Raw genomic sequence first — 72,089 nt, 5'->3', positions numbered from 1 at the left:
TCCTTATCAGCCTGACCATTCTCCTGTATTACTGTTAAATTGCAAGCATTTGATCCATTAAGATTCATAGTACAATTACATTTCAATTCCCCCAAATGGTGATCTCCATATCCTCTAATACACCAGGGGGCAGTCATCACCCCAGCCACTGAAATGGGCGGCATTGAGACATTACCAGGCCTCAAGTAATAGGATACATTGGGTTGATTATATACCTTAACATTGTTGGTCATAGTATAAAAATGTATTTTTCCTGCCAATGCTATAGTAAAGTTCACTCCTATTGGGACTCCCATAAGGGGCAAGCCTGCCCCTACCTTAACAGGCCCCATCCCACACACCCAACAGTCCTTTTCTTTGGAGGGCAGGTTGGCAACCATTTCTGCTCTAGATAAGAACAAATTGTCCTCATGTTTGTGAGGTTCCAGCAGGGCTGTCCTTCTACGATGACCATCTACTTCTGGGCCATTACTTCTTGGTCCCTTTGGCTCAGGACTAGAGAGTAATAGGATACGGCGCCTGTCAAATTTGATTGATTGCTGACCTTATGACCTGATGACCTGTACAGAATATGTGCCCCCGCCCCGCCCCCCCTGTTCGTGTGGTCATGTGTTAGAGGGTGTTTGAACTTTTGGGGCCCATGCCCCCCCCCCCTCCACCCCCCAGTTTTATCTCCCTTATGGTTGTTATCTATGAAGCAGGAATGTCTGGGGCTATAGATAGCGCTGGGGCCTCAGCATTATAAATGGCTAGAACAAGCCATTTTTTTAAGACCTGAATATTAAGCATCTAAAAATATGTCTACAAGGGGAATTCTCGGAGTGCTCTGTAGCTCATGTCACGAACCCAACGCCAAAAGCTTGGAGGATATTTTGGTAGAGGCTCCCGAATGTTTTAACGGATTTCTGTGTACAAGCGAGGGCCATATTTCGTACATATTCAACCCGGAGGAATCTACGGTTAAGATATTCACAGACAGCGTGTCCCAACCCTTTTATCGTGCAGAACCCGAGCCTTTTTCTCTAGCGCTAAGGATGCGAGAATGGCTTAAAATAAGGCTAGCTTTGTGTCAAATGGAACGTGCCCTGAGTGCTTCAAGGCTGCCAGGATATGCGCTGGAAGAACAAGTCTGTGGACGTCAGGACCTAATGGCCCTGAGAGTCACATCCATGGGCTATACCCCGGACTCCAGAGTGACAATTTTAGCATGTGAACAATTTGACAGGTCAAATGCTACGAAAATGGTCAGTCCATATGTATCCTCCAAAGCATGCAAGGATGTAAATTTTTTTCAAATAATGTTCAGTTTTAAATGGCGCGATTACCACATTTTCCGAACCCTGATGAATAAGCTGGACAGTCTTTTCGAAAATCGTGAACAATTACGACGATGGCCTAGGTTATCGTTGAGACATACCCCGGAACAACATATGTTATCGTTGAGACATACACCGGAAGAACAACAAGTTCGAAGGCGGATCTTTCCCTGGCAGGAAAGTGGACAGAGCTTCGACGGAGCGCGGAAAAGACTTTGTGATGGGGAATTGGAAACGGATAATGTTCAGGGCTAACAGGACCCCATATATCTGTAAGAAATAGTTAAAATAAATGTTGAATTATAAGGTGTGTTAAAATGTAGGTGTTAATTTTTGAAAATGTATACCCCCCCATTTAACTAAGGGGTAGAGCTCTTTTCTCTCAAGCTAGGGTCTGGCGCAGACAACTGTAAGATCTGAAAAAAAAACATGTATTATTTTATAGTCTATTCCTACATGGGTATGTTATGAACATTACGTTTTATTAAAGTTTGTAATAATGTACAAAGACCTGCATCCAAGGTTTTTTTTATTTTTACATAAAACACGTGTGCTGCATGTTTAAATATTATTCAAATGGGTTACTTAATTCAAACATGTCTTAAAGGTTGTACGAAATATTTTGGAATTCAATAAAAGGAATGTTTAAAAACGGTATCTCACCCTTTAACTATGGGAAAAACCTATTTAACACCTTATTCCAACTCTGTCACGAAGTAAAATAGAATCAGAGTGTTTTGTGTGTGGGAGGGGTCTTGTGTGTGTGTGGGAGGGTTCTTGAGGCGGAGCAACAGGTGTGTGTGTGTGTGTGTGTGTGTGTGTGTGTGTGTGTGTGTGTGTGGTGGTTGGTTGTGTGTGAAAATCCTAAGGTTGGGGGTCCCAGAACTCTTATCTGTAGAGAACCGTTTGAAACAAGGTGTGCACTATCATGCATAAGGCATGTCGAGATATCAGCCGAACAGCGGGGGTTAAACATAGATATCTCTAATCTGCGGCCCCCACACACCCGGTTTGCAGACAGAATGTCACGACATCCCCTCCTGTTGTTTGAATTCACAGCCTGTGTTCTCTAAACCAGCATACATCTCTCAAAAAACTCATTCCGAACTTTTAGATAGTTAGGGACAGAACTATTTTTAACGTTGTCAGCATTGCTTTAGCGCAAACATAAAGGCCCGAATATTGAGCTGCACGGACAGATTAAAATAATAATAATAATATTCGGAATAAGGGAATCTCGCATAATGGATATTTCTGGAGGTGAGTAAATGAAAAAAACATATTTTAAGATTTGTTTGAATATTATTGGAATATTAATATAGTATTTCCCAAAAGGCCAATATAGGTTAAAAAAAATAAAAAAAAAATAAAAAGTGTAGATATAGCGTATAACTGTTAACATTGTCTAATGGAATCTAGGATCCCCGACATTTACGCAGCTTTTACGCGATTTACCTGATCTGGAACATGATGGGGGTTCGCAGGAGCAAAAGTCTGGCAGACAATCACCAACGGCCTTTTTTCGTTGTAAGTCCTTATAATTAAACACATACCCAAGAATATTTATATATAAACATTTTAAAAATAGGTTGTACTATTTAAAAAAATATATTTTATGTATTTACAGCCGACATACAGCCCTTTATGATAAAGGATGCGTTACGGACAGCTGACACGCAGGACTTTGATGCAATTCTACCGTTCACTGTGGCCCAAGTACACTGCTCAGAATCAAGCCCACCCGAAAACTACTGTTGGGCCGGGAACTTGCTGCTTCACGAGCCGGCGCTCCAGGGACACGGTATGAGACCATTATACAGTTTTGTTATTAGTTATCAGCCTTTTTATTAGTTATAGATCTGTTGATAGCCTATGTTAAAACAAGGACAAATAATGTTTTTCAGACTGCCCGGAGACAGACCCAGCAGAATCGGGAAAGCTAGAGGGAAAAAGTCACACACCCCCGGTTTCGGCGATTCGTCACAACAAGCGCCAAAAAAGCCGAGGTATTTTAACCTCTTCAGTCGACCCTCTACTTTTTTGAACATTTTGTTAAAAATCGTGCAACATTTCAGCGCCCTGCTACTCATGCCAGGAATATAGTACGTATCATTTGGTTAGTCTGTGTGTATAGGAAACCCTCGGACGTTTTTAAAACTGGTTAAATCACGACTGTGGCTATTACATAACGGCGTTACATCGGAAAGCACAGGAAAACCTGATCACAGAAAATGGAAATAAATATCCATGCGCCACTACCGCAATTGTTAACAGTGAGCCATTAGATAAGACCTAGCATTCAACTCCCACAGCATCCCCATGTTGTCTAATTATCTTTGAATTTAATCCTCTTTGATTCTTTTGAACCGAAAGGGTGTTACATGGTCTCCGCCCAGATCATTCCGGAAGAGCTCTCTCCTGAAATTTTTTCCAAGACGACAGCTAATGATTTACAAAATACGGATGATTTTTATGCTTATTAACGTTTACTAATACCTAAAGTAGCATTACAAACGTATTTAAGTGTTTTGTGAAAGTTTATCGTCTGCATTTTGAATTTTAAAAATGAACGTTTTGAAATCGCTGTTTTTTCGTTTATCACACAGTCTACATATAACGATATCTTGGCTTTATATGGCCCATTTAATCGAAATAAAGACCCAATAGTGTTTATGGGACATCTAGGAGTGCCAACAAAGAAGATGGTGAAAGGTAATGACTGTTTTCTATTTTATTGTGCGGTTTGTGTAACGCCGAAATGCTAATTATTTTGTTTACGTCCCCTGCTGTGCTTTTCTGTTGTAGTGTATTGGTGCATGCTATCAGATAATAGCTTCTCATGCTGTCGAAAAGCATTTTAAAAATCTGACTTGTTGCCTGGATTCACAAGAGTGTAGCTTTAATTTGATACCCTGCTGTGTATTTTAATGAACTTTTGAGTTTTAAAATACTATTAGCATTTAGTTTAGCGCATTTGCACAACAGAGCTCTAGTTGGGAAAGTGTCCCAGGTAGAGGTATTTTAACTATGTACTGTTAATATATATTATTATAACGGAAAGGTATTTGACATTTGTATGTAGCTAACATATATATTTTTATATCTAATAACGTAATTATGTATGTATTATTTTCATTCAGACTCCGCACCGGCGAAAACGGCACAGACGACAACATAAATCTAGAGCTGGGGATTCCAGCGCCCGAGCATTCCGAATGAAACACCCAAGAGACCTGTTTTTAATGACATGTCAGATGTTGATGACCAGCTATTCTGTGATGCGGCCAACCTTATAGACCCAGTCAATTCTACGGCCTCAATACCTGCAGACGAACAAGAAAGGTTTTTCACATTATTTTCCAGGGCTTTGAAATCGAGGAATGTTTTGCTATACAAACGACTGGGGGATTTAATTGAGAGACAGTACAGAGACGATATGTTATTCTGGCATAGAACAATTCCACGCATGTTAAACAGCAACCCCATTAAAAAACGCAAATACAGACGCTAAAATCATACATGTAACACCAACCATTACAGAAAGAAAAAAAAACGAACACTCTTAATTATCCAAAAATGGCAGAACTAACGCAACACGGGGAGACAGTTGAAAGCCTCTTATCCCAGATTCCAGACGAACTCCTAGAAGTTATAAGACGTATGAACGATTCAGGAACGTTAGATGAAAGCATATTAACACAGATTCCAGCCGAACTCTTAGAAATGATTAATCGTATGAACCAGTCAAACATGTTATCCCAGATTCCCGAAGCCCTCATAACCTTAATTAATCGTATGAACGCGAGTCAGACAATTTCGGCCCCGACAACCCCGACAACGATAGAACAACCCGTAACGCCTAGGTCCGTAGAGTCTGAAACGCCACAAGATGTTTTTGGGGAATTGGACAATTATCTAATAAATCTGGCTGCAGATGTTCAGGATAGACGTGTCAGGGTTGTTTACAGGAATAAATTCAACAATACAGAGATTCGACAGTTTTTCAATTTCCTATGTGTGAATCAGAATCTTGACTATGCTGTATTTTACATGATGATAATGGACACTCTGAATGACCTGTTAGAAACAGCAAGAGATTATGGCGAACCTCGTGATGTCTTACAGTTGGAAATATGTGGAGATAGCCTGCATAATTCAGTATCTCTTATTTTACCCAATGGCGAAGCAGATCTTGAACAATTTACAGCGCTGGTAGAACGCCTTGTTCAGTCAAATTTAGCCATCATAGCCGATCGAACCCTAGAGCTTGTAGTGCAAATAATACGTCAACCACAGGGGGGCGGGGGGCAGAGAAGGAAGCTTGATAGCCTAATGCAGTCAGAAATCATAAGCAATAAAAGGGCCTACCTCATAAACGTTCACAATCCCGATAATAAGCTATGTTTTGCAATAGGCCTATCGCATTTACTTAACCCCGGATGTACTGATCTGACGGCATTGCAAAAGGCTAGAGAGATCCAAACGGCGGTGGGTCTCGGGATCCATGAAGGCGTGGCATTCTCAGACATTGTCAAATTTGAAAACCTTCTGAATATCAAGATTGTGGTTTTGTACCACAGTAGAGCTAATGCAGCTCTCTTGAAGTTCCAAAACACCCCCCAACCGCACCCCCAGATTCTGTACTTTTATGTGCAAAACGAACATTACTATGCCGTTACAAACGTCACGGCGTTCCTAGGGGCAACCTATGTGTGTAGATCCTGCCATACCGGCTACAGCCGAAAGGGGGGGCACTCGTGCTGTTATAACTGTTCGGTATGTCAGGATGCCGAGTGCCCTATGCAGACCCTAAACTTGACACCTTGTGAGGATTGCCATCGCACATGTCGTAAGACCTACTGTTACGATAAACACAAAATTGAAACATGGCACCCTAAGGCCGGTAAATCTGTAAGCATTTGTGCCATTAACAAGAAATGCCCAAAATGTCATTGCAATTACAGCCTTAAAATAGATAGCCCTAAACCACATGTTTGTGGAATCCTACAGTGTCCAATCTGTAAAGGGGGTCTGAAAAGCAGAAATGCTGAAGTGGTTCAAGAAGTGACACACGAGTGTTATATTCAGCCCTTGGCTGAAGATGAACCTTCAGAGAAATATGTGTTCTATGATTTTGAGACAAATCAACAATCGGGGGATCATTTGCCTATTTTTGTATCTACCATGACATTCACGGGGTAAAAGTGGTCTGCAGAAGGATCCAATTGTGCACTACTCTTTCTAAAACATTTTAGAAAACCACAGTACCAAAACTTTACGTTCATAGCGCACAATGCTAGAGCCTACGACTCGTACCTTCTTCTGAACCCCTTGATAAAGCAAGGCATAGCGCCGAGGGTCCTAGCGCAAGGGAGTAAAATCCTGTGTTTTGTAGATCCCGCCTTCAACCAGAGATACATTGACAGTTTAAGCTTCTTACCCATGAGATTGGCTCAAATGCCAGAAGCCTTGGGTTTTGAAAACTCTGTGAAAGGCTGGTTCCCCCACTTCTTCACATCTGAGGAGAATCTACACTATATAGGATCATATCCCAGCCCAGAAATGTATGGGTGTGATCAAATGTCTCCCAAAGAGCGAGAGAGATTCATGACTTGGTATGAGACAGTAAGACATGGCACCTTTGATTTCCATAAAGAGATGGAATCATACTGTGACAATGATGTGGTTATACTTCGTGAAGGATGCCTCAGATTCAGAGAAGAGGTAATCAAAGATGCAGGTATTGACCCTTGGAGTTGTACAACGATTGCATCGGCATGCATGAAAACATACCGTACACACTATATGCCGACATCCTCTATAGCGATCCCCTCGCCTGACAACTACCGACGCCAGTTCAAGGCCTACTCTAGTGGGTCCATTCAATGGCTAGAGTATATGGCCCAGGATAAAGACATTTTTATTCAACATGCTTTGAATCGAGGGGAGAAGGCATTTGGCTCTTACCATGTAGATGGCTACACCAAGATTGACGGGGTTGAGACCGTGTATGAGTACAACGGTTGTTTCTTCCATGGTTGCAAATCTTGCTTTGTGCCCCAGAACATATGTGTCCTAACCCAAAAGACTTTTGGGGAAATGTACCAAGAGTTTCAAGACAAAGTTGATTCGTTACAGGCTACTTACGGTCTAAAAGTGGTTGTTTTGTGGGAGCACGAATGGACAGCCCTCAAAAAGTCTGATCCTCATGTTCAAGCATTCCTTTCCAGCTTTGACATCCCAGAACCTCTGGAGCCAAGACAGGCCTTGTATGGCGGCCGTACCAATGCTTTGACATTGAGGTATGTAGCGCAACCCGACGAGACAATAGGCTATGTGGATTTTACATCCCTTTATCCGCATGTAATGAGTTCCTCATGCTATCCTATAGGTCATCCTGAAATTATTCATCGTGATTTTGACTTACCTCAAAACTATTTTGGTCTGATCAAAGCAACAGTCTACCCTCCAAGGGGTTTGTTTATACCTGTGTTGCCTTACAGGGGCCCTCAAGGAAAACTTTTCTTTCCCCTTTGTCGCACCTGCAGTGAAAACATACAACAAAACCCATGTGATCACACAGATCAAGAAAGAGCACTGACAGGTGTATGGGTCACAGCTGAATTCTCTAAGGCTTTAGAGATGGGGTATCGTGTGGCCAAAATCTTTGAAGTATGGAACTTTCCAAAGAAATCAGACACTCTTTTTAAAGAGTACATCAAGACCTTCTTGAGATGTAAGCAAATGGCTTCAGGCTATCCTGCATCGGTCACAGATCAAGAAAGTAAAGACAGGTACATTCAAGACTATCATGACAGAGAAGGCATCCTTCTTGACCCTGACAGAATAGAGGTCAACAAAACCAAACGAAATGTGTCGAAATTGTACCTAAATTCGCTTTGGGGCAAATTAGCGCAGAGGTGTAATATGTTGACAACGTCGATTATTAAAGACCCTGAAGAATTTTTGGAATTCATTTTTCGGACCAATACGAAATTTCACATTTTTCATTCTTGAGTCAAGACATTGCCTTGGTGCAATGGCGACGTAACAAGAAGGGTTCTACCCCGGGTAATGTAAATGTGTTTCTTGCAGCATTTACCACGGCCTATGGCCGACTTGAACTGTACAAGCTCATGGAGCAGCTTCAGAGGCGGGTACTTTACCACGACACAGACTCTGTGGTCTATGTAAGCAAACCAGGGGATTGGAGCCCCCCACTCAGCAACTATCTGGGTGGCTTAACGAGCGAACTCGCAGAGGGTGACCATATCACAGAATGGTCATCCTGTGGGCCCAAAAGCTATGCTTTTAGAACGCTAAAGAATCACGTGGTATTGAAAGCCAAAGGAGTGACTCAAAACTATGAAAATGCCCAGCGTGTAAACTTGGAATCATTCACACGCTTGGTCGAGGGGTTCCTAAATGACAGGAATAGTGACTTGGAGATTTTGAGCTCCTACAAAAAGATTGTTAGGGATAAAAAGGGCTTCCATCTGAGGAATGCCCCACTCATTAAAAGATTCAGGGTTGTCTATGACAAGAGAATGCTTTTGCCTGACGGGACTACATTGCCCTATGGCTACTGACTTATGCTACAGGCCGCAGTGTGTCAGGCGTGACTCAAAAACTATGAAAAAAAAATACACCTTGTGTAAAAACTAGGAATCAATCACACGTTTGTTTGAGGGGTGGTTCCTAAATGACAGGAATAGTGACTTTGAGATTTAGGAGCTCCTACAAAAAGATTGTTGTGTATAATAAAGGGCTTCCATCTGAGGAAGGCCCCACTTACTAAAAGATTCAGGGTTGTCTATGACAAGAGACTGCTTTTTGCCTGACTGGACCACATTACCCCCTTTGGGTGTTGACTTATGCTACAAGCTACAGGGATCTTAAAGCTTAAGATATAATGACTGCTGTAGAAGGTTTTGACCCCCCGGTTGCAACTACCATTTTCGGCCTTAATCGCAGGGCCTTCGAATAGTGGTAAAACTTGTTTTGTAAAAAGTATTTTAGAGAATTCTGAACATGTGTTATCTCAAAAGCCTGATAATGTTGTGTGGTGTTATTCATGTTATCAACCTCTGTATGATGAATTGTTGAAGACAATAAAAATCAAGTTTGTTGAAGGAATACCTGATACCCTGTCTGATGATGAACTTTTACCTCCTCATAAAAACAATCTGTTGGTTTTGGACGATATGCTATTTGCAGGTAGCGAACATCCCGAAATTGCCCGAGCGTTTACCCAATATACGCATCATAGAAACCTGTCCGTGCTTTACTTGGTGCAGAATGTGTTTCACCAAGGTAAAAATAGCCGCACCATCAGTTTGAACGCCAATTACATGGTTTTGTTCAAAAATCCTAGAGACAAACTACAAATTAACACTCTAGCTCAGCAGATGTACCCGGGAAGGAAATCCTACTTTATGGAGAGCTACGAGGACACAACCCAAGCGCCATTTTCTTATTTAATCGTGGATTTAAAAGCAAATACTCCAGAACACCTGAGGCTACGAACCGGTCTGTTCCCGTGGGAGTGGCCGGCTGTGTACATTCCTAAAAAAAAGTAGCGGCTATGTCTCTGCGTTTAAAAAGAAACTTGCCCCTCTTGAGAAGCCTAGTTGGGGCTACATCTAATGAACGGAAGGCCATCTTGGGTCACTGTTCTTCAGATCTCATATTATCCCTATGTGAGATTGCTTTGAATCTTCTCAAAGGACGCATTCCACTCACCCTGACACAATTGAAAAAATTAAAGAGACAAAAGACCTCGATCAAGCTCTTTGCCAATAAAAGGGTCAGTCTTCAAAAGAAACGACATAGCATACAACAGTCTGGCGGTTTTATTCTACCTTTACTAAGTATAGCCGTGCCCTTCATCACCAGCCTTATTGCAGCCCGACGTGGTGGTTGAACACATAGGGTGATGGCCAATAAAATGTATCTGGTGCCACAACAAGAGTTGGATAGACTTAAAAAAACAAATGCAGGGGCCCCCGAAAATATCAGACAAACAGCGGAAAATGATTTGGATACGGCCATGAAGGATATTTTGAATCAAAAAGGATTGAACCCCTATGATAAGGTCCAAAAATACACAAACCTCTTGCAAAGGTATTTGTCCTTGGTGAAACAAGGGGAGAGAGAGACAGGCCATTTAACTATTTCCCTACAGGACCTTTTAAAAGATGACGAGCCTCGCGAGAGCCACTCCCCTGTAATGCCTGTACCTGCGAGCTTACCGTCTGAAGATCAAATGCCTGTTGAAGATAAAGTTATGCATGACTTGTTAACCCATGTTCCGGCACGTAACAGGAAAAATGTTAGCTACATTATGAACAAGCTAAAAGACTCAAATGGGGCAGCTACTTGGAATGACAAAGGAGAGTTTATCCTTCAGGGGGCTGTTGTCAAGGGTTCACATATACTTGACTTGCTTAAAAGTACCACATCTGCCCACAAGGTGGCTGATGACCGAAGACCTCCAGGGTGGCTTCAGTTTCTTAAGGCCCTGGCCATCCTCAACATACCCCTCTCGGGTGTACCCAACTATAAGATTCGGCAACAGATTCACTCTTTAAAACACAAACCGTCACCGAGATACAGCACCCCTAAAGATGCCCCAAAACCCTCGCATCCTTATGAAATGAATGACGATAACCCATTTACCCCCCTGAACGCCTCTGGACCTTTCCCTAATCCCGATCTCTCTGGGTGGTTAGCCTTTTGAATGACTTTTGAATGACTATGATTAAATTCAATAAATTTTATTTGAAAAATAAGCAATTTAACATTTGTGGCATTCTTGAAACATTTGGCGTGAGCATACGCCTTGATTACACGTTCTTAAAGGATACACATTTGAACACTTTTGATATTTTCTAACAAAACAAGCTACAACTTTATCATTACTTCTTAAATCATCCTTATAAAGAGACATAACATCTTCAAAAGAAACTCCCCGGGCTCTTTGGCATAGGTAGAATACACAGTGTTGACCGCATGTCGTTGAAAGGGTATCTTGCACCTGTTTGATATTGTAGTATATCTTTGAGCCATTTTTGGTCAGAAATGCTTTAATAGATTTGGGGAAATGTGAAAATCCGGGTGGGAAACCATAGGAATCAAAAAAAGTTGAGATTTTTCTTCCTCCTTTCTCTTCTAAGGTCACAGCTAGCCAATGTTCACCCGGCATGTTTTTAGGATGGGTATTGACAATAAACATTGCAGGCCGCACCTTCCATTTCTCCAAACACACTGTCATTGACACTGACCCAACTCCAGCCACTTTAATAATGGGAATTGATGGGAAATGATGTAAATATATCACTAGCCACTTTAAACAATGCTACCTTATATAATGTTACTTACCCTACATTATTCATCTCATATGCATACGTATATACTGTACTCTACATCATCGACTGCATCCTTATGTAATACATGTATCACTAGCCACTTTAACTATGCCACTTTGTTTACTTTGTCTACATACTCATCTCATATGTATATACTGTACTCGATACCATCTACTGTATGCTGCTCTGTACCATCACTCACTCATATATCCTTATGTACATATTCTTTATCCCCTTACACTGTGTATAAGACAGTAGTTTTAGAAGTGTTAGTTAGATTACTTGTTGGTTATCACTGCATTGTCGGAACTAGAAGCACAAGCATTTCGCTACACTCGCATTAACATCTGCTAACCATGTGTATGTGACAAATAAAATTTGATTTGACTTGATTTGATTTAGGTAATTCATCACAAGCCAACACTCCGCAAAATTGTTTTCCAATTAGTCGGCTCATCAGCCCTTCCAACTCTTGGGTATTCATGTCTTTTGCTCAACGATTCTTAATAATAATCTACTAAAACCTGTCTTCGGCTATTCACCTCCAAGATTGAATCAGAGCAGGCATAAACAATCATGCTAACCGTACAGGCTAAAGGTGAGGTTACCTTGGGACACCACAGAAAGATTTCCTGAGGTGTCATCATCTGGGGATAAATTGAAAGCATACATTGTGTAACCCTCGGCAAAATCATTTCTGTCAATAGGTAAAGAGAGATCTTTTAGATGCCTCCCGGTAGCCAGGAATAGATTGTAAAATTCTCGCACAGATATGTTGTTATTAAATTGCGGTTGGAAAGCCTTAGCAGGGACCTGACGTCCGTCCTGACACAGAGCGACATACTCTGCATTGAAGTGTTGAAAATTAAAGTTTTTTTTATTTAAGCTGCCCGTATTGGAGGCGTGATCAACCAAACCTATAACTACGTATCGCGGTAAAGGGCCTAGAAATAGGTTTTCTTGACTGCAGATTCTGCTGCCCACAGGTATGCTAAAGGTTTTCATGGTAATTCTTTGGAGAGGGTAAAGGGCATTTCCTTTCAGCAAAGCCTGTGAGTGACCCAGACGAACTGCCGGAGATACCGATACTTTTTCAATAAAAAGCGTGGCCCCCAACACTTTTAAGCTAAAGTCCCCATCCGTTGCAGACATTAGGCAAAACTCATCCTTGGCCCTGGTTCATTTTAGTCTTAAATCAACCGCATTTAAGAGTAAACGTTCTTGAAAGAAAATGTCAGAGTGTATAGGGCCTAGCAGATTAAACTCTCGAGATTCTGCACAGTAGCGAGCCCGGGCGGGCCAGGCCTTTATTTGCACCTGTGGATGGGTCTGTCGATTCCATAGAGCCTCCTGCAGTATCCTTGCTAAAAAGCCCTGCGCTGAATTGGGTCTTGAGAGTGTCTTCAGAGTAGTTGAGTAAGCATTCCATGATGGCACGGTAGGGGTATGTGGCACTGCTTTGACTGATTAGCCGTTCCCCCAAAGTCACATCCACTTGGGAGAAGATGGTGGCCACTGGGTAATTAATGAGACTCACTTTGGCATCGTTTGCAATATCAGTACCATCTCTTTTGGTTACTTTTAGACGCAAATGCACCAAGGTGTTGTTGAGGTCCAGATAGTTGTCACCGTTGCCTGGTATGAAAAACTCTATGGGGCCGTTGTCTGTAATGGCAGAGAGTGGGGCTATCTCCACATAACTGGACCTCTCTACTGAATGTTGGGTTAAGGGGGCCGTGAAAAGATCGAGCTCTGTTTTTATAGCTTCAGAGGACATGCGGTGTAAAAGAGCCATGGTGCTTGTTCTTTTAGAAAATACTTCCGAGTATTCTTTTTACCGTTTTTGGTCCAGACCTCCTCACTTTACCCCGTCTTTGACTAACTGAGTTTCTTTTAACCGTTAACCGCCGTTTTTAGGCTCAAGTCTTCGCCTTATACCTGGCGGTCTCTTATTCGGTCTTCGAGACAACATCATCAACCCCGAGCCTTCTTGACTCTCGACATCTGGTGACGCCCTTCTGTTTATCGCATTGGCGACAACCTCACTTACTATATTTTTTGCTGCTGATTTTAAATGTGGTTTGGCTATGCTGAAGCCTCTCTTCATAAACGGTAAAACCATCCTAAAGAGATTACGAAATATCCCTCCGATCCCCGAACCATACATGGTGGGCGATCCATAATATCCTGGTAACCCATTACCCACTTGATCCACATAGTATGTGACATACCTGTTAGGGTCGAGATGTCGGTGTTCCATAATTTTAATTTAGATGTGTTATGTATATAAAATATATAATACTAATATTATATATGTAGAGAGGTTTTGGTTGGTCTAAAGTGGAGTTTTACAATCGTTTTACAATAAGTAAATTCAATGTTTTCGTTCTGATCCGTTTTAAGCTCAACAAGAATGTTTTCAATATATTTCTTGCTTACAGGTACGTAGTGTGGCTTGTCGTAGGTGACAGTGACGATGTCCCCATCCTTTCCATCTATATGAACCGTTCTCAGGAGTGGCACACAGCTGTCTCCGACCCTTTGATAGGATATGATGTCGGTATACACAAATATGTTGTAAAATCCTGCATGTATATCCGCGGGGAATGGGAATAATTTATCTCTCACATACGTCCATGTATTGGGCCCCATCCCTAACATGTAGGCTAAATTACCACTGGTCTTTATCCCCCCGGAAGCATCTCCTGAGATTTGTACCCTTTTATTTATAGGGTTGTACATCAGGAATATTTCCATACTGTTCTGCGATAGCCGTTCATTCAACTCGGAGACGAGCCTTTCGACGGTTCTATAGAACCCTTTTTTAACCTTAATAAATTTAGCAGGTTCCGTTAACTTTTTGAAATAAAATTCCCGGTCCTTATCTTTGATATTATACCAGCTATGGGGGTATGTAATCTCGCTGAGCCCTACTTCCCAGGCCTCTGATAACTCTATAGGCTTTGGAAAATTGGTTGTATAATTAGAACTCTGATTATTACGATATATGTGTGCTGACGCATTACTGGGGAGAGTCAGGTAGAAGCCGCTGTGTTCCATTATGCCCTCCGGTGTACACCCGAATGAGGATGTATTTTATCATACATGGGGTTTAAATTAACCCCTGATGCCTCCACTACATCCTTCTCTAATACCCAGCTGTTGAATTTTAGCGGCCAGTTTTTCCAGCGGACCAGCACCCATTTTTGACCTTTCTCTCTCTTTTGATCTAGAATCTCCTCTACGTGAAACACCTTGTCTTTACCAACCGTTACCTTCTGTAATTCCTGCTCATAAAAAGATCCCGTTATAAGTTCCACGTCATAATCTTTTAATATGTAGACCGTAGGTATGCGCGGCAGACATTCTGTAACCGTGAAAAGCTCATCACTGTATCCTTGCACGTATTTTTTATCGAAAACACCCCTCAACTTGGATATACGAACCAAGTCCCCCACAATAAATTTAAAATGTATTTTTTTCTTACGGCAAAGAGGGAGCAAACCATACAGATTTTTAAAGACTTGAAAAGAGTTTTCCGAAGAGACTTCGGAGGGTTTCATCCTTATACTTTTATGATAACTATTGTTATACGCAATTACTAAATCTTGAACTATATCGATATATCTATGCGTGTTGTGCGCTGTAAAATAGCGCCACATCCTCTCCTTCAGAGTCCTGTTAAAGCGTTCAACCACAGAAGCTTTCAAATCCGATCCTGTAGCAAAATGTACTATATTGTGCTTTTTCATTAGTTTCTGAAAGGTCTTATTAAAAAATTATTTTCCGCCATCGGTCTGCACTTTCTTGGGGGCGCCTCCTTCCTTCAAGATAGAGGCAAATGCCCCGGTCACCTCAGCGCCGCTCTTATTCTTTAAGACCCGGACAAAAGCTATTTTAGAGAAAATATCTATGACCGTTAGCATGTAGCGGTTTCCTTCATTTTTATCTGCAAGGGCCTGCATGTCACATAGATCCGCCTGAAATTGGGACAATGGGTGTGTAGAAAAAACTATATTTCTAGGAAAATGTTTTCTCACGGGTTTATGTAGAGTGTGCGCATCTTGTTCGGATAGCCACTCAGTGACTTTAGCATCGCTTAACCTGTGACCTGTTTCTTCGGCTAAAGCGCGCTGTAAACGCTCCTTACCACCATAAGACCCCGGGTTAGAGGGATTATAATAAATGTTTTTCAAAATCTGCTCTGCCATCCTTCTTGCCTCTCTGAGGTACAATAATGTTAATGAGCCACTTTCAAATAACAACAACATTTCATTTTCATTTTTGGGATTTTTATTTTCATGAAAACATTAGGTATTACGTATACAGACAATCCCTAATTCGTTGCAGGATACATGCCCCCCCTTTCTCTATGATCGAATCATGTAAAACCTTGTATATTTGGGTTAGATTAACAGGTTTGTTTCGCTGAATTACACAACAGACACATCCGCTATAAAAGTATATAAACAACAAATATGATACATGGTACAATTAAAGGGTGTTTCAAACAAATAAAGTAACATCTTAGACAAGGTTGTTTCTAGTTCTTCAGAATCACCACCAAGCCGGGTTACCATTTGTGTCCATTGTAGAACCTCGCCAGCATGGCGTACATGAGTCATGATTTGGTCCATTTTCAAAACACGCTCTACATTAGCCCCGGAATTGGGGGTTTTGTAGAACGAGACATTGTTCACTTTATTTTCAATAATTTGATGCATAACACTTGTAAGTTCTCTCAAAAGAAAAAATGTATTTATTCTATCTAACATCGTATACATATAGTTACCCATTGCTCTACATCTAAATAACAAAAATGTCACTCGGGCTCTTGGGGTTTATTGAGCCAGAAAGCCAACACATCCGACACCACAGCCTCCCTGTATTTGTTATCCTCCACCAGGGTGTGTCGGATTTCTTTGAGTTTCTGGTGTATGTGAATTGCCTCCTTTAGCTCGTGTAGGAATGCTTCGGTTACCCCGTAAACTCTGGGGATAGACGGCACAAGGCCCATAGCCTCCAGGGCTCTGACCAGCGATGGTATAAACCGGCGGGACCAAAGTCTTTTCACCAGCGCCTCAAAATTGTTGAAGAAGTAGTATCTTGGGGGATCGTATAGGCAGGGGTGCCTTCGCTGGCTGGGGTGATTAATCTCACAACCGATGCATTTTTCTCGTATATATTCTCCAATCACCACGTCTAAAAGCGCGGCTACTGAGGCCTTGATTGTGTCAACAAAAATAGTACTGACCACCCCATCAAACACGTCCTTAGGTTGTGTACAGGTAGGGGGTGTCGAGGGTCTTGCCAGGGGGGAGTAGAATGGAGGGCTGCGAGGCATACAATCCTTAGTGTCGGGAGCCCAGGCCATTTCGGAGTTCGGGTATGCGTTAGGAATATCCATGGTCAATGCGTAGGTTAAGAACTGTAGGTTTTAAGAACCAGCCTTTTTATTCTTGAACCAACCCTCGGGGTATCTGGGCGGGGTTAACAACACAGCTTACCTCGCTTTCTTTGGGGGCTGCCTCTCCTGACGTTGTATCTTCTTGGGGTTGCTTTGAGTCGTAATCCTCAGGATTCGTATATATTATGCACTTCTTTATCCGTACAATGCTCTGGCGCTTTTGGCTCTGTACAAACAGAGAGTCCAACAGCTCCAACATTTGCAATTCCATTAAAGGCCAGCTTTTAAGGGGTATAAGCATTCGAAGCCGGAAATCCCCGTCCGAACCGCCAGCCCTGATGTTTTGGTTTCGGATTTCCGCGGTGCTGACGTAAAATTCCACGCACCCGCAAGGCCGTCCATTTATACGTTGTAATTTAACTCTGTGAAATACTCTTCCTGAGGTGTCCGGGGTACCTTCCCAACGGGTCTCGTAGCCTGTGAACAAGCTGTAACCCTTGGTGATACGGCTCAGTTCGGGACACAAAACCTGTCGAAAAACCGTCCAGTCTTCAACATCATAAGTCACGCCTAATTTCTGGTCGGTATATTCTTCTCCTTCGGCTAACGTATAGAGTTTCACGCTACAGGCCAAGTAATCAAACAGATGCCCCCAATGCTGTCCGTTAGACATCAACACTTCATCTTTCAGCGCCGTTGCGGGCGGTATCTGGGTTCTATACACGTTTAAAAAACGCTTTTTTGGTGCATGGTATATTGCGGCTGTATACTTTGCCCTTTCTCGATGTTTCAGACGCGGTCCTGCCTCCGAGGCTACAGTCATCACAGCTTTGCCACTGATCGCAAAATCCATGTTTAAAAAATAGGGTTTACGGTTCTGGGTTTCGAAAGCCTTGTTCTGGACATTTATAATGCTGAGGCCCCAGCGCTATCTATAGCCCCAGACATTCCTGCTTCATAGATAACAACCATAAGGGAGATAAAACTGGGGGTGGAGGGGGCATGGGCCCCAAAAGTTCAAACACCCTCTAACACATGACCACACGAACAGGGGGCGGGGCGGGGGCACATATTCTGTACAGGTCATCAGGTCATAAGGTCAGCAATCAATCAAATTTGACACGCGCCGTATCCTATTAGTCTCTTATGTTTACTTCTTCTTCTCCTTCCTCCTCTTCATCCACATATGTTTACTTCTCCTTCCTCCTCTTCCTCTACATCCACATATGTTTACTTCTCCTTCTCCTTCCTCCTCTTCCTCTACATCCACATATGTTTACTTCTTCTTCCTCCTCTTCCTCTACATCCACATATGTTTACTTCTTCTTCTCCTTCCTCCTCTTCCTCTACATCCACATATGTTTACTTCTTCTTCCTCCTCTTCCTCTACATCCACATATGTTTACTTCTTCTTCTCCTTCCTCCTCTTCATCCACATATGTTTACTTCTCCTTCCTCCTCTTCCTCTACATCCACATATGTTTACTTCTTCTTCTTCCTCTTCCTCTACATCCACATATGTTTACTTCTGATTCTCCTTCCTCCTCTTCCTCTACATCCACATATGTTTACTTCTCCTTCTCCTTCCTCCTCTTCCTCTACATCCACATATGTTTACTTCTCCTTCCTCCTCTTCCTCTACATCCACATATGTTTACTTCTCCTTCTCCTTCCTCCTCTTCCTCTTCCTCTACATCCACATATGTTTACTTCTCCTTCCTCCTCTTCCTCTACATCCACATATGTTTACTTCTCCTTCTCCTTCCTCCTCCTCCTCTACATCCACATATGTTTACTTCTTCTTCTCCTTCCTCCTCTTAATCTTCCTCTACATCCACATATGTTTACTTCTCCTTCCTCCTCTTCCTCTACATCCACATATGTTTACTTCTCCTTCTCCTTCCTCCTCTTCCTCTTCCTCTACATCCACATATGTTTACTTCTCCTTCCTCCTCTTCCTCTACATCCACATATGTTTACTTCTCCTTCTCCTTCCTCCTCTTCCTCCTCCTCTTCATCCACATATGTTTACTTCTCCTTCCTCCTCTACATCCACATATGTTTACTTCTTCTTCTCCTTCCTCCTCTTCCTCTACATATGTTTACTTCTTCTTCTCCTTCCTCCTCTTCCTCTACATCCACATGTGTTTACTTCTTCTTCTCCTTCCTCCTCTTCCTCTACATATGTTTACTTCTTCTTCTCCTTCCTCCTCTTCCTCTACATCCACATATGTTTACTTCTTCTTCTCCTTCCTCCTCTTCCTCTACATCCACATGTGTTTACTTCTTCTCCTTCCTCCTCTTCCTCTACATCCACATATGTTTACTTCTTCTTCTCCTTCCTCCTCTTCCTCTACATCCACATAGGTTTACTTCTCCTTCTCCTTCATCCTCTTCATCTCCCTCATCTTGTCCTCTTCTTACCATGTTCTCTCTCCTCCTCCTCCTCCTCCTCTTCTTCTTCCCATGTCCTCCTGTTCTTTTTCTCTCCCTGTATCTGTTCCTCCTCCTCCACTTCATTGATCCCAGTGACTCAGTAATGTTTAAACTCTATCCCAAACCTTAACCATTCATAATGAGGCCCTAACCTTAATGTTTAAACTCTATCCCAAACCTTAACCATTCATAATGAGGCCCTTATCTTAATGTTTAAACTCTATCCCAAACCTTAACCATTCATAATGAGGCCCTAACCTTAATGTACACTTAAACTCAAAATGAGGCCCTAAAAAATCCCAGAAAACCATTTTTTAATTAATTTACCATTCATGGAAAATGATTTGGTCAATAATCAAAAGTTTAATGTTTAAACTCTATCCCAAACCTAATTGAAACACAATTCAGAAAATGGAATCAGAGTGTCATTCTTATTTAAAGTCCTGTTAACTCTATCACAAAAACACATTCTCTCAACGTCACCACTGAGAACACCAGAAAATGGAATCACTAAACTTAATGTTTAAACTGTTAACTCCACAAAAACACTGTAAAAACCACACACACACACACCACACACACCCCTCTTGCTCAATCTAGCCATCTCTGGTCACTGTCAAGCTAGTTAATGAGAAGGGGACTAAAATCAATATACACACCTTGGGAGGAATTCCTGATTACCAGCGTGTCTGTCTGTCTGTTGTCTGTGTCTGTCTGTCTGTCTGTCTGTCTATGTGTTTATTTATTTATTTCTTATTTAAAAAGATGAGAACAAGTTCCTGTAATTTCATCATAGGTACAAACTTCAACTATGACAGACAAATGAGAAAAAAAATCCAGAAAATCACATTTTTAATTCATTTATTTGCAAATTATGGTGGTAAAAAAAAGTATTTGGCAAAGTAAATACAATAGCAAGTAAAACAGGAATGGTAGTATTGCAATGGAAGAATCACTGCATTCCACTGAAATAAAAAAACAAAGCAGAAAATGGAATAAATAAATTAAAGCTGAGGTAGTTGTTTCTCTTATTGAAAGTCCTGCTCTGACAGTTGGTGTTTCCCTCACAAAACACACAATTTAAGAGATTTTTGTCTCTCTTTCCAGTGTTCTGCAGAGAACACCCCCTCTAGCTCAAATCTAGCCATGACTTCTGAGATATACCAGCTCTAGTTAATGAGAATCTGACTAAAAAGGGGGACTTTACCTAGCAGGGTCTTGTAGATGACATGGAGCCACCACCTCCCTCTCTTCTGAGGGCTTCCTCTGTTCTGAGGCTCTGGTCTAGTATATGGGGCTTTGTGACAAAACTGCACTGTCTGTCTGCATCCAATTTGTTGTAGGGTGTGGAGGCTCCTTTATCTTCCTCAGTGGGGAAAGAGGATGGTCAAATGAAGAAGGGTACATTTGGCAGCATGAGTGAAGGATCTCCCTTGTCCTGAATAATTTCTTTGACTAATCTTTCTCTCTCTCTCTTTCTGCTCTCCCTCCACAGCAGCTCCATCTTCTCTCAGAGAGTCACTGATGTTCACCCAGCCCATCAGGGCTCGGTTGAAGGCCCATTTGTTTTACCAAATTTAAAGCAAATTCCACGGAAGGACAGTTCTACATTCCCCTCCTCCTCTTTCCCTCTGTTCTGAGTCTCTCCATTCCCTCTCTCTTTCCCCTATGGATCAGAGACTCTCTCAGCTCAAGAGCCTCTGTTCTGATCTCTCAGAGAAGAGAGTCTCCTCCCTCTCTCTTTCCCCTCTGTTCTGACTCTCAGACCCTCCCTCTCTCTCTCTTTCCTCTGTTCTGACTCGAGGCTCTGAGAAACCCTCCTCTCTCTCTCTGCCGATAAGGATCTGTCTTTCCATCTGTTCTGACTCTCTACCCTCCTCTCTCTCTTTCTTTCCTCTGTTCTGACCTCTCTACCCTGACCAGCTCTGAAACTCTCTTTCCCTCTGTTCTGACTCTTCCCCTCGGTAATCTGTTTCTCTTCTCTTTCCCTCTGTTCTGAGGATCTCTAGGTCTGTAGCTCTTTCTCTCCTCTGTTCCCCTCTGAAGAGGGGGATCCCCTCCCTCTTTCCTCTTTGGGAATCTCTGTTCAAGAAAGAGACTCTGAACCCCCTCTCTCAATTTCCTCAGATAATTTTCCCTCTGTTCTGACTCTCTAGCCCTCTGATTTCCTCCATCCCTTTTTCAGCTCTTTCTCTTTCCCTCTGTTCTGACTCTGGGGAACCCTTCGAGTCTGCTCTCTCTCTCTCTCTTCCCTCTGTTCTGACTCTGGCCCCTCCCTCTCTCTCTCTCTTTCCCTCTGTTCTGACTCTCTGGGGAAAGAGAGAAATCTCTCTCTACATTTCCATCTGTTGAATAATTTCTCTGACTAATCCCTCTCTCTGCTCTCCCTCCCTCAACTCTTTAGAGAGTCACTGATCTCACCCTCCCTCTGTTCTGACTCTCACCCTCCCTCCCCTCTTACCTCTCACACCAGCAAATTCCCATATCTCTCTCTCTTTCCCTCTGTTCTGACTCTCTACCCTCCCTCCCTCTCTCCTCTCTTTCCCTCTGTTCTGACTCTCTACCCTCCCTCTCTCTCTCTCTCTCTCTCTTTCCCTCTGTTCTGACTCTCTACCCTCCCTCCTCTCTCTCTCTTTCCATCTGTTCTGACTCTCTACCCTCACTCTCTCTCTGACTTTCCCTCTGATCTGACCCTCCCTCTCTCTCTTTCCCTCTGTTCTGACTCTCTACCCTCCCTCCTCTCTCTCTCTTTCCCTCTGTTCTGACTCTCTACCCTCCCTCTCTCTCTCTTTCCCTCTGTTCTGACTCTCTCCCTCCCTCTCTCTCTTTCCCTCTGTTCTGACTCTCTCCCCTCCTCTCTCTCTTTCCCTCTGTTCTGACACTCTCCCTCCATCTCTCTCTTTCCCTCTGTTCTGACTCTCTACCCTCCATCTCTCTCTCTCTCTCTTTCCTCTGTTCTGACTCTCTCCCCCCTCTCTCTCTCTCTCTTTCCCTCTGTTCTGACTCTCTCCCTCTCCTCTCTCTTTCCTCTGTTCTGACTCTCTACCCTCCTCTCTCTCTCTTTCCCTCTGTTCTGACTCTCTACCCCCTCCCTCTCTCTTTCTTTCCCTCTGTTCTGACTCTCTCTTTCCCTCTGTTCTGACTCTCTCCCTCCCTCCCTCTCTCTCTCTTTCCCTCTGTTCTGACTCTCTCCCTCCCTCCCTCTCTCTCTCTTTCCATCTGTTCATCTCTCTACCATCCCTCTGTTCTGACTCATTACCCTCCCCTCTCTCTCTTTCAATCTGTTCTGACTCTCTACCCTCCCTCTGTTCTGACTCTCTCCCTCTGTTCTGACTTTCCCTCTGTTCTGACTCATCTCTCTCTTTCCCTCTGTTCTGACTCTCTCCCCTCCATCTCTCTCTTTCCCTCTGTTCTGACTCTCTACCCTCCATCTCTCTCTTCCCTCTGTTCTGACTCTAGGGACTCCCCTCCATCTCTCTATTTCCCTCTGTTCTGACTCTCTCCCTCCATCTCTCTTTCTCTCTGTTCTGACTCTCTACCCTCCATCTCTCTTTCCCTCTGTTCTGACTCTCCCTCCTCCTCTCTTTCCCTCTGTTCTGACTCTCTACTCTCTCTCTCTCTCTTCCCTCTGTTCTGACTCTCTACTCTCCCTCTCTCTCTGTGATATCTACGTTTTTTTAAATAAAAATGTTCACACATAAAGTGAACCGTTTTTGCTTTGTAATTCTGGGTTATTGTGTGTAGATTGATGAGGGAAAAACACATTTAATTCATTTTAGAATAAGGCTGTAATGTGACAAAATGTGTAAAAAGTCAAGGGGTCTGAATACTTTCTGAATGTTACTGAATACTTTCTGAATGTTACTGTATATCAGTATATTAGTCTCTCTCTCTCTGTCTCTCTCTCTCTCTGCAGTGATGTTGTTTTCATCACTTCTGGTTTAACACTGCCATCAAGTGGTGATTGTCCAAACTGCACCACTGTTAAGATAGAGAAAGTGAGAGATAGAGAGAGAAGAAAGTGTGGGAGAGAGAGAGAGCAGAGTGGGAGAGAGAGAGCAGAGATTAGAGAGAGCAGAGTGTGGGAGAGAGAGAGAGAGAGAGAGAGAGAGAGAGGAGAGAGAGAGCAGAATGTGGGGAGAGAGAGAGCAGAGTGTGTGGGAGAGAGAGAGCAGAGAGTGGGAGAGAGAGAGAGAGAGAGAACAGAGAGAGCAGAGAGAGAGCAGAGCAGAGAGAGAGCAGAGAGCAGGCTGAGAGAGCTGAGAGAGCAGAGTGTGGAGAGAGAGAGCAGAGTGTGAGAGAGAGCAGAGGGAGAGAGAGAGCAGAGAGACAGAGAGAGAGCAGAGAGAGCAGAAAGAGAGAGAACTCTGTTGGGATAGTGAGAGAGAGAGCAACACTGTGTTGGGAGAGTGACCCAGCAGACATCACTCTGTTGGGGAGAGAGAGACACCTGCATTACATCACTCTGTTGGGAGAGAGACCCTGCATTGGGAAGACTCTGTTGCTGGGAGAGAGAGAGAGACCAGAGAGCATCACAACACTCTGTTGCTATAGTGAGAGCTGAGATTAGAAGACTCTGTTGCTAGAGTGACCCAGCAGACATCAGAGCAGTTGCTATAGTGAGCTGCATTACAACAGTTGCTATAGTGACCCTGCATCAGAACACTCTGTTACTATAGTAGACCCTGCATCACAACAGAGAGTTGCTATAGAGAACAGATCACAGACAACAGTTACTAAAGAGAGCAGACAACACTCTGTTGCTATAGTGACCCTGCATTACATCACTCTGTTGCTATAGTGACCCTGCATTACAACACTCTGTTGCTATAGTGACCCTGCATTACAACACTCTGTTGCTATAGTGACCCTGCATCACAACACTCTGTTGCTATAGTGACCCTGCATCACAACACTCTGTTGCTATAGTGACCCTGCATCACAACACTCTGTTGCTATAGTGACCCTGCATCACAACACTCTGTTGCTATAGTAACCCTGCATTACAACACTCTGTTGTACAATTTGTTTAATTCTATTCCACATATTTAATTGTTTTGTATTTCATTTCATATTTGTTTCATGTTTCAACCAGTCGCAGGTTAACATCAACCTGACAGAGGAAACGTAAAATCAATAAACAAACTGTTTTCACAATTAACAGCCTTTTCTTGTTTCAAGTATGTTTTATTATGAAAAGTACAATATATCATTGTTTTCTTGTACAACTATGGAGCGTATGTCCAGATATAATTATATATAATTGCTCAATTTGTTATTCAACATAAACAGTGTTACAAAACATGTCCTTACAACTATAGGAAGATTTTGTGTGTGTGTGTGTGTGTCCTGTGTGAAAGTTTGTGTTTGTCCAGTGTGTGTGTGTCCAGCGTGTGTGTTTGTGTCCAGTGTGTGTGTGTCCAGAGTGTGTGTGTGTGTCCAGTCCAGAGTGTGTGTGTCCAGTGTGTGTGTGTGTCCAGTGTGTGTGTGTGTGTGTGTGTGTGTGTGTGTGTCCAGTGTGTGTGTGTGTGTGTGTCCAGTGTGTGTGTGTGTGTCCAGTGTGTGTGTGTGTGTGTGTCCAGTGTGTGTGTGTGTGTCCAGTGTGTGTGTGTGTCCAGTGTGTGTGTGTGTCCAGTGTGTGTGTGTGTGTGTGTGTGTGTGTGTGTTTGTTTGTTTGTCCAGTGTGTGTGTGTGTGTGTGTGTCCAGTGTGTGTGAGTCCAGTGTGTGTGTGTGTGTCCAGTGTGTGTGTGTGTGTGTGTGTGTGTGTGTGTGTGTGTGTGTGTCTGTGTCCAGTGTGTGTGTGTGTGTGTCCAGTGTGTGTGTGTGTGTCCAGTCTGTGTGTGTGTGTCCCCAGTGTGTGTGTGTGTCCAGTGTGTGTGTGTGTCCAGTGTGTGTGTGTGTGTCCAGTCTGTTTGTGTCCAGTGTGTGTGTGTGTCCAGTGTTGTGTGTGTGTGTGTGTGTGTGTGTGTGTGTGTGTGTGTGTTTGTGTCCAGTGTGTGTGTGTGTGTGTGTGTGTGTGTGTCCAGTGTGTGTGTGTGTGTGTGTGTGTGTCCATGTCCAGTGTGTGTGTGTCCTGTGTGTGTGTGTGTGTGTGTGTGTGTGTGTGTGTGTGTGTCCAGTCTGTGTGTGTGTGTCCAGTCTGTGTGTGTGTGTGTCCAGTGTGTGTGTGTGTGTGTCCTGTGTGTGTGTGTCCAGTGTGTGTGTGTGTGTCCAGTCTGTGTGTGTGTCCTGTGTGTGTGTGTTGTGTGTGTGTGTGTGTGTGTGTGTCCAGTGTGTGTGTGTGTGTGTTTGTTTGTGTGTTGTGTGTGTGGTGTGTGTGTGTGTCCAGTGTGTGTGTATCCAGTGTGTGTGTGTGTGTGTGTGTGTGTCCAGTGTGTGTGTGTGTCTGTGTCCAGTCCAGTGTGTGTGTGTGTGTGTGTGTCCAGTGTGTGTGTGTGTGTGTGTGTGTGTGTCCAGTGTGTGTGTGTGTCCAGTGTGTGTGTGTGTCCAGTTTGTGTGTGTGTGTCCAGTGTGTGTGTTCAGTGTGTGTGTGTGTGTCCAGTGTGTGTGTCCAGTTGTGTGTGTGTGTGTCCAGTGTGTGTGTGTGTGTGTGTGTGTGTGTGTGTGTCCAGTTTGTGTGTGTGTGTCCAGTGTGTGTGTCCAGTGTGTGTGTGTGTGTGTTGTGTTTGTCCAGTGTGTGTGTGTGTGTGTGTGTGTGTCCAGTGTGTGTGTGTGTGTGTGTGTGTGTGTGTGAGTCCAGTGTGTGTGTGTGTGTCCAGTGTGTGTGTGTGTGTGTGTGTGTGTCCAGTGTGTGTGTGTGTGTGTGTGTCCAGTGTGTGTGTGTGTCCAGTGTGTGTGTGTGTGTCCAGTGTGTGTGTGTGTCCAGTGTGTGTGTGTGTGTGTGTCCAGTGTGTGTGTGTGTGTCCAGTGTGTGTGTGTGTGTGTGTCCAGTGTGTGTGTGTCCAGTGTGTGTGTGTGTCCATGTCCAGTGTGTGTGTGTGTGTGTGTCCAGTGTGTGTGTGTGTCCAGTCTGTGTGTGTGTGTCCAGTCTGTGTGTGTGTGTCCCCTGTGTGTGTGTGTGTCCAGTGTGTGTGTGTATGTGTGTGTGTGTGTGTCCAGTCTGTGTTGTGTGTGTGTGTGTGTGTGTGTGTGTCCAGTGTGTGTGTGTGTGTGTGTGTTTGTCCAGTGTGTGTGGGTGTGTGTGTGTGTCCAGTGTGTGTGTGTGTGTCCAGTGTGTGTGTGTGTGTGTGTGTTTGTCCAGTGTGTGTGTGTGTGTGTCCAGTGTGTGTGTGTGTGTGTGTGTTTGTGTGTGTGTGTGTCCAGTGTGTGTGTGTGTGTCCAGTGTGTGTGTGTCCAGTGTGTGTGTCCAGTGTGTGTGTGTGTGTGTGTGTGTGAGTCCAGTGTGTGTGTGTGTGTGTGTGTGTGTGTGTGTGAGTCCAGTGTGTGTGTCAGTGTGTGTCTGTGTGTGTCAGTCCAGTGTGTGTGTGTATCCAGTGTGTGTGTGTCCAGTGTGTGTGTGTGTGTGAGTCCAGTGTGTGTGTGTGTCCAGTGTGTGTGTGTGTGTGTGTGTGTGTGTGAGTCCAGTGTGTGTGTGTAGTCCAGTGTGTGTGTGTGTTTACAGTGTTGTTGTGTGTGTGTGTGTGTGTGTGTCATGTTATTATTTCAGGGACACTGAGTCGTCAAAATAATAAACCCTAAACCCTGGATAGAGGGGCTCAGTGAATGTGGAGGTGAATGTGATCAGGTGGGTCAGTGTGTCAGAGGAGGCTCTATAGAAGGACAGAGTGCCGGCTGACCAGTCCAGATACACTCCTACTCTGTGGGAGCTGGAGGGGCGGACATCTATGGTAGTGGGATTATTATTGTGCCTGGCAATGTAACGGTTGTCAGAGCAGAACAGACTCCAGGACTTGTCATTGTGTCCAAGACAACAGTCATCACCCCTTCCTCTCCTGTTGATTCCTTTATATGTCACTCCTATACCAGCCCCCATTCTCCCACTCCACTCTACCTCCCAGTAACAGCGCCCAGTCAGACCCTCTCTACACAGCACCTGTCCCCAGTCCTCAAATCTCTCTGGGTGATCAGGATACGGCTGCTCCTCTCTCCTACATGTCACCTTTCTGTTCTCCTCAGACAGAGAGAGGAGTCTGTTTACTGTGTTTAGGTCCAGTGTGAGATCACAGACATCTGATGGATGAAACCAGACACAATATTAGAAATCATCATCATTCACATTAGAATGTTAACTCACTTTTCACTAATTCATTTAATGTAGATGTTTCTAGGTATCAAAAGGAGAAGTTAAGGTAACTTGAGACTTGTTGAATGATCATATGTTATACTGTATGGTAATATAAAACACACTTATTACCATTAATTACACACACACACACACACACACACAACACACACACACACACACAGACACACACACAGTCAAAGCAACTCTTTGTAAACGTTGGTGTCCCTGATTTCTGCTTCTGTAGAACTACAGCTGATATTTAATATGACCAAGTAAGTAATGATGTTGGTCTTTGACTTTGACTTAACTTGAATTAAGACTTATTCTTAGTCATATTCTTCACAGCAGTCAACACTCACATTTTCTAAGTCCAGGTTTCATTCTGTTCTCTCCACCATGTTCCACACTGTAGCGGTAAGCAGAAGAACAGACAGTCATTGAGGGATACACCTGAACACTCACACACACACACACTGGACACACACACACACACACACACACACACACACACACACACACACACACACACACGTATATATGTCATATATGGAATGTTTGTCTGTGTGTGTGTGTGTGTTTGTGACAGTGTGTTTGTGTCCAGTGTGTGTCTGTGTGTGTCCAGTGTGTGTCCAGTGTGTGTGTGTGTTCAGTGCTTGTTTGTGTGTTTGTTTTAAGAATGTTGTACTGTGTGTGTATTGTGTATGTGTGTAAGTCATTGTGTGTGTCCAGTTTTTATGAAATGTGTGTCCAATGTGTGTGTGTGTGAATGTGTGTGTGTCCAGTGTGTATGTGTGATGTCCAGTGTGTCAGTGTGTCTGTCTGTTTGTACAGTGTGTGTGTCAGTGTGTTTGTCTGTCAGTGTGTACAGATTTAGTGTGTGTGTCCTGTGTGTGTAAGTCCAGTGCTTATTTGTGTGTGTGTACTGTATTTTTGTGTGTCAGTAAAAGTGCCGGTTTTTAGCCAGCCGGCTAATTTTCAACCGCATGTGTGTGTGTGTAAACCAGTGTGTGTGTAAGTCCTGTGTGTGTGTCCATTTTCTCTGTGTAGTGTTCTGTGTGTGTCCAGTGCTTGTTCAGTGTGTGTGCAGTGTGTGTGTGTGTACCGTGTCCAGTTTGTCAGTGTCCAGTGTGTGTGTGTGTACTGTGTGTGTGTGTGTGTACTGTGTGTGTGACATGTGTGTCCAGTGCTTGTTTGTGTGATTAACAAAAATTTACTGTGGCCATTGTACTGTGTGTGTCCAGTTTGTGAGTGTCCAGTATGGGTGTGTGAGTGTTTGTGTGTGTATGTGTCCAGAGCTTGAGCCCAACTGTCCAGAGAATACTGAACATATTTATAAGTTTTGTCCTGTAGACAAACAGATAGAATATTGCATAGTTATATATCAAATGCATATGGAATAATATACAGTACTTAAAACTGATACACACACACACACACACATAACTTTGTCCAAGTGGTGGTATGAATGTTTTTTAACTAGCCTGATAAGTCCAACATGTCTGATATGAACATTGACATAAACCCTCTACATACTTGAGTTTCTCCAGTCTGCAGTGTGGATCCTCCAGTCCAGCAGAGAGCAGTCTGACTCCTGAGTCTCCTGGGTGATTGTAGCTCAGGTCCAGCTCTCTCAGGTGTGAGGGGTTTGACCTCAGAGCTGAGACCAGAGAAGCACAGCCTTCCTCTTGACTAGACAGCCTGACAGCCTCAAAGAGTCAAATCATCTTAAAATCACACTGATATTCTTTGGAGAGTGAAAAAGTGGCAGTAGCATTTTTTCAACATATTCAGATTATCAGTGTCCTGAATCCTTCCATTTATATATTTATAAATGAATGTTTCATTATTAGAATTAACAAATGATCATATAGCATATATTGAACTGAAACCTGACATGAATGAATGTATCATTAATATAAATGATCAAAGTATTGCCTGCAGATAGAAACATGTATAGTACAAATATTATAGTAGACTGACCAGACCACTTTAAAAAGCAGTATCAGTCAGAAGACAGACAGTGAGGAATCAGATTTAGCAAAGCACCACATTTAAAACTGTAAGCTTCACTGTCCAAACACATATGGTGTGGACTGTGTGTGTCTGGTAAACACATGTGGATCTTGAACAGTTATCACTTGTTGACCAACTACAGGAATACTGACCTCAGAGTCTCCAGTTTACAGTGGGGATTCCCCAGTCCAGCAGAGAGCAGCTTCACTCCTGAATCCTTCAGGTCATTGTTACTCAGATCCAGCTCTCTCAGGTGTGAGGGGTTTGAACTGAGAACTGAGGCCAACACTTTACAGGATGTGTCTGTGAGTTTACAGACAGTGAGTCTGCCAACACAGAAGAAATACAATGACAGAGAGGTTATATTAAAATATTTCACTTAGCTTTCCCTGCTTACACTGTAAATAAATGTGTCTCTATACTCCAGCATTTTGGATTTCAGATCAAATGTTTCATATGAGGTGACAGTTTATAATGTCACCTTTTATTTGAGGATATTTTAATACATATCTGTTTCACTGTTTAGAAAAATTAAATTAATTTAATGTATCTAGTCCCCCCTTTTGAGCAGCTTCACTTGTCCCCCTTTTGAAGAAGTCATAACTATTCTGACACTTAAAGTGATTAGACAAAAGTTTATCTGGTCCCATATTCCTCGAACACAATGAGACATCAAGCCTGTGACGCCTTGACTGAGAAAGATCATGAATGAATCATGAATAATAATGAGTGAGAAAGTTAAAGAGGCTACAACAAAACATGCTAACCTCTCACCATTACCAATAACAGAGACTACAACAAAACATGCTAACCTCTCACCATTACCAATAACAGAGACTACAACAAAACATGCTAACCTCTCACCATTACCAATAACAGAGGCTACAACAAAACATGCTAACCTCTCACCATTACCAATAACAGAGACTACAACAAAACATGTTAACCTCTCACCATTACCAATAACAGAGGATACAACAAAACATGTTAACCTCTCACCATTACCAATAACAGAGGCTACAACAAAACATGCTAACCTCTCACCATTACCAATAACAGAGACTACAACAAAACATGCTAACCTCTCACCATTACCAATAACAGAGGCTACAACAAAACATGCTAACCTCTCACCATTACCAATAACAGAGGCTACAACAAAACATGCTAACCTCTCACCATTACCAATAACAGAGGCTTCAACAAAACATGCTAACCTCTCACCATTACCAATAACAGAGGCTACAACAAAACATGCTAGCCTCTCACCATGACCAATAACAGAGACTACAACAAAACATGCTAACCTCTCACCATTACCAATAACAGAGGCTACAACAAAACATACTAACCTCTCACCATTACCAATAACAGAGGCTACAACAAAACATGCTAACCTCTCACCATTACCAATAACAGAGCTACAACAAAACATGCTAACCTCTCACCATTACCAGTAACAGAGACTACAACAAAACATGCTAACCTCTCTCCATTACCAATAACAGAGACTACAACAACACATGCTAACCTCTTACCATTACCAGTAACAGAGACTACAACAAAACATGCTAACCTCTCACCATTACCAATAACAGAGGGGGTCTGATCTTTGTGCCTCTGTAACTTTCTCATTCATCATCATTCACGATTCATTCCTGATTATTCATCATCATAGTAGAATCCACATGAATGTAGAAGTGTTCAGAAACATCTTATATTCTTCCTGACAATACAAGTGAAGTGACTCCAAAATGACAGGACATTATTCACCATTCAGTTTCTATTAGGAAAACCATCTAAAACACAACCAAGACAAACTGCAAATTAATTCACCAAGTTAGTAGAATCACAAGCTTGATGTAATCACTGCAGGCATGTGGGACTAAATACTAAACGTATGACTACTTTAATACACTATAAGTGAATATAACCGGATAATTACTACTTTTCAAATGGGAGAACTACATACATAAAGTGCTTTCATATCTGATAATACTGACCTCAGAGTCTCCAGTTTACAGTGGAGATTCCCCAGTCCAGCAGAGAGCAGCTTCACTCCTGAATCCTTCAGGTCATTGTTACTCAGATCCAGCTCTCTCAGGTGTGAGGGGTTTGACTCAGAGCTGAGACCAGAGAAGCACAGCCTTCCTCTGTGATTCCACAGCCTGACAGCCTGACAAAGAGATCATCATGACTTCACAAACACACTGTTAATTTAACACCAGTAGTGTAAAAAGACAATGGTAGATGCATCTGGTTTATTCTCTCAAACAACATATATATTCATCTTCCGTCTCCTAGAATTGTATGGTCATAATGTTATACTAATGTGAAAATCAATGCATTTTTTTAATATGTTATTCAAATGAATATTATGTAAATATTGTAATACATATTTTTCTCTAAACTGAATATTTCTTCCTGATGATTAGTTCTTAAATGTCATTTTATTTACTCACAGAACAGCTCTGGAGGCTTTGACCACTGGCAGCAGCCTCAGAAGACCTTCCTCTGATCTGGAGTATTTCTTCAGGTCAAACACATCCAGCTCCTTTTCTGAAGTCAGCAACACAAAGACCAGAGCTGACCACTGTGCAGGGGACAGTTTGGGTTTTGAGAGACTTCCTGATCTCAGGTAGCTTTGGATCTCCTCCACTAGAGAATGGTCATTCAGTTCATTCAGACAGTGGAACAGATTGATGCTCCTCTCTGGAGAGTGATTCTCCCTGATCTTCTTCTTGATGTACTTGACTGTTTCTTCATGGGTCTGTGAGCTGCTTCTTGTCTTTGTCAGTAGACCTCGTAAGTACTTCTGATTGGACTCCAGTGAGAGGCCCAGAAGGAAGCGGAGGAAAAGGTCCAGGTTTCCTGTCTCACTTTGTAAGGCTTTATCCACAGCACTCTTGTAGACAGTAACTTCAGGCTTGTAGACAGTAACTTTACGCCTTTGTTTGATCCTCAAGAAAAAGTTACTGGACATTGACTGTGTTTTGGCCATTAGATTCTCATTGTTGTTGATGAATGAGAGGAACACATATACAGCAGCCAGAAACTCCTGAATGCTCAGATGAACAAAGCAGTACACCTTGTCCTGGTACAGCCCACATTCCTCTTTAAAGAGCTGTGTGCACAATCCTGAGTACACTGAGGCTTCATTGACATCAATGCCAGCCTCCTCCAGGTCTTCTTCATAGAAAATCAGATTGCCATTCACAAGCTGTTGAAAAGCCAGTTTTCCCAGTGACAGAATGCTCTCTTTATTCCAGTGTGGACCTGTCTCTTCTTTCCCAAGATACTTTTCATTCTTCTGTTCGGTATGAAACTCCACAAGGTGTGTGTACATCTCAGTCAGAGTCTTGGGCATCTCTTCTCTCTTATGTTCCAACATGTGTTCAAGGACTGTTGCAGAAATCCAACAGAAGACTGGAATGTGGCACATGATGTGGAGGCTCCTGGATGTCTTTATGTGTGAGATGATTCTGCTGGCCAGGTCCTCATCACTGAATCTCTTCCTGAAGTACTCCTCCTTCTGCGGGTCATTGAACCCTCGTACCTCTGTCACCTGGTCAACACACACTGAAGGGATCTTATTGGCTGCTGCAGGTCGGGTAGTTATCCAGAGGAGAGCAGAGGGAAGCAGATTTCCCTTGATGAGATTTGTCAGCAGAACATCCACTGAGGTTGACTCTGTGACGTCCCAACAGATCTTGTTCTTCTGGAAGTCTAGGGGCAGTCGGCACTCATCCAGACCATCAAAGATGAACAGAACTTTGTACTTGTTGTAGTTGGAGATTCCTGATTGTTTGGTTTCCATTGAGAAGTGATTGAGAAGTTCAAACAAAGTGTGTTTGTCCCCTTTCATCAAATTCAGCTCCCGAAAAGGGAATGAAAATACAAATTGGACATCCTGATTAGCTTTTCCTTCAGCCCAGTCCAGAATGAACTTCTGCACAGAGACTGTTTTTCCAATGCCAGCAACTCCCTTTGTCAGCACAGTTCTGATAGGTTTGTCTTGTTCAGTTAAGGGTTTGAAGATGTCGTTACATTTGATTGCAGTCTCTGGTCTTGCTTGTTTCCTGGTTGTTGTCTCAATCTGTCGCAGCTCATGTTCATTATTGACCTCTCCTGTTCCACCCTCTGTGATGTAGAGCTCTGTGTAGATCTTATTGAGAAGTGTTGGGTTTCCTTGTTGAGCGATCCCCTCAAATACACATTGAAACTTCTTCTTTAGGTTAGATTTGAGTTCACGTTGGCAAATCACAGCAAGCTCATCTGAATCTAGAAATAACACAGAGGATATTAATATTACATCTGTTTTAATGCCTACAGTATTGTAGGACTGTTATAAAGTTGTAAATTATAATAATTTATTATCTTAACTGACTCTATAAATGTGTAAATGTTTTCATAAAGCATTACAGACTGGTGTGACTGATTATATTATTATTGGTATTATTGATGGTATTATTAATGTTCTCTCTCTCTAAATAAATCACCACAAACACATCCCTGCTGCTACTTGATGAGGTCACTAGGTGTTGTGTTAAGGCTGCTACAATATCATTGAGTTACACAGCTACTTTAGCTGTACTTTAGCTACAGCTTTTAAATGTTATAAAACAGCATTCAACATGAGGCAGACAGATCTTACATTTCTCCAGTGTGTCAGCAAGCTCCTTCTGGTTCATTTTCCTCAGGATGTGCAGTGTGATCTTCAGAGCCCCCTCTCTGGCACTGCTCTCCTGCTTCTCATCTTCAGGGTCCACCACTTCCTTGTCCTGCTTCTGACTCTCAAAGCCTTCTGGGAGTTCTGGACTAAGAATCCTCTTGAACATCTTCAGCTCGTTCTTCACAAATGTCATAATTTTCTCTTCAAGCATCTGGAATAAATTAAGTAAATTAGTTAAGTTAGTTATGCAAGAGAAGAAATGCTTTCTCATTAACACATTAATGAATGATTGACAGATCAACTTTACTTGAGGTAAACAAAAACAAATGTACATAACAGGACCACATACACTGAATATGGAGGCCAGGTCTGTTTGATGACTCTGGGAAGACTGACCACTGAGAATCTCTGACTCTGATCTCTCCTGTTGGTTTCTGTGGACAAAACATGAGATTACATCTCCTCATCCAGGGAGTACACACACACACACACACACACACACACACACACACACACACACACAAGGAGGGAATGTTGTGTTTGTTTAATATTGTTTTAGGACTATGCAAATGGACAAAATGATTAGCCTATGGATTATGACAACAACAACAATAAATGGGAAAATGGGAGAGGAGAGATGACTAGAGACAGTTTTGTTTAACTCACTGACCAGGACCCATGAGTTCTTCTTACCTTTGTTCAGTAGAAAAGTCTTCCTCTCTAAACTGTATAGGTTGACTCATAGACCAGTCACTCTTCATGGACACACAGCTGGGACCAGGGGAGGCTGGTCTCTCCTGCTTGATTGGTCTTCAACACAACAGAGACAAACATTACATCTCTCATCTACTCTGAGCTCAGATGGGGAAACATAAGAAGAGTTTCATTCCAAAAAGCTATATATCCATTTTCAGAAACGTTTGTAAATGAGCTTTTATTGTTTAAAGAAGTTGTTTTTTGCTAAATAAGATGACAGGTGGCTACCTGTTTCTATTAACCAATGAGGAGATGGCACATGGCTACCTGCTTCTATTAACCAATGAGGAGATGACACATGGCTACCTGCTTCTATTAACCAATGAGGAGATGACACATGGCTACCTGCTTCTATTAACCAATGAGGAGATGACACATGGCTACCTGCTTCTATTAACCAATGAGGAGATGACACATGGCTACCTGCTTCTATTAACCAATGAGGAGATGGTACATGGCTACCTGCTTCTATTAACCAATGAGGAGATGCCACATGGGTACCTGCTTCTATTAACCAATGAGGAGATGACACATGGCTACCTGCTTCTATTAACCAATGAGGAGATGACACATGGCTACCTGCTTCTATTAACCAATGTGGAGATGGTACATGGCTACCTGCTTCTATTAACCAATGAGGAGATGCCACATGGGTACCTGCTTCTATTAACCAATGAGGAGATGCCACATGGCTACCTGTTTCTATTAACCAATGAGGAGATGGCACGTGATCTGCGTCTCAAATAGAACGGACTTCCAGACGTTAGTTAATGGCGCGAGCAGTGTGTCATTTTTAATAACGAAATTAATTTAGCGATGCGAACGTTGTGGTCAGTCTGTCAGCCCCGCTAAAAGGCTGGTGTCGTTACTCTGCCTTCTCCGGGGGCATGTTGAGGTAAATTTACTAACCGGGAGGGTTGAATGATGTGATTTATTGGAGGGCTGGAAGACACACTCTCGAGGTTGTTTACTCACAATATCAGATATTAAGATGATTTTTATAATGAATGTATACTGAGGTTGAGGTTCTGTCTAGTGATTATTTACCCGGTGTTCAATACCTGCTATTGAGGCGCCCTGAAAATAATATTCAAAAGTTCGGTCCTTGGACACAGAGGGTTTAAACACTAAAGTTACCGTCCATCTAGTGAAGAGAGGAGAACCGGACAGAGGTAGCCAGCATCCGTCAACGAGAGAGGGAGAAGCCCTCCACGGAATTTAACAGGTGGAAGAAACAACCGGGGAGCTCCATCGGTCCACAAGAAATGCAGACAGCCGGTGATGATGTAGTGGTAGCTATGGTAACTAGGATGCTGCTGGTAGAGTAGCTAGCTAGATTACCGAGCTGTACCGACTAGCTAGGATAACTAGGATGCTGCTGGTAGAGTAACTAGCTATCTTACCGAGCTGTACCGACTAGCTAGGATAACTAGGATGCTGCTGGTAGAGTAGCTAGCTAGATTACCGAGCTGTACTGACTAGCTAGGATAACTAGGATGCTGCTGGTAGACTAACTAGCTATCTTACCGAGCTGTACCGACTAGCTTGGATAACTAGGATGCTGCTGGTAGAGTAGCTAGCTAGATTACCGAGCTGTACCGACTAGCTAGGATAACTAGGATGCTGCTGGTAGAGTAGCTAGCTAGATTACCGAGCTGTACCGACTAGCTAGGATAACTAGGATGCTGCTGGTAGAGTAGCTAGCTAGCTAGCTAGCTTACCGAGCTGTACCGAATAGCTTGGTTAGTTAGCAGGTCGTTTGTCTGTCCCTCGTCTCGATGATGAATCCGGTGAACCACAAAATGAAACAAGGATAGAGAGTGAAAAGGATATGGCTACACTCATACTGTCCCTGACCGTAAAGAAAAAAGCAAATTGAACAATAAACTTTGGTGTCTCAACACTGTAACAAACTCCGTCGTTATTCCCCAAGATCACCTCAGTCCACTCTGCGCGTAACCGGCTTGGCGCCACACCGAACGTGGACGCGGACGGTTCTGTACGGGGACGCGGACGGTTCTGTACGGGGACGCGGACGGTTCTGTACGGGGACGCGGACGGTTCTGTAGGGGGACGCGGACAGTTCTGTACGGGGACGAGGACAGTTCTGTACGGGGACGAGGACAGTTCTGTACGGGGACGAGGACAGTTCCAGAACGCGGACATGAGCAGTGCAACACAATCAACTAAACCCAGTCTTTACAGTGGGTTACATTAGTAATATTCATTTTTTATTATTATGTAAAACAAACATTCAATATTTTGAGATCTGGGACCATGTTCACACAGTGTCTCAGAGTAGAACATTGGTCGTATAAGTGCTGAGAATAAAGACATTTTACACTTATGGGTATAAGTGGGTGGGTAACTATGCATGAAGTCTCTAGTCCCACCTAGTCGGCAGATATTTAGGACAGTAGTAAGAGAGCTGTCTTAAGTAGTTAAGAGTTAACAGCAGGTGTCCTAAGTAGTTAAGAGTTAACAGCAGGTGTCCTAAGTAGTTAAGAGTTAACAGCAGGTGTCCTAAGTAGTTATGAGTTAACAGCAGCTGTCTTGATAATACTATAGAATAATGCAGTGAGTCAGTGGTTCCTGCTCCACATGTAATTGTTTTGGAGTAGTTAAAATAATGTTTCGATGTTTGATAGGATCAATCCATTAATAATATGTCTTGTGCTTTTGGCAATGATTTATGTATAATAATGATGTATAACAAGTGATACCATGTATGTCTCTAAAGCATTTTGTTTTCATTTTGGCAGATTAACTCATGTTTATTCCCCAAGATTAACTCAGGTTTTCACCCAGTGGTTAAGGAGTTGGACCTGTGGCCTAAAGGTGGCTGGTTCAAATCCCGGTGGAAAATGTGCTATTTGCTAACTGCTAGGGTTGTGTGATGTCATTTATTGACGGGCTGGAAGACGCAATCTGTCTTTTCTATTCTGAGGTTGTTTACTCGCAATATCAGATATTAAGGTGATTTTTATAATGTATGTATACTAAGGTTGAGGTTTTGACTAGTGATTATTTACCTGGGATTCAATACCTGCTATAGTCACTTGTTTTTCTCTCCCAATAGCAACACAGCCCTAATATGAGATAAATAGCTACCTAAAGTAATGAGAGACCATTTTAGAAAATCATGGGACATATAGTCTGTGGTTGCCTGCTATTTTATGTCAATCATAATGCTGCTTGTAGACTATAACTGATGCTTCATGGTCCATCATATTGCTGCTTGTAGCCTATAACTGATGCTTCATGGTCCATCATATTGCTGCTTGTAGACTATAACTGATGCTTCATGGTCCATCATATTGCTGCTTGTAGCCTATAACTGATGCTTCATGGTCCATCATATTGCTGCTTGTAGCCTATAACTGATGCTTCATGGTCCATCATATTGCTGCTTGTAGCCTATAACTGATGCTTCATGGTCCATCATATTGCTGCTTGTAGCCTATAACTGATGCTTCATGGTCTATAACTATAACTGATGCTTCATGGTCCATCATATTGCTGCTTGTAGACTATAACTGATGCTTCATGGTCCATCATATTGCTGCTTGTAGACTATAACTGATGCTTCATGGTCCATCATATTGCTGCTTGTAGACTATAACTGATGCTTCATGGTCCATCATATTGCTGCTTGTAGACTATAACTGATGCTTCATGGTCCATCATATTGCTGCTTGTAGCCTATAACTGATGCTTCATGGTCCATCATATTGCTGCTTGTAGCCTATAACTGATGCTTCATGGTCCATCATATTGCTGCTTGTAGCCTATAACTGATGCTTCATGGTCCATCATATTGCTGCTTGTAGACTATAACTGATGCTTCATGGTCCATCATATTGCTGCTTGTAGACTATAACTGATGCTTCATGGTCCATCATATTGCTGCTTGTAGACTATAACTGATGCTTCATGGTCCATCATATTGCTGCTTGTAGACTATAACTGATGCTTCATGGTCCATCATATTGCTGCTTGTAGACTATAACTGATGCTTCATGGTCCATCATATTGCTGCTTGTAGACTATAACTGATGCTTCATGGTCCATCATATTGCTGCTTGTAGACTATAACTGATGCTTCATGGTCCATCATATTGCTGCTTGTAGCCTATAACTGATGCTTCATGGTCCATCATATTGCTGCTTGTAGCCTATAACTGATGCTTCATGGTCCATCATATTGCTGCTTGTAGCCTATAACTGATGCTTCATGGTCCATCATATTGCTGCTTGTAGCCTATAACTGATGCTTCATGGTCCATCATATTGCTGCTTGTAGCCTATAACTGATGCTTCATGGTCCATCATATTGCTGCTTGTAGCCTATAACTGATGCTTCATGGTCCATCATATTGCTGCTTGTAGCCTATAACTGATGCTTTGGTAGCCTTGTAGCCTATAACTGATGCTTCATGGTCCATCATATTGCTGCTTGTAGCCTATAACTGATGCTTCATGGTCCATCATATTGCTGCTTGTAGCCTATAACTGATGCTTCATGGTCCATCATATTGCTGCTTGTAGACTATAACTGATGCTTCATGGTCCATCATATTGCTGCTTGTAGACTATAACTGATGCTTCATGGTCCATCATATTGCTGCTTGTAGCCTATAACTGATGCTTCATGGTCCATCATATTGCTGCTTGTAGACTATAACTGATGCTTCATGGTCCATCATATTGCCTTGTAGACTATAACTGATGCTTCATGGTCCATCATATTGCTGCTTGTAGACTATAACTGATGCTTCATGGTCCATCATATTGCTGCTTGTAGACTATAACTGATGCTTCATGGTCCATCATATTGCTGCTTGTAGACTATAACTGATGCTTCATGGTCCATCATATTGCTGCTTGTAGCCTATAACTGATGCTTCATGGTCCATCATATTGCTGCTTGTAGACTATAACTGATACTTCATGGTCCATCATATTGCTGCTTGTGGCCTATAACTGATGCTTCATGGTCCATCATATTGCTGCTTGTAGCCTATAACTGATGCTTCATGGTCCATCATATTGCTGCTGGTAGCCTGTAACTGATGCTTCATGGTCCATCATATTGCTGCTTGTAGCCTATAACTGATGCTTCATGGTCCATCATATTGCTGCTTGTAGCCTATAACTGATGCTTCATGGTCCATCATATTGCTGCTTGTAGACTATAACTGATACTTCATGGTCCATCATACTTGTGGCCTATAACTGATGCTTCATGGTCCATCATATTGCTGCTTGTAGACTATAACTGATGCTTCATGGTCCATCATATTGCTGCTTGTAGTCTATAACTGATGCTTCATGGTCCATCATATTGCTGCTCGTAGCCTATAACTGATGCTTCATGGTCCATCATATTGCTGCTTGTAGTCTATAACTGATGCTTCATGGTCTATTGCTGCTTGTAGCCTATAACTGATGCTTCATAGTCCATCATATTGCTGCTTGTAGCCTATAACTGATGCTTCATGGTCCATCATATTGCTGCTTGTAGTCTATAACTGATGCTTCATGGTCTATTGCTGCTTGTAGCCTATAACTGATGCTTCGTGGTCTATTGCTGCTTGTAGACTATAACTGATGCTTCATGGTCCATCATATTGCTGCTTGTAGCCTATAATTGATGCTTCATGGTCCATCATATTGCTGCTTGTAGCCTATAACTGATGCTTCATGGTCCATCATATTGCTGCTTGTAGTCTATAACTGATGCTTCATGGTCCATCATATTGCTGCTTGTAGTCTATAATTGATGCTTCATGGTCCATCATATTGCTGCTTGTAGCCTATAACTGATGCTTCATGGTCTATTGCTGCTTGTAGCCTATAACTGATGCTTCATGGTCCATCATATTGCTGCTTGTAGCCTATAACTGATGCTTCATGGTCCATCATATTGCTGCTTGTAGACTATAACTGATGCTTCATGACCCCATTTACTTTCTATCTCTTTTTGATTTTTAATTTGTTTATACCTTCCGGAAACCTGCCTCACCCAATGTGATACGGAATCGCTATTACTTTTACTCTTATTTTTATTTTTATGACACACTCAAGAACCTCCAGACGCTAACCAGCTAACTAGCTACAAGCTAGTTAGTCATTGTTAGTTTAAAAAAAAAAAAAAAAAAAAAAAAAACCTGGATAACACTCGCCAGCCCAGCCCCCCTGCCCATCCACCGCTGCCCCCTGGACACTGATCTCTTGGCTACATAGCTGACGCACGCTGGACTGTCCATTAATCACGGTACTCCTTTCTGCTTGTTTGTCTTACCTGTCGGCCCCGTTGCCTAGTCAACGCCATTTTACCTGCTGTTTGTTGTGCTAGCGGATTAGCCTCGCCTACTGTTTTTAGCTAGCTTTCCAAATTCAACACCTGTGTTTACTGTATGCCTCGCTGTATGTCTCTCTCAGATGTCAATATGCCTTGTATACTGTTGTTCAGGTTAGTTATAATTGTTTTAGTTCACAATGGAGCCCCTAGACCCACTCTGCATACCCCTGTTACCTCCTTTGTCCCACCTCCCACACATGCGGTGACCTCACCCATTACAACCAGCATGTCCAGAGATACAACCTGTCTCATCATCACCCAGTGCCTGGGCTTACCTCCGCTGTACCCGCACCCCACCATACCCCTGTCTGCGCATTATGCCCTGAATATATTCTACCATGCCCAGAAACCTGCTCCTCTTATCCTCTGCCCCCAACGCTCTAGGCGACCAGTTTTGATAGCCTTTAGCCGCACCCTCATACTACTCCTTCTCTGTTCCGCGGGTGATGTGGAGGTAAACCCAGGCCCTGCATGTCCCCAGGTACCCTCATTTGTTGACTTCTGTGATCGAAAAAGCCTTGGTTTTATGCATGTCAACATCAGAAGCCTCCTCCCTAAGTTTGTTTTACTCACTGCTTTAGCACACTCTGCTAACCCTGATGTCCTTGCCGTGTCTGAATCCTGGCTCAGGAAGGCCACCAAAAATTCAGAGATTTCCATACCCAACTATAACATCTTCCGTCAAGATAGAACTACCAAAGGGGGCGGAGTTGCAGTCTACCAGAGATAGCCTGCAAAGTAATGTCATACTTTCCAGGTCCATACCCAAACAGTTCGAACTACTAATTTTGAAAATTACCCTCTCCAGAAATAAGTCTCTCACTGTTGCCGCCTGGCCACCCTCAGCTCCCAGCTGTGCCCTGGACACCATTTGTGAATTGATCGCCCCCATCTAGCTTCAGAGTTTGTTCTGTTAGGTGACCTAAACTGGGATATGCTTAACACCCCGGCAGTCCTACAATGTAAGCTAGATGCCCTCAATCTCACTCAAATCATCAAGGAACCCACCAGGTACAACCCTAACTCTGTAAACAAGGGCACCCTCATAGACGTCATCCTGACCAACTGGCCCTCCAAATACACCTCCGCTGTCTTCAACCAGGATCTCAGCGATCACTGCCTCATTGCCTGTATCCGCCACGGAGCCGCAGTCAAACGACCACCCCTCATCACTGTCAAACGCTCCCTAAAACACTTCTGTGAGCAGGCCTTTCTAATCGACCTGGCCCGGGTATCCTGGAAGGACATTGACCTCATCCCGTCAGTTGAGGATGCCTGGTCATTCTTTAAAAGTAACTTCCTCACCATTTTAGATAAGCATGCTCCGTTCAAAAAATGCAGAACCAAGAACAGATACAGCCCTTGGTTCACTCCAGACCTGACTGCCCTCGACCAGCACAAAAACATCCTGTGGCGGACTGCAATAGCATCGAATAGCCCCGTGATATGCAACTGTTCAGGGAAGTCAGGAACCAATACACGCAGTCAGTCAGGAAAGCTAAGGCCAGCTTCTTCAGGCAGAAGTTTGCATCCTGTAGCTCCAACTCCAAAAAGTTCTGGGACACTGTGAAGTCCATGGAGAACAAGAGCACCTCCTCCCAGCTGCCCACTGCACTGAGGCTAGGTAACACGGTCTCCACCGATAAATCCACGATTATCGAAAGCTTCAATAAGCACTTCTCAACGGCTGGCCATGCCTTCCGCCTGGCTATTCCAACCTCGGCCAACAGCTCCGCCCCCCGCAGCTCCTCGCCCAAGCCTCTCCAGGTTCTCCTTTACCCAAATCCAGATAGCAGATGTTCTGAAAGAGCTGCAAAACCTAGACCCGTACAAATCAGCTGGGCTTGACAATCTGGACCCTCTATTTCTGAAACTATCTGCCGCCATTGTCGCAACCCCTATTACTAGCCTGTTCAACCTCTCTTTCATATCGTCTGAGATCCCCAAGGATTGAAAGCTGCCGCAGTCATCCCCCTCTTCAAAGGGGAGACACCCTGGACCCAAACTGCTATAGACCTATATCCATCCTGCCCTGCCTATCTAAGGTCTTCGAAAGCCAAGTCAACAAACAGGTCACTGACCATCTCGAATCCCACCGTACCTTCTCCGCTGTGCAATCTGGTTTCCGAGCCGGTCACGGGTGCACCTCAGCCACGCTCAAGGTACTAAACGATATCATAACCGCCATCGATAAAAGACAGTACTGTGCAGCCGTCTTCATCGACCTCGCCAAGGCTTTCGACTCTGTCAATCACCATATTCTTATCGGCAGACTCAATAGCCTCGGTTTCTCGGATGACTGCCTTGCCTGGTTCACCAATTACTTTGCAGACAGAGTTCAGTGTGTCAAATCGGAGGGCATGCTGTCCGGTCCTCTGGCAGTCTCTATGGGGGTGCCACAGGGTTCAATTCTCGGGCCGACTCTTTTCTCTGTATATATCAATGATGTTGCTCTTGCTGCGGGCGATTCCCTGATCCACCTCTACGCAGACGACACCATTCTATATACTTTCGGCCCGTCATTGGACACTGTGCTATCTAACCTCCAAACGAGCTTCAATGCCATACAGCACTCCTTCCGTGGCCTCCAACTGCTCTTAAACGCGAGTAAAACCAAATGCATGCTTTTCAACCGATCGCTGCCTGCACCCGCATGCCCGACTAGCATCACCACCCTGGATGGTTCCGACCTTGAATATGTGGACATCTATAAGTACCTAGGTGTCTGGCTAGACTGCAAACTCTCCTTCCAGACTCACATCAAACATCTCCAATCGAAAATCAAATCAAGAGTCGGCTTTCTATTCCGCAACAAAGCCTCCTTCACTCACGCCGCCAAGCTTACCCTAGTAAAACTGACTATCCTACCGATCCTCGATTTCGGCGATGTCATCTACAAAATGGCTTCCAACACTCTACTCAGCAAACTGGATGCAGTCTATCATAGTGCCATCCGTTTTGTCACCAAAGCACCTTATACCACCCACCACTGCGACTTGTATGCTCTAGTCGGCTGGCCCTCGCTACATATTCATCGCCAGACCCACTGGCTCCAGGTCATCTACAAGTCCATGCTAGGTAAAGCTCCGCCTTATCTCAGTTCACTGGTCACGATGGCAACACCCATCCGTAGCACACGCTCCAGCAGGTGTATCTCACTGATCATCCCTAAAGCCAACACCTCATTTGGCCGCCTTTCGTTCCAGTACTCTGCTGCCTGTGACTGGAACGAACTGCAAAAATCGCTGAAGTTGGAGACTTTTATCTCCCTCACCAACTTCAAACATCAGCTATCCGAGCAGCTAACCTATCGCTGCAGCTGTACATAGTCTATTGGTAAATAGCCCACCCATTTTCACCTACCTCATTCCCATACTGTTTTTATACTGTTTTTTTTATTTATTTATTTACTTTTCTGCTCTTTTGCACACCAATATCTCTACCTGTACATGACCATCTGATCATTTATCACCCCAGTGTTAATCTGCAAAATTGTATTATTCGCCTACCTCCTCATGCCTTTTGCACACATTGTATATAGACTGCCCATTTTTTTTTCTACTGTGTTATTGACTTGTTAATTGTTTACTCCATGTGTAACTCTGTGTTGTCTGTTCACACTGCTATGCTTTATCTTGGCCAGGTTGCAGTTGCAAATGAGCAAATGAGAACTTGTTCTCAACTAGCCTACCTGGTTAAATAAAGCCTACCTGGTTAAATAAAAGGTGAAATGAAAAAATAAAAAAATTAAAATGGTCCATCATATTGCTGCTTGTAGACTATAACTGATGCTTCATGGGTCATATGCTGCCATCTATTGGAAATGTTGCAATTAAAGTTTATTAATTCATGTACAGACGTTGGTGGGGCAGCTGAGAAATAAAGTATATTTTTTTGGTTAATTCCTTAGATCTCAAACCTGCCCCACCTTTCCCACGCCAATTGCTGGACTTTCACATAGAGGTTACTAGGGTGGTGTTCGCTAATAGCATTTAAATCGGTGACGTCACTTGCTCGGAGACCTTGAAGTAGTGGTAGTAGTACCTTGCTCTGCAAGGGCCGTGGCTTTTGTGGAGCGATGGGTAACGATGCTTCATGGGTGTCAATTGTTGATGTGTGCAGAGCGTCCCTGGTTCGCGCAAGGGGACAGACGTAAAGTCTGTTACATCACGCAGTTCAAACCACATTTGAAAAGTAAAACAGATGTGGCTTGTTGATCAAGTGTTCTGCCTTACAATAATAAATATAATAAAATAACAAAACAAAAACAGCAAAATGCTGAGACAGGTTTTGATTAACAAAATAATCAATGCTATTTAGTACTATAATGGTATACTAACATAATATTATTACTAAAACAGTTTCTAAAATACTTAGGGTTAAGGTTAATGCTAAATAGGTCATACGTAGGGTTAGATGCTGATGTAAAAAGGGCTTTATAAAAAAAACAGTATGGGCTGTGGCCTTCTCTGGGTAACACGTATGGTTAGGGATTAAGGATAACATTGATTATAGAGTTTCTGTAGAGCTCTTTGTGACATCTGCTGATGTAAAAAGGGCTTTATAAATACATTTGATTTGATTGTTAGGTTCAGGGTTTTTAAGGTAAAAAACAGTATGGGTTTATAGCTCTCTTGCTCCTCCCTGTGGCCTTCTGTGGGTACTACATAACTCATTCACGACACCTGCTAGGCTCATAATCTGAGGTAGCAACTGCGTCAGATCTACAAATCAGTGAGCTACACCTGTCCATTTGTTTTCTAACTCTGTGAAACTGCGCAGCTTTCACTCAATCGGATGTCTACGAACGAACATTTCGATGCTTATCAAATTACCCAGCAGCCATTTAAAAACAACAAGTAGTCAAAAAAAGTGTTATTTCTTAATTAAAAAATGTCTTCTGGCTGTTTAAATTGGCCTTATCTTGAAAAAGAGGACAGGGACATAGGTTTTAGTTAGGTGGTATACCTTTTTACTGAAAACAAATATGGTAAACCATGACCAGAAAAGGTTTAAGGTTTAGCACTGTGGGTCACCACAACGTGTATCCAGGCGAACAGTGATCACGCTCACTAAGTAACTGTAACCCTGTTGATAATAAGTAACCTGACGTCAGCGTTCAAGCCTAATGCCGGCAGGTGTCATTGATACAATAGTGAAGCTGCCATTGTGACGCAGAACAATGAGCTGGGAATAGAACGTTCAGAAGGTGACTTGATTCCACGGAGCTCAATAGAACTAATAAGAGCTGTCAGGGAGAAGAATGACCTAAAATAAGGCCTGTTTTGTAGGGATTACTATATAACATAACGTAATGTTATGAAACTGGGCTCCATGGAGGATGCAATGAACTAGTTATCAGAAAAAAAACGTTGTTGTAAATGTCATGTTTCCAGCCTACTTGAGGTGCACCGAAAATAATATTCAAAAGTTTGGTCCTTGGACACAGAGGGGTTAAACACTAAAATTACCGTCCATCTAGTGAAGAGAGGAGGGGTTAAACACTAAAGTTACCGTCCATCTAGTGAAGAGAGGAGGGGTTAAACACTAAAGTTACCGTCCATCTAGTGAAGAGAGGAGGGGTTAAACACTAAAGTTACCGTCCATCTAGTGAAGAGAGGAGGGGTTAACACTAAAGTTACCGTCCATCTAGTAAAGAGAGGAGGGGTTAAACACTAAAGTTACTGTCCATCTAGTGAAGAGAGGAGGGGTTAAACACTAAAGTTACCGTCCATCTAGTGAAGAGAGGAGGGGTTAAACACTAAAGTCCATCTAGTGAAGAGAGGAGGGGTTAAACACTAAAGTTACCGTCCATCTAGTGAAGAGAGGAGGGGTTAAACACTAAAGTTACTGTCCATCTAGTGAAGAGAGGAGGGGTTAAACACTAAAGTTACCGTCCATCTAGTGAAGAGAGGAGGGGTTAAACACTAAAGTTACCGTCCATCTAGTGAAGAGAGGAGGGGTTAAACACTAAAGTTACCGTCCATCTAGTGAAGAGAGGGGGGGGTTAAACACTAAAGTTACCGTCCATCTAGTGAAGAGAGGAGGGGTTAAACACTAAAGTTACCGTCCATCTAGTGAAGAGAGGAGGGGTTAAACACTAAAGTTACCGTCCATCTAGTGAAGAGAGGAGGGGTTAAACACTAAAGTTACCGTCCATCTAGTAAAGAGAGGAGGGGTTAAACACTAAAGTTACTGTCCATCTAGTGAAGAGAGGAGGGGTTAAACACTAAAGTTACCGTCCATCTAGTGAAGAGAGGAGGGGTTAAACACTAAAAGTCCATCTAGTGAAGAGAGGAGGGGTTAAACACTAAAGTTACCGTCCATCTAGTGAAGAGAGGAGGGGTTAAACACTAAAGTTACCGTCCATCTAGTGAAGAGAGGAGGGGTTAAACACTAAAGTTACCGTCCATCTAGTGAAGAGAGGAGGGGTTCAAACACTAAAGTTACCGTCCATCTAGTGAAGAGAGGAGGGGTTAAACACTAAAGTTACCGTCCATCTAGTGAAGAGAGGAGGGGTTAAACACTAAAGTTACCGTCCATCTAGTGAAGAGAGGAGGGGTTAAACACTAAAGTTACCGTCCATCTAGTGAAGAGAGGGGGGTTAAACACTAAAGTTACCGTCCATCTAGTGAAGAGAGGAGGGGTTAAACACTAAAGTTACCGTCCATCTAGTGAAGAGAGGAGGGGTTAAACACTAAAGTTACCGTCCATCTAGTGAAGAGAGGAGGGGTTAAACACTAAAGTTACCGTCCATCTAGTGAAGAGAGGAGGGGTTAAACACTAAAGTTACTGTCCATCTAGTGAAGAGAGGAGGGGTTAAACACTAAAGTTACCGTCCATCTAGTGAAGAGAGGAGGGGTTAAACACTAAAGTTACCGTCCATCTAGTGAAGAGAGGAGGGGTTAAACACTAAAGTTACCGTCCATCTAGTGAAGAGAGGAGGGGTTAAACACTAAAGTTACCGTCCATCTAGTGAAGAGAGGAGGGGTTAAACACTAAAGTTACCGTCCATCTAGTGAAGAGAGGAGGGGTTAAACACTAAAGTTACCGTCCATCTAGTGAAGAGAGGAGGGGTTAAACACTAAAGTTACCGTCCATCTAGTGAAGAGAGGAGGGGTTAAACACTAAAGTTACTGTCCATCTAGTGAAGAGAGGAGGGGTTAAACACTAAAGTTACCGTCCATCTAGTGAAGAGAGGAGGGGTTAAACACTAAAGTTACCGTCCATCTAGTGAAGAGAGGAGGGGTTAAACACTAAAGTTACCGTCCATCTAGTGAAGAGAGGAGGGGTTAAACACTAAAGTTACCGTCCATCTAGTGAAGAGAGGAGGGGTTAAACACTAAAGTTACCGTCCATCTAGTGAAGAGAGGAGGGGTTAAACACTAAAGTTAGTCCATCTAGTGAAGAGAGGAGGGGTTAAACACTAAAGTTACCGTCCATCTAGTGAAGAGAGGAGGGGTTAAACACTAAAGTTACCGTCCATCTAGTGAAGAGAGGAGGGGTTAAACACTAAAGTTACCGTCCATCTAGTGAAGAGAGGAGGGTTAAACACTAAAGTTACTGTCCATCTAGTGAAGAGAGGAGGGGTTAAACACTAAAGTTACTGTCCATCTAGTGAAGAGAGGAGGGGTTAAACACTAAAGTTACTGTCCATCTAGTGAAGAGAGGAGGGGTTAAACACTAAAGTTACCGTCCATCTAGTGAAGAGAGGAGGGGTTAAACACTAAAGTTACCGTCCATCTAGTGAAGAGAGGAGGGGTTAAACACTAAAGTTACCGTCCATCTAGTGAAGAGAGGAGGGGTTAAACACTAAAGTTACCGTCCATCTAGTGAAGAGAGGAGGGGTTAAACACTAAAGTTACGTCCATCTAGTGAAGAGAGGAGGGGTTAAACACTAAAGTTACCGTCCATCTAGTGAAGAGAGGAGGGGTTAAACACTAAAGTTACCGTCCATCTAGTGAAGAGAGGAGGGTTAAACACTAAAGTTACCGTCCATCTAGTGAAGAGAGGAGGGGTTAAACACTAAAGTTACCGTCCATCTAGTGAAGAGAGGAGGGGTTAAACACTAAAGTTACCGTCCATCTAGTGAAGAGAGGAGGGGTTAAACACTAAAGTTACCGTCCATCTAGTGAAGAGAGGAGGGGTTAAACACTAAAGTTACCGTCCATCTAGTGAAGAGAGGAGGGGTTAAACACTAAAGTTACCGTCCATCTAGTGAAGAGAGGAGGGGTTAAACACTAAAGTTACCGTCCATCTAGTGAAGAGAGGAGGGGTTAAACACTAAAGTTACCGTCCATCTAGTGAAGAGAGGAGGGGTTAAACACTAAAGTTACCGTCCATCTAGTGAAGAGAGGAGGGGTTAAACACTAAAGTTACCGTCCATCTAGTGAAGAGAGGAGGGGTTAAACACTAAAGTTACCGTCCATCTAGTGAAGAGAGGAGGGGTTAAACACTAAAGTTACCGTCCATCTAGTGAAGAGAGGAGGGGTTAAACACTAAAGTTACCGTCCATCTAGTGAAGAGAGGAGGGGTTAAACACTAAAGTTACCGTCCATCTAGTGAAGAGAGGAGGGGTTAAACACTAAAGTTACCGTCCATCTAGTGAAGAGAGGAGGGGTTAAACACTAAAGTTACCGTCCATCTAGTGAAGAGAGGAGGGGTTAAACACTAAAGTTACCGTCCATCTAGTGAAGAGAGGAGGGTTAAACACTAAAGTTACCGTCCATCTAGTGAAGAGAGGAGGGTTAAACACTAAAGTTACCGTCCATCTAGTGAAGAGAGGAGGGGTTAAACACTAAAGTTACCGTCCATCTAGTGAAGAGAGGAGGGGTTAAACACTAAAGTTACCGTCCATCTAGTGAAGAGAGGAGGGTTAAACACTAAAGTTACCGTCCATCTAGTGAAGAGAGGAGGGTTAAACACTAAGTTACCGTCCATCTAGTGAAGAGAGGAGGGTTAAACACTAAAGTTACCGTCCATCTAGTGAAGAGAGGAGGGGTTAAACACTAAAGTTACCGTCCATCTAGTGAAGAGGAGGGGTTAAACACTAAAGTTACCGTCCATCTAGTGAAAGAGAGGAGGGGTTAAACACTAAAGTTACCGTCCATCTAGTGAAGAGAGGAGGGTTAAACACTAAAGTTACCGTCCATCTAGTGAAGAGAGGAGGGGTTAAACACTAAAGTCCATCTAGTGAAGAGAGGAGGGTTAAACACTAAAGTTACCGTCCATCTAGTGAAGAGAGGAGGGGTTAAACACTAAAGTTACCGTCCATCTAGTGAAGAGAGGAGGGTTAAACACTAAAGTTACCGTCCATCTAGTGAAGAGAGGAGGGGTTAAACACTAAAGTTACCGTCCATCTAGTGAAGAGAGGAGGGGTTAAACACTAAAGTTACCGTCCATCTAGTGAAGAGAGGAGGGGTTAAACACTAAAGTTACCGTCCATCTAGTGAAGAGAGGAGGGTTAAACACTAAAGTTACCGTCCATCTAGTGAAGAGAGGAGGGGTTAAACACTAAAGTTACCGTCCATCTAGTGAAGAGAGGAGGGTTAAACACTAAAGTTACCGTCCATCTAGTGAAGAGAGGAGGGGTTAAACACTAAAGTTACCGTCCATCTAGTGAAGAGAGGAGGGGTTAAACACTAAAGTTACCGTCCATCTAGTGAAGAGAGGAGGGGTTAAACACTAAAGTTACCGTCCATCTAGTGAAGAGAGGAGGGGTTAAACACTAAAGTTACCGTCCATCTAGTGAAGAGAGGAGGGGTTAAACACTAAAGTTACCGTCCATCTAGTGAAGAGAGGAGGGGTTAAACACTAAAGTTACCGTCCATCTAGTGAAGAGAGGAGGGGTTAAACACTAAAGTTACCGTCCATCTAGTGAAGAGAGGAGGGGTTAAACACTAAAGTTACCGTCCATCTAGTGAAGAGAGGAGGGGTTAAACACTAAAGTTACCGTCCATCTAGTGAAGAGAGGGGGGTTAAACACTAAAGTTACCGTCCATCTAGTGAAGAGAGGAGGGGTTAAACACTAAAGTTACCGTCCATCTAGTGAAGAGAGGAGGGGTTAAACACTAAAGTTACCGTCCATCTAGTGAAGAGAGGAGGGGTTAAACACTAAAGTTACCGTCCATCTAGTGAAGAGAGGAGGGGTCAAACACTAAAGTTACCGTCCATCTAGTGAAGAGAGGAGGGGTTAAACACTAAAGTTACCGTCCATCTAGTGAAGAGAGGAGGGTTAAACACTAAAGTTACCGTCCATCTAGTGAAGAGAGGAGGGGTTAAACACTAAAGTTACCGTCCATCTAGTGAAGAGAGGGGGGGTTAAACACTAAAGTTACCGTCCATCTAGTGAAGAGAGGAGGGGTTAAACACTAAAGTTACCGTCCATCTAGTGAAGAGAGGAGGGTTAAACACTAAAGTTACCGTCCATCTAGTGAAGAGAGGAGGGGTTAAACACTAAAGTTACCGTCCATCTAGTGAAGAGAGGAGGGGTTAAACACTAAAGTTACTGTCCATCTAGTGAAGAGAGGAGGGTTAAACACTAAAGTTACCGTCCATCTAGTGAAGAGAGGAGGGGTTAAACACTAAAGTTACCGTCCATCTAGTGAAGAGAGGAGGGGTTAAACACTAAAGTTACCGTCCATCTAGTGAAGAGAGGAGGGGTTAAACACTAAAGTTACCGTCCATCTAGTGAAGAGAGGAGGGTTAAACACTAAAGTTACCGTCCATCTAGTGAAGAGAGGAGGGTTAAACACTAAAGTTACCGTCCATCTAGTGAAGAGAGGAGGGTTAAACACTAAAGTTACCGTCCATCTAGTGAAGAGAGGAGGGGTTAAACACTAAAGTTACCGTCCATCTAGTGAAGAGAGGAGGGGTTAAACACTAAAGTTACCGTCCATCTAGTGAAGAGAGGAGGGTTAAACACTAAAGTTACCGTCCATCTAGTGAAGAGAGGAGGGTTAAACACTAAAGTTACCGTCCATCTAGTAAAGAGAGGAGGGGTTAAACACTAAAGTTACTGTCCATCTAGTGAAGAGAGGAGGGGTTAAACACTAAAGTTACCGTCCATCTAGTGAAGAGAGGAGGGGTTAAACACTAAAAGTCCATCTAGTGAAGAGAGGAGGGTTAAACACTAAAGTTACCGTCCATCTAGTGAAGAGAGGAGGGGTTAAACACTAAAGTTACCGTCCATCTAGTGAAGAGAGGAGGGGTTAAACACTAAAGTTACCGTCCATCTAGTGAAGAGAGGAGGGGTTAAACACTAAAGTTACCGTCCATCTAGTGAAGAGAGGAGGGTTAAACACTAAAGTTACCGTCCATCTAGTGAAGAGAGGAGGGTTAAACACTAAAGTTACCGTCCATCTAGTGAAGAGAGGAGGGGTTAAACACTAAAGTTACCGTCCATCTAGTAAAGAGAGGAGGGGTTAAACACTAAAGTTACTGTCCATCTAGTGAAGAGAGGAGGGGTTAAACACTAAAGTTACCGTCCATCTAGTGAAGAGAGGAGGGTTAAACACTAAAGTTACCGTCCATCTAGTGAAGAGAGGAGGGTTAAACACTAAAGTTACCGTCCATCTAGTGAAGAGAGGAGGGGTTAAACACTAAAGTTACCGTCCATCTAGTGAAGAGGAGGGGTTAAACACTAAAGTTACCGTCCATCTAGTGAAGAGAGGAGGGGTTAAACACTAAAGTTACCGTCCATCTAGTGAAGAGAGGAGGGGTTAAACACTAAAGTTACCGTCCATCTAGTGAAGAGAGGAGGGGTTAAACACTAAAGTTACCGTCCATCTAGTGAAGAGAGGAGGGGTTAAACACTAAAGTTACCGTCCATCTAGTGAAGAGAGGAGGGGTTAAACACTAAAGTTACCGTCCATCTAGTGAAGAGAGGAGGGTTAAACACTAAAGTTACCGTCCATCTAGTAAAGAGAGGAGGGGTTAAACACTAAAGTTACTGTCCATCTAGTGAAGAGAGGAGGGTTAAACACTAAAGTTACCGTCCATCTAGTGAAGAGAGGAGGGGTTAAACACTAAAGTTACCGTCCATCTAGTGAAAGAGGAGGGGTTAAACACTAAAGTTACCGTCCATCTAGTGAAGAGAGGAGGGTTAAACACTAAAGTTACCGTCCATCTAGTGAAGAGAGGAGGGTTAAACACTAAAGTTACCGTCCATCTAGTGAAGAGAGGAGGGGTTAAACACTAAAGTTACCGTCCATCTAGTGAAGAGAGGAGGGTTAAACACTAAAGTTACCGTCCATCTAGTGAAGAGAGGAGGGGTTAAACACTAAAGTTACCGTCCATCTAGTGAAGAGAGGGGGGTTAAACACTAAAGTTACCGTCCATCTAGTGAAGAGAGGAGGGTTAAACACTAAAGTTACCGTCCATCTAGTGAAGAGAGGAGGGGTTAAACACTAAAGTTACCGTCCATCTAGTGAAGAGAGGAGGGGTTAAACACTAAAGTTACCGTCCATCTAGTGAAGAGAGGAGGGTTAAACACTAAAGTTACCGTCCATCTAGTGAAGAGAGGAGGGGTTAAACACTAAAGTTACCGTCCATCTAGTGAAGAGAGGAGGGGTTAAACACTAAAGTTACCGTCCATCTAGTGAAGAGAGGAGGGGTTAAACACTAAAGTTACCGTCCATCTAAAGAAGAGAGGAGGGGTTAAACACTAAAGTTACCGTCCATCTAGTGAAGAGAGGAGGGGTTAAACACTAAAGTTACCGTCCATCTAGTGAAGAGAGGAGGGGTTAAACACTAAAGTTACCGTCCATCTAGTGAAGAGAGGAGGGTTAAACACTAAAGTTACCGTCCATCTAGTGAAGAGAGGAGGGGTTAAACACTAAAGTTACCGTCCATCTAGTGAAGAGAGGAGGGGTTAAACACTAAAGTTACCGTCCATCTAGTGAAGAGAGGAGGGTTAAACACTAAAGTTACCGTCCATCTAGTGAAGAGAGGAGGGGTTAAACACTAAAGTTACCGTCCATCTAGTGAAGAGAGGAGGGTTAAACACTAAAGTTACCGTCCATCTAAAGTGAAGAGAGGAGGGTTAAACACTAAAGTTACCGTCCATCTAGTGAAGAGAGGAGGGGTTAAACACTAAAGTTACCGTCCATCTAGTGAAGAGAGGAGGGGTTAAACACTAAAGTTACCGTCCATCTAGTGAAGAGAGGAGGGTTAAACACTAAAGTTACCGTCCATCTAGTGAAGAGAGGAGGGGTTAAACACTAAAGTTACCGTCCATCTAGTGAAGAGAGGAGGGTTAAACACTAAAGTTACCGTCCATCTAAAGTGAAGAGAGGAGGGGTTAAACACTAAAGTTACCGTCCATCTAGTGAAGAGAGGAGGGGTTAAACACTAAAGTTACCGTCCATCTAGTGAAGAGAGGAGGGGTTAAACACTAAAGTTACCGTCCATCTAGTGAAGAGAGGAGGGGTTAAACACTAAAGTTACCGTCCATCTAGTGAAGAGAGGAGGGTTAAACACTAAAGTTACCGTCCATCTAGTGAAGAGAGGAGGGGTTAAACACTAAAGTTACCGTCCATCTAGTGAAGAGAGGGGGGTTAAACACTAAAGTTACCGTCCATCTAGTGAAGAGAGGAGGGTTAAACACTAAAGTTACCGTCCATCTAGTGAAGAGAGGAGGGTTAAACACTAAAGTTACCGTCCATCTAGTGAAGAGAGGAGGGTTAAACACTAAAGTTACCGTCCATCTAGTGAAGAGAGGAGGGTTAAACACTAAAGTTACCGTCCATCTAGTGAAGAGAGGAGGGTTAAACACTAAAGTTACCGTCCATCTAGTGAAGAGAGGAGGGGTTAAACACTAAAGTTACCGTCCATCTAGTGAAGAGAGGAGGGGTTAAACACTAAAGTTACCGTCCATCTAGTGAAGAGAGGAGGGGTTAAACACTAAAGTTACCGTCCATCTAGTGAAGAGAGGAGGGGTTAAACACTAAAGTTACCGTCCATCTAGTGAAGAGAGGAGGGGTTAAACACTAAAGTTACCGTCCATCTAGTGAAGAGAGGAGGGGTTAAACACTAAAGTTACCGTCCATCTAAAGAAGAGAGGAGGGGTTAAACACTAAAGTTACCGTCCATCTAGTGAAGAGAGGAGGGGTTAAACACTAAAGTTACCGTCCATCTAGTGAAAGAGGAGGGGTTAAACACTAAAGTTACTGTCCATCTAGTGAAGAGAGGAGGGGTTAAACACTAAAGTTACCGTCCATCTAGTGAAGAGAGGGGTTAAACACTAAAGTTACCGTCCATCTAGTGAAGAGAGGAGGGGTTAAACACTAAAGTTACCGTCCATCTAGTGAAGAGAGGAGGGGTTAAACACTAAAGTTACCGTCCATCTAAAGAAGAGAGGAGGGGTTAAACACTAAAGTTACCGTCCATCTAGTGAAGAGAGGAGGGGTTAAACACTAAAGTTACCGTCCATCTAGTGAAGAGAGGAGGGGTTAAACACTAAAGTTACCGTCCATCTAGTGAAGAGAGGAGGGTTAAACACTAAAGTTACCGTCCATCTAGTGAAGAGAGGAGGGGTTAAACACTAAAGTTACCGTCCATCTAGTGAAGAGAGGAGGGGTTAAACACTAAAGTTACCGTCCATCTAGTGAAGAGAGGAGGGGTTAAACACTAAAGTTACCGTCCATCTAAAGAAGAGAGGAGGGGTTAAACACTAAAGTTACCGTCCATCTAGTGAAGAGAGGAGGGTTAAACACTAAAATTACCGTCCATCTAGTGAAGAGAGGAGGGGTTAAACACTAAAGTCCATCTAGTGAAGAGAGGAGGGGTTAAACACTAAAGTCCATCTAGTGAAGAGAGGAGGGGTTAAACACTAAAGTCCATCTAGTGAAGAGAGGGGGGTTAAACACTAAAGTCCATCTAGTGAAGAGAGGAGGGTTAAACACTAAAGTTACCGTCCATCTAAAGAAGAGAGGAGGGGTTAAACACTAAAGTTACCGTCCATCTAGTGAAGAGAGGAGGGGTTAAACACTAAAGTTACCGTCCATCTAGTGAAGAGAGGAGGGGTTAAACACTAAAGTTACCGTCCATCTAGTGAAGAGAGGAGGGGTTAATCACTAAAGTTACCGTCCATCTAGTGAAGAGAGGAGGGGTTAAACACTAAAGTTACCGTCCATCTAAAGAAGAGAGGAGGGGTTAAACACTAAAGTTACCGTCCATCTAAAGAAGAGAGGAGGGGTTAAACACTAAAGTTACCGTCCATCTAGTGAAGAGAGGAGGGGTTAAACACTAAAGTTACTGTCCATCTAGTGAAGAGAGGAGGGGTTAAACACTAAAGTTACCGTCCATCTAGTGAAGAGAGGAGGGGTTAAACACTAAAGTTACCGTCCATCTAGTGAAGAGAGGAGGGGTTAAACACTAAAGTTACTGTCCATCTAGTGAAGAGAGGAGGGGTTAAACACTAAAGTTACCGTCCATCTAAAGAAGAGAGGAGGGGTTAAACACTAAAGTTACTGTCCATCTAGTGAAGAGAGGAGGGGTTAAACACTAAAGTTACCGTCCATCTAAAGAAGAGAGGAGGGGTTAAACACTAAAGTTACCGTCCATCTAAAGAAGAGAGGAGGGGTTAAACACTAAAGTTACCGTCCATCTAGTGAAGAGAGGAGGGGTTAAACACTAAAGTTACCGTCCATCTAGTGAAGAGAGGAGGGTTAAACACTAAAGTTACCGTCCATCTAGTAAAGAGAGGAGGGGTTAAACACTAAAGTTACCGTCCATCTAGTGAAGAGAGGAGGGGTTAAACACTAAAGTTACCGTCCATCTAGTGAAGAGAGGAGGGGTTAAACACTAAAGTTACCGTCCATCTAGTAAAGAGAGGAGGGGTTAAACACTAAAGTTACCGTCCATCTAGTGAAGAGAGGAGGGGTTAAACACTAAAGTTACCGTCCATCTAAAGAAGAGAGGAGGGGTTAAACACTAAAGTTACTGTCCATCTAGTGAAGAGAGGAGGGTTAAACACTAAAGTTACCGTCCATCTAGTGAAGAGAGGAGGGGTTAAACACTAAAGTTACCGTCCATCTAAAGAAGAGAGGAGGGGTTAAACACTAAAGTTACCGTCCATCTAAAGAAGAGAGGAGGGGTTAAACACTAAAGTTACTGTCCATCTAGTGAAGAGAGGAGGGGTTAAACACTAAAGTTACCGTCCATCTAGTGAAGAGAGGAGGGGTTAAACACTAAAGTTACCGTCCATCTAGTGAAGAGAGGAGGGGTTAAACACTAAAGTTACCGTCCATCTAAAGAAGAGAGGAGGGGTTAAACACTAAAGTTACCGTCCATCTAGTGAAGAGAGGAGGGGTTAAACACTAAAGTTACCGTCCATCTAAAGAAGAGAGGAGGGGTTAAACACTAAAGTTACCGTCCATCTAGTGAAGAGAGGAGGGGTTCAACACTAAAGTTACCGTCCATCTAGTGAAGAGAGGAGGGGTTAAACACTAAAGTTACTGTCCATCTAGTGAAGAGAGGAGGGGTTAAACACTAAAGTTACCGTCCATCTAGTGAAGAGAGGAGGGGTTAAACACTAAAGTTACCGTCCATCTAGTGAAGAGAGGAGGGTTAAACACTAAAGTTACCGTCCATCTAGTGAAAGAGGAGGGTTAAACACTAAAGTTACCGTCCATCTAGTGAAGAGAGGAGGGGTTAAACACTAAAGTTACCGTCCATCTAGTGAAGAGAGGAGGGTTCAACACTAAAGTTACCGTCCATCTAGTGAAGAGAGGAGGGGTTAAACACTAAAGTTACCGTCCATCTAGTGAAGAGAGGAGGGGTTAAACACTAAAGTTACTGTCCATCTAGTGAAGAGAGGAGGGGTTAAACACTAAAGTTACCGTCCATCTAGTGAAGAGAGGAGGGGTTAAACACTAAAGTTACCGTCCATCTAGTGAAGAGAGGAGGGGTTAAACACTAAAGTTACCGTCCATCTAAAGAAGAGAGGAGGGGTTAAACACTAAAGTTACCGTCCATCTAGTGAAGAGAGGAGGGGTTAAACACTAAAGTTACCGTCCATCTAAAGAAGAGAGGAGGGGTTAAACACTAAAGTTACCGTCCATCTAGTGAAGAGAGGAGGGGTTAAACACTAAAGTTACCGTCCATCTAGTGAAGAGAGGAGGGGTTAAACACTAAAGTTACCGTCCATCTAAAGAAGAGAGGAGGGGTTAAACACTAAAGTTACCGTCCATCTAGTGAAGAGAGGAGGGGTTAAACACTAAAGTTACTGTCCATCTAGTGAAGAGAGGAGGGGTTAAACACTAAAGTTACCGTCCATCTAAAGAAGAGAGGAGGGGTTAAACACTAAAGTTACTGTCCATCTAGTGAAGAGAGGAGGGGTTAAACACTAAAGTTACCGTCCATCTAAAGAAGAGAGGAGGGGTTAAACACTAAAGTTACCGTCCATCTAAAGAAGAGAGGAGGGGTTAAACACTAAAGTCCATCTAGTGAAGAGAGGAGGGGTTAAACACTAAAGTTACCGTCCATCTAGTGAAGAGAGGAGGGGTTAAACACTAAAGTTACCGTCCATCTAGTGAAGAGAGGAGGGGTTAAACACTAAAGTTACCGTCCATCTAGTAAAGAGAGGAGGGGTTAAACACTAAAGTTACCGTCCATCTAGTGAAGAGAGGAGGGGTTAAACACTAAAGTCCATCTAGTGAAGAGAGGAGGGGTTAAACACTAAAGTTACCGTCCATCTAGTGAAGAGAGGAGGGGTTAAACACTAAAGTTACCGTCCATCTAGTGAAGAGAGGAGGGGTTAAACACTAAAGTTACCGTCCATCTAGTAAAGAGAGGAGGGGTTAAACACTAAAGTTACCGTCCATCTAGTGAAGAGAGGAGGGGTTAAACACTAAAGTTACCGTCCATCTAGTAAAGAGAGGAGGGGTTAAACACTAAAGTTACCGTCCATCTAAAGAAGAGAGGAGGGGTTAAACACTAAAGTTACCGTCCATCTAGTGAAGAGAGGAGGGGTTAAACACTAAAGTTACCGTCCATCTAGTAAAGAGAGGAGGGGTTAAACACTAAAGTTACCGTCCATCTAGTGAAGAGAGGAGGGGTTAAACACTAAAGTTACCGTCCATCTAAAGAAGAGAGGAGGGTTAAACACTAAAGTTACTGTCCATCTAGTGAAGAGAGGAGGGGTTAAACACTAAAGTTACCGTCCATCTAGTGAAGAGAGGAGGGGTTAAACACTAAAGTTACCGTCCATCTAGTGAAGAGAGGAGGGGTTAAACACTAAAGTTACCGTCCATCTAAAGAAGAGAGGAGGGGTTAAACACTAAAGTTACTGTCCATCTAGTGAAGAGAGGAGGGGTTAAACACTAAAGTTACCGTCCATCTAGTGAAGAGAGGAGGGGTTAAACACTAAAGTTACCGTCCATCTAGTGAAGAGAGGAGGGGTTAAACACTAAAGTTACCGTCCATCTAGTGAAGAGAGGAGGGGTTAAACACTAAAGTTACCGTCCATCTAGTGAAGAGAGGAGGGGTTAAACACTAAAGTTACCGTCCATCTAGTGAAGAGAGGAGGGGTTAAACACTAAAGTTACCGTCCATCTAGTGAAGAGAGGAGGGGTTAAACACTAAAGTTACCGTCCATCTAGTGAAGAGAGGAGGGGTTAAACACTAAAGTTACCGTCCATCTAGTGAAGAGAGGAGGGGTTAAACACTAAAGTTACCGTCCATCTAGTGAAGAGAGGAGGGGTTAAACACTAAAGTTACTGTCCATCTAGTGAAGAGAGGAGGGGTTAAACACTAAAGTTACCGTCCATCTAGTGAAGAGAGGAGGGTTAAACACTAAAGTTACCGTCCATCTAGTGAAGAGAGGAGGGGTTAAACACTAAAGTTACCGTCCATCTAAAGAAGAGAGGAGGGGTTAAACACTAAAGTTACCGTCCATCTAGTGAAGAGAGGAGGGGTTAAACACTAAAGTTACCGTCCATCTAGTGAAGAGAGGAGGGGTTAAACACTAAAGTTACTGTCCATCTAGTGAAGAGAGGAGGGGTTAAACACTAAAGTTACCGTCCATCTAAAGAAGAGAGGGGTTAAACACTAAAGTTACCGTCCATCTAGTGAAGAGAGGAGGGGTTAAACACTAAAGTTACCGTCCATCTAGTGAAGAGAGGAGGGGTTAAACACTAAAGTTACCGTCCATCTAAAGAAGAGAGGAGGGGTTAAACACTAAAGTTACCGTCCATCTAGTGAAGAGAGGAGGGGTTAAACACTAAAGTTACCGTCCATCTAGTGAAGAGAGGAGGGGTTAATCACTAAAGTTACCGTCCATCTAGTGAAGAGAGGAGGGGTTAAACACTAAAGTTACCGTCCATCTAGTGAAGAGAGGAGGGGTTAAACACTAAAGTTACCGTCCATCTAGTGAAGAGAGGAGGGGTTAAACACTAAAGTTACCGTCCATCTAGTGAAGAGAGGAGGGGTTAAACACTAAAGTTACCGTCCATCTAGTGAAGAGAGGAGGGTTAAACACTAAAGTTACCGTCCATCTAGTGAAGAGAGGAGGGGTTAAACACTAAAGTTACCGTCCATCTAGTGAAGAGAGGAGGGGTTAAACACTAAAATTACCGTCCATCTAAAGAAGAGAGGAGGGGTTAAACACTAAAGTCCATCTAGTGAAGAGAGGAGGGGTTAAACACTAAAGTCCATCTAGTGAAGAGAGGAGGGGTTAAACACTAAAGTCCATCTAGTGAAGAGAGGGGGGGGTTAAACACTAAAGTCCATCTAGTGAAGAGAGGAGGGGTTAAACACTAAAGTTACCGTCCATCTAAAGAAGAGAGGAGGGGTTAAACACTAAAGTTACCGTCCATCTAGTGAAGAGAGGAGGGGTTAAACACTAAAGTTACCGTCCATCTAGTGAAGAGAGGAGGGGTTAAACACTAAAGTTACCGTCCATCTAGTGAAGAGAGGAGGGGTTAATCACTAAAGTTACCGTCCATCTAGTGAAGAGAGGAGGGGTTAAACACTAAAGTTACCGTCCATCTAAAGAAGAGAGGAGGGGTTAAACACTAAAGTTACTGTCCATCTAGTGAAGAGAGGAGGGGTTAAACACTAAAGTTACCGTCCATCTAGTGAAGAGAGGAGGGGTTAAACACTAAAGTTACTGTCCATCTAGTGAAGAGAGGAGGGGTTAAACACTAAAGTTACCGTCCATCTAGTGAAGAGAGGAGGGGTTAAACACTAAAGTTACTGTCCATCTAGTGAAGAGAGGAGGGGTTAAACACTAAAGTTACCGTCCATCTAAAGAAGAGAGGAGGGGTTAAACACTAAAGTTACTGTCCATCTAGTGAAGAGAGGAGGGTTAAACACTAAAGTTACCGTCCATCTAAAGAAGAGAGGAGGGGTTAAACACTAAAGTTACCGTCCATCTAGTGAAGAGAGGAGGGGTTAAACACTAAAGTTACCGTCCATCTAGTGAAGAGAGGAGGGGTTAAACACTAAAGTTACCGTCCATCTAAAGAAGAGAGGAGGGGTTAAACACTAAAGTTACCGTCCATCTAGTGAAGAGAGGAGGGGTTAAACACTAAAGTTACCGTCCATCTAAAGAAGAGAGGAGGGCAACACTAAAGTTACCGTCCATCTAGTGAAGAGAGGAGGGGTTAAACACTAAAGTTACCGTCCATCTAGTGAAGAGAGGAGGGGTTAAACACTAAAGTTACTGTCCATCTAGTGAAGAGAGGAGGGGTTAAACACTAAAGTTACTGTCCATCTAGTGAAGAGAGGAGGGTTAAACACTAAAGTTACTGTCCATCTAGTGAAGAGAGGAGGGGTTAAACACTAAAGTTACTGTCCATCTAGTGAAGAGAGGAGGGGTTAAACACTAAAGTTACTGTCCATCTAGTGAAGAGAGGAGGGGTTAAACACTAAAGTTACCGTCCATCTAGTGAAGAGAGGAGGGGTTAAACACTAAAGTTACCGTCCATCTAGTGAAGAGAGGAGGGGTTAAACACTAAAGTTACCGTCCATCTAGTGAAGAGAGGAGGGGTTAAACACTAAAGTTACCGTCCATCTAGTGAAGAGAGGAGGGGTTAAACACTAAAGTTACCGTCCATCTAGTGAAGAGAGGAGGGGTTCAACACTAAAGTTACCGTCCATCTAGTGAAGAGAGGAGGGGTTAAACACTAAAGTCCATCTAGTGAAGAGAGGAGGGGTTAAACACTAAAGTTACCGTCCATCTAGTGAAGAGAGGAGGGGTTAAACACTAAAGTTACCGTCCATCTAGTGAAGAGAGGAGGGGTTAAACACTAAAGTTACCGTCCATCTAGTGAAGAGAGGAGGGGTTAAACACTAAAGTTACCGTCCATCTAGTGAAGAGAGGAGGGGTTAAACACTAAAGTTACCGTCCATCTAGTGAAGAGAGGAGGGGTTAAACACTAAAGTTACCGTCCATCTAAAGAAGAGAGGAGGGGTTAAACACTAAAGTTACCGTCCATCTAGTGAAGAGAGGAGGGGTTAAACACTAAAGTTACCGTCCATCTAGTGAAGAGAGGAGGGGTTAAACACTAAAGTTACTGTCCATCTAGTGAAGAGAGGAGGGTTAAACACTAAAGTTACTGTCCGTCCATCTAAAGAAGAGAGGGGTTAAACACTAAAGTTACCGTCCATCTAGTGAAGAGAGGAGGGGTTAAACACTAAAGTTACCGTCCATCTAGTGAAGAGAGGAGGGGTTAAACACTAAAGTTACCGTCCATCTAAAGAAGAGAGGAGGGGTTAAACACTAAAGTTACCGTCCATCTAGTGAAGAGAGGAGGGGTTAAACACTAAAGTTACCGTCCATCTAGTGAAGAGAGGAGGGGTTAATCACTAAAGTTACCGTCCATCTAGTGAAGAGAGGAGGGGTTAAACACTAAAGTTACCGTCCATCTAGTGAAGAGAGGAGGGGTTAAACACTAAAGTTACCGTCCATCTAGTGAAGAGAGGAGGGGTTAAACACTAAAGTTACCGTCCATCTAGTGAAGAGAGGAGGGGTTAAACACTAAAGTTACCGTCCATCTAGTGAAGAGAGGAGGGGTTAAACACTAAAGTTACCGTCCATCTAGTGAAGAGAGGAGGGGTTAAACACTAAAGTTACCGTCCATCTAGTGAAGAGAGGAGGGGTTAAACACTAAAATTACCGTCCATCTAAAGAAGAGAGGAGGGGTTAAACACTAAAGTCCATCTAGTGAAGAGAGGAGGGTTAAACACTAAAGTCCATCTAGTGAAGAGAGGAGGGGTTAAACACTAAAGTCCATCTAGTGAAGAGAGGGGGTTAAACACTAAAGTCCATCTAGTGAAAGAGGAGGGGTTAAACACTAAAGTTACCGTCCATCTAAAGAAAGAGAGGAGGGGTTAAACACTAAAGTTACCGTCCATCTAGTGAAGAGAGGAGGGGTTAAACACTAAAGTTACCGTCCATCTAGTGAAGAGAGGAGGGGTTAAACACTAAAGTTACCGTCCATCTAGTGAAGAGAGGAGGGGTTAATCACTAAAGTTACCGTCCATCTAGTGAAGAGAGGAGGGGTTAAACACTAAAGTTACCGTCCATCTAAAGAAGAGAGGAGGGGTTAAACACTAAAGTTACTGTCCATCTAGTGAAGAGAGGAGGGGTTAAACACTAAAGTTACCGTCCATCTAGTGAAGAGAGGAGGGGTTAAACACTAAAGTTACTGTCCATCTAGTGAAGAGAGGAGGGGTTAAACACTAAAGTTACCGTCCATCTAGTGAAGAGAGGAGGGGTTAAACACTAAAGTTACTGTCCATCTAGTGAAGAGAGGAGGGGTTAAACACTAAAGTTACCGTCCATCTAAAGAAGAGAGGAGGGGTTAAACACTAAAGTTACTGTCCATCTAGTGAAGAGAGGAGGGGTTAAACACTAAAGTTACCGTCCATCTAAAGAAGAGAGGAGGGGTTAAACACTAAAGTTACCGTCCATCTAGTGAAGAGAGGAGGGGTTAAACACTAAAGTTACCGTCCATCTAGTGAAGAGAGGAGGGGTTAAACACTAAAGTTACCGTCCATCTAAAGAAGAGAGGAGGGGTTAAACACTAAAGTTACCGTCCATCTAGTGAAGAGAGGAGGGGTTAAACACTAAAGTTACCGTCCATCTAAAGAAGAGAGGAGGGGTTCAACACTAAAGTTACCGTCCATCTAGTGAAGAGAGGAGGGGTTAAACACTAAAGTTACCGTCCATCTAGTGAAGAGAGGAGGGGTTAAACACTAAAGTTACTGTCCATCTAGTGAAGAGAGGAGGGGTTAAACACTAAAGTTACTGTCCATCTAGTGAAGAGAGGAGGGGTTAAACACTAAAGTTACTGTCCATCTAGTGAAGAGAGGAGGGGTTAAACACTAAAGTTACTGTCCATCTAGTGAAGAGAGGAGGGGTTAAACACTAAAGTTACTGTCCATCTAGTGAAGAGAGGAGGGGTTAAACACTAAAGTTACCGTCCATCTAGTGAAGAGAGGAGGGGTTAAACACTAAAGTTACCGTCCATCTAGTGAAGAGAGGAGGGGTTAAACACTAAAGTTACCGTCCATCTAGTGAAGAGAGGAGGGGTTAAACACTAAAGTTACCGTCCATCTAGTGAAGAGAGGAGGGGTTAAACACTAAAGTTACCGTCCATCTAGTGAAGAGAGGAGGGGTTCAACACTAAAGTTACCGTCCATCTAGTGAAGAGAGGAGGGGTTAAACACTAAAGTTACCGTCCATCTAGTGAAGAGAGGAGGGGTTAAACACTAAAGTTACTGTCCATCTAGTGAAGAGAGGAGGGGTTAAACACTAAAGTTACCGTCCATCTAGTGAAGAGAGGAGGGGTTAAACACTAAAGTTACCGTCCATCTAGTGAAGAGAGGAGGGGTTAAACACTAAAGTTACCGTCCATCTAAAGAAGAGAGGAGGGGTTAAACACTAAAGTTACCGTCCATCTAGTGAAGAGAGGAGGGGTTAAACACTAAAGTTACCGTCCATCTAAAGAAGAGAGGAGGGGTTAAACACTAAAGTTACCGTCCATCTAGTGAAGAGAGGAGGGGTTAAACACTAAAGTTACCGTCCATCTAGTGAAGAGAGGAGGGGTTAAACACTAAAGTTACCGTCCATCTAAAGAAGAGAGGAGGGGTTAAACACTAAAGTTACCGTCCATCTAAAGAAGAGAGGAGGGGTTAAGAACGGAGCAGAAGAGACATGTTTGCTGTAAGTAATGGTCAACGTTGTATTGTCATGTATGTATTGTAATGTATTGTATTGTATTGTATTGTATTGTATTGTATTGTAATGTAGGTATTGTATTGTATTGTAATGTATTGTATTGTATTGTATTGTATTGTATTGTATTGTAATGTAATGTATTGTAATGTATGTATTGTAATGCCAGAGTTGACGTGGACCATCGTTCAAACAAAGAGATGCCTCCCTGACCACCAGTGTGTTTGGATATAATGCAGATCAATTCAGTGAAGAAGAACCTCTAGAGTTCTGACCAATATATATTCTATATATACTGTATACTCAGACACTTCCTAACCTCCTATAAAGGGTTCTATATATATTCTATATATACTGTATACTCAGACACTTCCTAACCTCCTATAAAGGGTTCTATATATATTCTATATATACTGTATACTCAGACACTTCCTAACCTCCTATAAAGGGTTCTATATATATTCTATATATACTGTATACTCAGACACTTCCTAACCTCCTATAAAGGGTTCTATATATATTCTATATATACTGTATACTCAGACACTTCCTAACCTCCTATAAAGGGTTCTATATATATTCTATATATACTGTATACTCAGACACTTCCTTACCTCCTATAAAGGGTTCTATATATATTCTATATATACTGTATAGTCAGACACTTTGTCACGCCTTGGTCTTAGTATTTTGTGTTTTCTTTATTTATTTGGTCAGGCCAGGGTGTGACATGGGTTTATTTTGTGGTGTGTTTTTGTATTGGGGTTTTAGTAGGTATCGGGATTGTGGCTGAGTAGGGTTGTCTAGGAAAGTCTATGGTTGCCTGAGGAGGTTCTTAATCAGAGGCAGGTGATTATCGTTGTCTCTGATTGGGAACCATATTTAGGCAGCCATATTCTTTGAGTGTTTTGTGGGTGATTGTTCCTGTCTTTGTGTTTGCATCAGATAGGGCTGTTTCGGTTTTCACATTTCATTATTTTCTATTTTCTTCATGTATAGTTTTTTCCTTCATTAAAATATCATGAATCATCATCACGCTGCATTTTGGTCCGACTCTCCTTCACCACAAGAGAACCGTTACACACTTCCTAACCTCCTATAAAGGGTTCTATATATATTCTATATATACTGTATACTCTGACACTTCCTAACCTCCTATAAAGGGTTCTATATATATTCTATATATACTGTATACTCAGACACTTCCTAACCTCCTATAAAGGGTTCTATATATATTCTATATATACTGTATACTCAGACACTTCCTAACCTCCTATAAAGGGTTCTATATATATTCTATATATACTGTATACTCTGACACTTCCTAACCTCCTATAAAGGGTTCTATATATATTCTATATATACTGTATACTCAGACACTTCCTAACCTCCTATAAAGGGTTCTATATATATTCTATATATACTGTATACTCTGACACTTCCTAACCTCCTATAAAGGGTTCTATATATATTCTATATATACTGTATACTCAGACACTTCCTAACCTCCTATAAAGGGTTCTATATATATTCTATATATACTGTATACTCAGACACTTCCTAACCTCCTATAAAGGGTTCTATATAGAACTTTAGTGGTTCTGTATATTGTAGGAAGATAGAACCCTTTTTGGTTTCAACAGGAGTGAAGAGTGTGTTGATATAACGGATATATTGTCAGAATTCAGCTAAAATTTTATAGAGGTGTGTGTGTGTGTGTGTGTGTGTGTGTGTGTGTGTGTGTGTGTGTGTGTGTGCGTGCGTGCGTGCGTGCGTGTCTGTGTGTGTGTGTGTGTGTGTGTGTGTGTGTGTGTGTCTGTGTGTGTGTGTGTGTGTGTGTGTGTGTGTGTGTGTGTGTGCGTGCGTGCGTGCGTGTCTGTGTGTGTGTGTGTGTGTGTGTGTGTGTGTGTGCGTGCGTGCGTGCGTGCGTGTGTGTGTGTGTGTGTGTGTGTGTGTGTGTGTGTGTGTGTGTGTCTGTGTGTGTGTGTGTGTGTGTGTGTGTGTGTGTGTCTGTGTGTGTGTGTGTGTGTCTGTGTGTGTCTGTGTGTGTCTGTGTGTGTGTGTGTGTGTGTGTGTGTGTGTGTGTGTGCTGGTGAGACAACCACATATCACAGTCTAAAATACAAGATACAAACATTCCATTCCAGCTAAATAGCTTTTTGAAAAACAAAAATTCATACACAAAAACTATGAATTAAAATCTTTTAACAACAATATTTTACAGACAAGGTTCCCCTGAGCAATACTGTCTGATAAATAACAAATGTGAAAAAATGGTGGAAACACGTTTTAGAAACAAACAACATTGTCATCTCACCTCTTAGCTTTGGTGTCATGTTCTCCAGAGAGACTCATTTTAGAGGCAGGGCCCCCCCTCTCTCTCCTCAGAGAGACTCAGCAGACTCATTTTAGAGGCAGGGCCCCCCTTCTTTCTCGCTCCAGAGAGACTCATTTTAGAGAACTGACCCCTAAACAGAGATCCAACATGTTGGTTGTGTTTAACACAGTGACAACTAAACAGAGATCCAACATGTTGGTTGTGGTTAACACAGTGACAACTAAACAGAGATCCAACATGTTGGTTGTGGTTAACACAGTAACAACTAAACAGAGATCCAACATGTTGGTTGTGGTTAACACAGTGACAACTAAACAGAGATCCAACATGTTGGTTGTGGTTAACACAGAGATTCTTGAAGGTCATATGTTCTCTTTTATTCATTATCTCTTAGAGATAAAACATTTACTAACAGACACATCCAAACAGTCAGGTGATTTAATGCATCACATGAATATGTAGTCGTGATTTATATTGTTCACCTTTTGTCCATAATAATATAATAATAATAATAATAATATAATATAATATAATAGTGGAACTAATAATAATAATAATAATATTAATAATACAAATATTTATAATAACAATATAATATATAATAATATTAATAATAATGTCTCACTTTCTCTTATAATAATTTCTCTCATTCTAGTGTGTTGTTTTGTTCAACAGGTATGATATTATGATGCTGTTACTGAATTCAGTTCATAATATTAATGTTAAGAAAAGTCTGTTCAGTGGTTTCATACCAAATTACACAGGAAGCAGGAGCTCATTGGAATTTAGAAAACAACAAATGTTCTGATATTCTGAAAGACGACTTACAATTTATACATAAAAAATATACAAATTGCAAAATAACCTCAATATACGAATATATGAACAACATGTTATTGAATGTGACTTGACTACACCCAGTTAGCTATATGAACAACATGTTATTGAATGTGACTTGACTACACCCAGTTAGCTATATGAACAACATGTTATTGAATGTGACTTGACTACACCCAGTTAGCTATATGAACAACATGTTATTGAATGTGACTTGACTACACCCAGTTAGCTATATGAACAACATGTTATTGAATGTGACTTGACTACACCCAGTTAGCTATATGAACAACATGTTATTGAATGTGACTTGACTAAACCCAGTTAGCTATATGAACAACATGTTATTGAATGTGACTTGACTACACCCAGTTAGCTATATGAACAACATGTTATTGAATGTGACTTGACTACACCCAGTTAGCTATATGAACAACATGTTATTGAATGTGACTTGACTACACCCAGTTAGCTATATGAACAACATGTTATTGAATGTGACTTGACTACACCCAGTTAGCTATATGAACAACATGTTATTGAATGTGACTTGACTACACCCAGTTAGCTATATGAACAACATGTTATTGAATGTGACTTGACTACACCCAGTTAGCTATATGAACAACATGTTATTGAATGTGACTTGACTACACCCAGTTAGCTATATGAACAACATGTTATTGAATGTGACTTGACTAACCCAGTTAGCTATATGAACAACATGTTATTGAATGTGACTTGACTACACCCAGTTAGCTATATGAACAACATGTTATTGAATGTGACTTGACTACACCCAGTTAGCTATATGAACAACATGTTATTGAATGTGACTTGACTAAACCCAGTTAGCTATATGAACAACATGTTATTGAATATGACTTGACTAAACCCAGTTCGCGCCATTTAGTATGATTGAACTGTCACGTAGCTGTCCCAGGTGAAATGGACTGTTAGATCTGAGTGTTTTACTCTCATTCACTATACTAAAATAACACAAGACATTTAAATTCTCTACACACTTTACAATAATCCCTGGGAAGAGTCTTACCTTGTAGCCTGAATTCACAACCAGAACATGTCAAGTCATTGAGATATTTTCCGTTGTGCTGAGAGATCACCTTCCTGATGACAAGTGTCTCTGTATCTATATTCTAGGTACAGTTGATCTTTGGATGTAATAATATCTGGTCAAAGTCTAGTGACACAACACCATAGTATATCATAATCATAACAGCAGTTTAACCTTTGGCCAGTAAAGGCCATGGCATATTATAACATGTAGAATCATTATGATGATCCAGGTTCATACTATAACATGTAGAATCATTATGATGATCCAGGTTCATACTATAACATGTAGAATCATTATGATGATCCAGGTTCATATTATAACATGTAGAATCATTATGATGATCCAGGTTCATACTATAACATGTAGAATCATTATGATGATCCAGGTTCATACTATAACATAGAATCATTATGATGATCCAGGTTCATACTATAACATGTAGAATCATTATGATGATCCAGGTTCATACTATAACATGATGATCCAGGTTCATACTATAACATGTAGAATCATTATGATGATCCAGGTTCATACTATAACATGTAGAATCATTATGATGATCCAGGTTCATACTATAACATGTAGAATCATTATGATGATCCAGGTTCATACTATAACATGATGATCCAGGTTCATACTATAACATGTAGAATCATTATGATGATCCAGGTTCATACTATAACATGTAGAATCATTATGATGATCCAGGTTCATACTATAACATGTAGAATCATTATGATGATCCAGGTTCATATTATAACATGTAGAATCATTATGATGATCCAGGTTCATACTATAACATGTAGAGTCATTATGATGATCCAGGTTCATACTATAACATGTAGAATCATTATGATGATCCAGGTTCATACTATAACATGATGATCCAGGTTCATACTATAACATGTAGAATCATTATGATGATCCAGGTTCATACTATAACATGTAGAATCATTATGATGATCCAGGTTCATACTATAACATGTAGAATCATTATGATGATCCAGGTTCATACTATAACATGTAGAATCATTATGATGATCCAGGTTCATACTATAACATGATGATCCAGGTTCATACTATAACATGTAGAATCATTATGATGATCCAGGTTCATACTATAACATGTAGAATCATTATGATGATCCAGGTTCATACTATAACATGATGATCCAGGTTCATACTATAACATGTAGAATCATTATGATGATCCAGGTTCATACTATAACATGTAGAATCATTATGATGATCCAGGTTCATACTATAACATGTAGAATCATTATGATGATCCAGGTTCATATTATAACATGTAGAATCATTATGATGATCCAGGTTCATACTATAACATGTAGAGTCATTATGATGATCCAGGTTCATACTATAACATGTAGAATCATTATGATGATCCAGGTTCATACTATAACATGATGATCCAGGTTCATACTATAACATGTAGAATCATTATGATGATCCAGGTTCATACTATAACATGTAGAATCATTATGATGATCCAGGTTCATACTATAACATGTAGAATCATTATGATGATCCAGGTTCATACTATAACATGTAGAATCATTATGATGATCCAGGTTCATACTATAACATGTAGAATCATTATGATGATCCAGGTTCATACTATAACATGATGATCCAGGTTCATACTATAACATGTAGAATCATTATGATGATCCAGGTTCATACTATAACATGTAGAATCATTATGATGATCCAGGTTCATACTATAACATGATGATCCAGGTTCATACTATAACATGTAGAATCATTATGATGATCCAGGTTCATACTATAACATGTAGAATCATTATGATGATCCAGGTTCATACTATAACATGTAGAATCATTATGATGATCCAGGTTCATATTATAACATGTAGAATCATTATGATGATCCAGGTTCATACTATAACATGTAGAGTCATTATGATGATCCAGGTTCATACTATAACATGTAGAATCATTATGATGATCCAGGTTCATACTATAACATGATGATCCAGGTTCATACTATAACATGTAGAATCATTATGATGATCCAGGTTCATACTATAACATGTAGAATCATTATGATGATC

At 42.3% G+C, this 72,089-nt stretch overlaps 1 protein-coding gene and 1 long non-coding RNA gene across 4 annotated transcripts; one reads left to right on the top strand and one right to left on the bottom strand.

Annotated features, from left to right (window-relative positions):
- The first annotated feature begins 692 nt into the window (after positions 1 to 692).
- On the top strand, positions 693 to 3,109 carry LOC135570131 (uncharacterized). Of its 3 annotated transcripts, none has more exons than XR_010463440.1 (3): positions 693 to 1,588; positions 2,756 to 2,843; positions 2,944 to 3,109. It is a non-coding gene; the product is annotated as an uncharacterized LOC135570131 (long non-coding RNA). The 3 variants fall into 3 exon arrangements; XR_010463439.1 differs by having other exon boundaries at positions 2,736 to 2,843; XR_010463438.1 differs by lacking the exon at positions 693 to 1,588 and adding an exon at positions 2,454 to 2,576 and having other exon boundaries at positions 2,736 to 2,843.
- A 24,028-nt stretch (positions 3,110 to 27,137) lies between these two features.
- LOC135570129 (NLR family CARD domain-containing protein 3-like) lies at positions 27,138 to 68,112 on the bottom strand. The gene is given in 11 exon segments (XM_065016201.1): positions 27,138 to 27,696; positions 28,111 to 28,157; positions 29,285 to 29,438; positions 29,441 to 29,457; positions 29,917 to 30,040; positions 31,885 to 31,940; positions 32,227 to 34,039; positions 34,419 to 34,647; positions 34,786 to 34,870; positions 35,130 to 35,246; positions 68,058 to 68,112. Coding segments are annotated over 11 exon segments (3,213 nt in total). The 5' UTR covers positions 68,096 to 68,112; the 3' UTR covers positions 27,138 to 27,163.
- Positions 68,113 to 72,089: the final 3,977 nt, after the last annotated feature.

The sequence above is a fragment of the Oncorhynchus nerka genome, unplaced genomic scaffold, assembly GCF_034236695.1.
Source record: "Oncorhynchus nerka isolate Pitt River unplaced genomic scaffold, Oner_Uvic_2.0 unplaced_scaffold_1088, whole genome shotgun sequence".
In the NCBI taxonomy this organism is placed as follows: domain Eukaryota; kingdom Metazoa; phylum Chordata; class Actinopteri; order Salmoniformes; family Salmonidae; genus Oncorhynchus; species Oncorhynchus nerka.
The sequence above is the reverse complement of the archived record's forward strand: the minus strand, read 5'-3'. Positions and strand labels throughout refer to the sequence as shown.